Source organism: Rhineura floridana, chromosome 7 (genome assembly GCF_030035675.1).
Source record: "Rhineura floridana isolate rRhiFlo1 chromosome 7, rRhiFlo1.hap2, whole genome shotgun sequence".
NCBI lineage: Eukaryota > Metazoa > Chordata > Lepidosauria > Squamata > Rhineuridae > Rhineura > Rhineura floridana.
In genome coordinates this window covers 116224907-116285854 of record NC_084486.1, presented here as the reverse complement: position 1 = coordinate 116285854, position 60948 = coordinate 116224907, and the positions used below count along the sequence as shown (strand labels likewise).

General features: G+C 43.6%; 1 long non-coding RNA gene across 1 annotated transcript; it reads right to left on the bottom strand.

The window, feature by feature from the left end:
• Nucleotides 1-8683: 8683 nt before the first annotated feature.
• LOC133388509 (uncharacterized) lies at nucleotides 8684-11463 on the bottom strand. Its single transcript, XR_009763842.1, has 3 exons — nucleotides 11264-11463; nucleotides 10544-10694; nucleotides 8684-9632 (listed from the first exon to the last, which is right to left on the bottom strand). It is a non-coding gene; the product is annotated as an uncharacterized LOC133388509 (long non-coding RNA).
• Between the last annotated feature and the right edge of the window lie 49485 nt (nucleotides 11464-60948).

Genomic DNA, 60948 nt, shown 5'->3' with positions numbered 1-60948 from the left:
AAAAAATTTATGATCAACGTCTACTGACCCCCCGCGAAGTCTAAATATCCGGACACTGCTTTTTGGGACAAATTAGATCAGGTTCTTTCTTCTTTGTATCAGTCTACTTCAAATCTATTAATTCTTCTGGCAGGCGATATGAATGCAAGAGTAGTCTCAAACAATCTTACAATCGGACAAAAATTTGGGCTGGATTCTGAGGATTTATCTTCCTTCCCCACAAGATCTTCAAGAGACTCAGTTATTAATCCTGCGGGACTGTCCTTATTTGCATTGATTTTTAAGTTTCAATAATTTATTTGTAATGGTGTACCTACGGGATTGACAACTGATTTATATACATATATTGGACCCATGGGTAAGAGTGTGATTGATTTTATGATCCTCTCCCAACCTCTTGCCACTTACCTTGTCTCATTTGAGGTTCTGGCAAGAGCGGAGAGTGATCATATGCCCCTCCAAGCTCACTTTGCCATTCCAGAGATTCCTACACCTATTTCACCTATTTATTATGAGAAATTATGCGCTCAAGGTGACAAGAGAATCCGCTGGAATGGGCACCTTCAAGAAACCATGAGTGCACAGTTAAATTCATTGAGCTTATTAACTCTGAGAGATCAACTATTGAAGTCTCCAGATCCACTGGAATTTTATAATAAAATAATAACAGCAGTTAGGCCCTTACTGACCTCTTCTCATCCGACCAGACAGATAAAACATGGCTGGTTTGATAAGCAATGTGCCACTTATAAACACGCCCTTTTAAGAGCCATAAGTAATTTAAGGCAGGCTGACTCCTCAGAAACTTTTGAAACTTATACTCTTTTACGTAGATGATATAAAAAAACTCCTGTGTTCAAAAAAAAGAAAACTTTATTCGTCATCAGTGGAGAGAGCTTGGCCTTGCCTCTCTGGAAAAGAATTCGGCAAGGTTTTAGGAGTTGATTCCAAGGAGGTTAAGGGAGGGTTATACCCCTTTGGATAATCAAATTACCTCAGAACAGTGGTGTGCACATTTTGCAGATCTTTTCTCAGTGATTAATACTGCCTCTTTAATAGATACCTCCCCACTTTTAAAATTGACTCCTCTCGATTGCTGTCGGAAGTGGGACCCTGTCACCTTGGATGAAATAGCAATATTGATTAATTCTCTTCTGACAAAAAAGGCTCCTGGCAAAGATATGTTACCGGCAGAATGGTTTAAATCCAACCCAGATTGGTGGTTGCCAGTTTTAGCTAAAATCTTTACATTTATTAACCACCATGGAAAAATCCCATCGGGTTGGGATGTCAGTATAGTTGTGCCCATCCATAAGAAGGGATCTTAAGCAAACCCGAAAATTTTTAGACCAATTAGTCTTATGAATGTGGCTGCTAAACTATATGCTAAATATCTGCTGGGTAAATTGAAACAATGGGCTGCGGAAAACGCGGTCCTTGCTGAAGAACAAGCAGGGTTCTGCAAAGGAAAATCTACAATAGATCAATGCTTTATCCTTCTGCATTTAATTCAGAAATATGCTTTCAGTAACAGGAAAGAGCTATTTGCCACCTTTGTGGATTTCTCCTCCACCTTTGATTTTATTGACCGTGAGTGACTGTGGCAAAAGCTTTTAATAACTAATATTGATAGGAGATTACTCTATTTAATTCAGATGTTATACTCTAATACTTCGCTCAGGATCAGACTTGGAGCAAATGGTCTACTATCTGAACTTATTCCTATGCTCAGAGGGGTTCGCCAGGGATGTCTTCTAGCTCCTTTTCTTTTTAACTTTTATATAAATAATATTGTTCAATACCTGAGTGGCCCAAACTACTTTCCTCCCGCAATTTTAGATACCAAATTTTCAGTACTATTATATGCAGATGATTTAGTTTCAATCACACAAATTGGGATGAGAAGGATACTTAGAAGTTTAGATAAGTTCTGTGCCAAGGAACACTTACTGATTAATTATGACAAAACGAAGGTGATGGTCTTTGGTAGGAAGAAAACTCACAGTTGGAATTTAAATGCTAAACCGATAGAACAACAACACAGTATCAGATATTTGGGTATGAGATTTAGTGCTAATCTCACATGGAAACCCCATTGCAGCAACCAAATTGAAGGCCTCTCTTTCTACTCACTTGTTGCTTCATTTTTATAACATCAAAGGCAGGAGCCTGGTTGCTCCTGCTCTTGAGGTATTCAAGAGAAAAATAACCCCCCAGCTTCTCTATGGGGCCGAGATTCAGGGATACGCGTACTCCCCCTCCTTAGAGTGCCTTCAAAATTCCTTTTTAAGATCTATCTTGGCAGTTCCCCGAGGCACTCCAATAGCTCTAATGAGGATGGAAACTGGACTGCACTCATTACAATCAGCGGTGCACTCTGCTCTGGCACTGTACTGGCTTAAGTTGGCCGGTATGAGTGAATTGCGACTCCCCAAGAAATGTCTACTTGAGCAATTACAAAATCCATCCTCATCTTCTTGGTTCAAATGGACCAAGTCAATACTCGCATTCTATGGGATAAGTATAGATACGTTGCCATCTAACCCATCTCAACGAGCGAAGTCCCTTCTTAGAGAAAGAATACATCTCTACTCCAAAAGATGGGATCTGTATGCTGTCACTCACTCGGCCTTTTCCCTTTGGTACCCTTTGTTCAAAACAGGCTTTGGCATGGAACATTGTTTTGTTTTTTTAACTTCTAGAACTTTAAGAAAATTTCGACCCAGTGTGCGGCAGCTGTGAAAAAGGCAAATTCCATGCTAGCAATAATTAGGAAAGGTATTGAAAATAAAACAGCCGATATCATAATGCCGTTGTATAAATCTATGGTGCGGCCGCATTTGGAATACTGTGTACAGTTCTGGTCGCCTCATCTCAAAAAGGATATTATAGAGTTGGAAAAAGTTCAGAAGAGGGCAACCAGAAGGGGTTGGAGCGACTCCCTTACGAGGAAAGGTTGCAGCATTTGGGGCTTTTTAGTTTAGAGAAAAGGCGGGTCAGAGGAGACATGATAGAAGTGTATAAAATTATGCATGGCATTGAGAAAGTGGATAGAGAAAAGTTCTTCTCCCTCTCTCATAATACTAGAACTCGTGGACATTCAAAGAAGCTGAATGTTGGAAGATTCAGGACAGACAAAAGGAAGTACTTCTTTACTCAGCGCATAGTTAAACTATGGAATTTGCTCCCACAAGATGCAGTAATGGCCACCAGCTTGGATGGCTTTAAAAGAAGATTAGACAAATTCATGGAGGACAGGGCTATCAATGGCTACTAGCCATGATGGCTGTGCTGTGCCACCCTAGTCAGAGGCAGCATGCTTCTGAAAACCAGTTGCCGGAAGCCTCAGGAGGGGAGAGTGTTCTTGCACTCGGGTCCTGCTTGCGGGCTTCCCCCAGGCACCTGGTTGGCCACTGTGAGAACAGGATGCTGGACTAGATGGGCCACTGGCCTGATCCAGCAGGCTCTTCTTATGTTCTTATGTTTACCGCTCTCCGTTTTCAAACAATGCCCTCGGCCCTTTTGGAAGGAAGATACGTAAACACTCCAATTCATCAAAGATTATGTATTTGTAAGTCAGGGGAAACTGAGGACATTGCCCATTATTTATTAAACTGTTCACAGCATACCACCCCAAGGCTCAAATTTCTTCACCCAATTCTTTTAATTCTTGCAGACAGTTCTATCATGGAGCAAATTTGCACACTTTTAGCTGGCTTGGACCCGTACATAACCCTCCAAGTAGCTAAATTTGCCCTAGCAGCAGGCAAAATTAGAGAGAGAACACAAAAACAATTATCCTAATCTTGATATTGCAAATTTTGTAAATGATTTTAGGCTGAAGGTTTGAATTTTTTTAAGCTTAATTAATATTAATTGTTTTTAAGTGTTTAAATTCATGTTATCTATACATATCATGTTCTTTGTTGTTATATGTTTATTTCGGGTACTTATTTTTATGTATTGTGGCGGCCAATGGCTATGAACAATAAACAATTTTCTATGCTTCTATGCTTCCTTCCCTTCTAAGGAGCAGACTGCCTGTCCCTGCGGGAAGGTCCACTCCTGGTGGCTTGATGATTCAGCCACAGTTGAGCATCTTCTAACTCTCACTAGTTTCAGTGGAAGAGTTGCCACGCCAGATTTCAAGAACACGGAAATCAATGGGACTTCAAAGTGTTGCTGGTAATGAAGCGGGCTGTCTTGACCCTCTCATCTCAGGGTTCCCTCCTTCCCATTTCTGACATGTGCCAATTGCATGGCAAACGTTCCTGTGTTCAATACGCTGCTATTCCACATTCGTAGCAATGCATGGACTTCAGGATCTCAGCACATCGCTTCGTTGTGGTGACTGAACCACAACACGACTGAACCCCCTGTCAATTCGCAACCAGCAAGAACCTCCAGCCAGCTTTTCCCCGCTCCACCTTTCTCTCCACCCCCACCCCTCACGTTCCTTCTAGGAAGACCAAGCGGTTATTTTCTGACATTACCATAGGCTGGGACTAATAGAAAGCGAAGATCTCGCCCACCCCGCTTCCTGCCCCCGCCAATGCAGTTTAAAACACTTTGATGTCTTGCCAAGAAATACGCTTCCTTCAAAGAGGCATGTCAACATTTGTTTTTCCCATTAAATGGCGTTTAGTTGCCACTGGAAGAAGGGGAAAAAATGATGCAAAAAGACCACTTTTTAATTCGATGTGTAACAACCGCGGGGGTCTAAGAGAAAATAACGGCGAAAGCGATAGACACAAATAACTAAATTACCAAAACGTTAGTATATCTGCGAGCTTCATTAATATGTAACAGACTCCCCAGTTAATCTCCAAAAGCCAGTGTTCCCCCTCTAAAATAGCACTCTGGGACGAATTGTACAGGAGATCAATCACTGCTAATGCAGGAAGGTTTACTGCAAGGGGGGAAAAGCTATTTACACCTTCAAATAGAAGCTTTTGAGATTTAAGAGTAAGGGTCATACATCACCAAGAATAAATGATTATGAATTGGTAAACGCGCCCTCCAGCCATTAGCTTTGCCACGCGATTTATCATTTCGGGTTGTTCTCTCGCCCCCCTCCTTTTCTTTTTAAAATCATCGGGCTGTTTGGGAAAGGAAAGCATGACGGATTCCCCCCCCCCTTTTTTTTAAAGGCCTCCGCGGGAAAGTTTGTTTTTGCATATACTATAAGTCATCAAAACACCGGCCATTCAGCCAGAAGAGGGGCCACTTCTGGACTGCTGCGCCCAGGAGACAATGTGGTGCTTTCACAGTGGTCATTTGTTACCGAGCGATTGGCCGGCCCGGCGGAGCTGACACGCTGCAGCGTCCAAAAACACTCGCCACTTAGAAGCGGCGAACTTGGACTCTGCTGACGGAGGAGGTACCACCCCGTCGGAAGTTCGGCGAGGAATGCGTGGGAAACGCTCAAGAGGAGAGAGGGATTTTTCCCTGGGACTTGAGCAAGGGAACGTCCCTTGAACAGGAGCTCTTCCTTTTCTTACAGTCCAGATTTCCTCCCTCTCATCCTTTGCACAGGTTTGCTGCTTGGCTATCACCCGTTTGCCCACCCTCAGTCCAGTTGCTCCAGCGGGCGTGTCAGATGGACCCGGCCCGCCAGGAAACGGCCCTTTCCTTGACCTTATTCGGCCACGTGGTCGAGCAGCGCTGTAAGCGGATTCTGTAAATCCTCCAGGGATGGGGAAGCGGAGAAAAGGACGGCGAGCCGGCGTGATGCTGCACAAATGGGAATAAGAAACCTCCGGGGACATCACGCGCACTCCAACCTCTAGAGCCCCTGACTCCGAAGAGAGATCTTCACATTGAATAGAATACACGAGAGTAGTATACTCCATGGCAGTCTATGCGATTGCATTTAAAGGATTAAAAAAATGTAGGTGTAGGCGTCCTGAAATCTCATTCATAAGTGCAAACTAAGGAAACAAACTAACAACTTGGGGGTGGGGGTGAGGGTGGGTTATAAGTGATATCTCAAGGAGAGACATATTTAAGGATCCCATTTATTCCTTGCTGGCCAAAGGTTCTTGGTGAATAAGGTAACCTATGAGGACCAGACCAGAGAAAGGTCATTGTCTATTCACACGTTAGGCAAAAGAAAACCCGGGTTTGTCGCCCAGTGAAAAAAATTTTTTAAGACAGCTTCAGTCAATCATCTGAGAGCCAGTGTGGCATAGTGGTTAGAGTGTTGGATTACAACCTGGGAGACCAGGGTTCGAATCCCCACACAGCCATGAAGTTCATCTTGAGCCAGTTACTGCCTCTCAGCCTCAGAGGAAGACAATGGTAAATGACCCCTGAATACCGCTTACCATGAAAACCCTATTCACATGGTCACCATAAGTCGGGATCAACTTGAAGGCAGTTATTTTCCATTTCCAGTCAAGCATCGCTCCCTGTGGAGTGAACCTGTGTGATATAGATGCTTGTAAACACATGGATATCATATCCAACCGTTACATGTTTATGCCCACACGTAGAACATCTCAGGTGTCCTTCTACAAATATAGCACCCAAAGCTGCCTTAAGAACAGCCTGGGCATCTTTACTGGGAAGCAGGTCTCAATGCAATCAATGGGATTTGACTTTGGGCAAATAAAAATTTGAGTTCGGGTTTAGGTAAAAACCACAGAAATCTTGGAAGGAGGGAGAACGGAGAGGTCAACTCCAGCTGGATTTGCAGTAATGAAACCAAACTCGTGCTGAACAAAATATTTGAAAGATCCATTTTCAGAAAAAAGGTTTAGGATTTTCCATAATCTTTCTCTGCAAGCTTAAACTTGGCCAGTGTCAGTCATGTTAACATGCACATATGCCTTTTTGGAAGTAAACCTTTATAAACTTGGAGGACTTTCAACTGAATTCTTTTTATATATATATAAGGCCTCTGAGGAAAAGGCACTCGATACCTTCCACTCTGAGGTCAAATCTGAAGTTCAACGCAATCTGTATCACACCCCCCCATAACTCGGATTCCAATTGTGGCATACTTTGGGGGGGGGGAGAGATTTAATATGTGTGGCAAAATGGGGTTCTGGCACTCTGTCTCTCAGATGGCAACAAGATCTGTCTCCAATGTCCATCCCCCTTCTCTAATTCATGCACAATTGAAAGAGCTGAAAAATTCTGTAATAAAACCACTTTTTATAAGCTAGCTAATATTTCACTATATATTCTAAGCAAATTATGGAAATGCAAAGTGGGAGGTGGGAATGGATAATAGGAAGGGTAGCTACAGAACGCTGGTAGCTTTCACCGAACCCTTAGACTTCATCAGTTCACACTTACGGGAGCTGCAAACTCTAGCAACTCCAGTGAAGTTCTACAGGCCTTTACTTGGGAGGAAACTTCACTGAACGCAGTAGGACTTGCTTCCGAATAATCATTGACAGCCTCGGGCTTCACAGAACGAAAGACACCATATCCTAGGGTAACAACCCTTGTTGTAACCACACACATGCAGGTGCACACATGGCAAATACCACAGATACAGGGGAAGAACTTGGACTGGTAAAGATACGGCAGCATTTTCTTGGAGAAAAGTTGCTGTTGAGATCAGCTCGTTGTTTGTTTTGACTCAAGCAGCGCTCTTGTGCTCTTTACCTCTCCTCAATGTTCCTGAGTCATAAGGCCAACATGGGTGTATATATCCCTTCTCTGACCCTTCAGTGCAACACTTTGAACCCATATTGATAAATCACACTTTTCTGTGTAGTGAGAGATAATCCAAGGGGTCAAGTCAGAACTTGGTGGCTTGGTGTTCTCTCTCTCTCTCTCACTCTCTCTCTCTCACTCTCTCTCACTCTCTCTCACTCTCTCTCACTCTCTCTCACTCTCTCTCACTCTCTCTCACTCTCTCTCACTCTCTCTCACTCTCTCTCACTCTCTCTCACTCTCTCTCACTCACTCTCACTCACTCTCACTCACTCTCACTCACTCTCACTCACTCTCACTCACTCTCACTCACTCTCACTCACTCTCTCTCTCTCTCTCTCTCTCTCTCTCTCACACACACACACACACACACACACACACTTCTCCAGTTCTTACATACACTGTCTACATCAGGCCTGGTAATCCAAGACCAGCATACTAGCAGTGGTCAGGGCCAAGGCCAAAAGTATACAAATCACCCCCTTTTCCCTGTCTTGTTCTGTTGCCCCCTTCTCTCTCTTCCTCCCCCTCTTCCACCCTCTTTCTACCCCCCTCGTGTCCCTCTCCCAACCACTTCCGTGAAAATAGGCCACAGGTCACACTCAGCCCTTGGGCGGAGCATTGCCCCCCTCCCTGCCTTGGCCACCAGCTCTGAGCAGAGTTCTCTGGAGCAATCTAGATAGGCTTCTGAACCATCTGGAATGTTATTCTGTGTTCTTCCGCATGGCATTAAATTGCTTTATTATACCCTCTGTGTATTCGTATTTGGCCTCTGTTCTTGTTGAATTGCTCCCCTTCCTTGGCCCCCGCCCCCAATCTAAGTGTTATGATATGAAAAATCTCTGATGATGTATAACATTCTTCTTTATCTGACTTTTTTTCCCCTGGGTTCCTCGGTGTTGTATACATTTCTGTAATTGCTTGGCAATGTTTTCTAGAGATGACATCCCGAAAATGTGTCATAGTAAATTACCTTTGTAATAAAATGTAAAAAATGCAAATAGCTGTTGTCTTTATTACGTTTTAAACCATTGGTTTATCTGCACTATTTCACTTGTCAGTCGCACAATATGTCGCGGGGAAAAGCGAAGGCACAGTTTGAGAGCAGATAGATGGGACCTCGTGTGTAATCTTGCAGGCATCTACCGTTTGGGTCATTTCCTCCTCTCCCGCAGAAAAGACATTACCCCACTCATATTTACATACTTTTCAATATTTGTCAAACAATCATAAATTACAAATTAATGAAATGTTCGACAGTCTTCAGAGATCACCCTAATGAAGGCATTTACCTTTTTTCGGCGATTCAGAGGCTCATCTTGATCAGGTTTAATGACATTCCGACTCGCACGGTTTATTAGGCTTGATTAGATTTGCCCTCCTCTCCTGCTGTCATTTCAGATGTCTCTACATAAACATCACCTGCTTCAGGTACAAGAGCAAATGTTAAGCTGCTTTCTTTAAAAAAAAATCAGGGGGGGAAAGAGATGTGAACCCTATTTTTAGGGGGGGGAACCCAAAACTCCACCATTTTTGCTTTAAGAACTGTAACGTTGTAAAGGTAAATGGAGCAGGCAGCTCTTGATTCATTTCACATGGGTCAATAGGGGGCCGTCGCCCATCCTACTCGCACAGACAAGCGCGTGGTCTGATTGAATCTCCTTGTGATGTGGGTGCTTCAGAACTCCAGCCTCGCAGTGGTGTCGTCTGTGCAGGACTTTGGGGCAAAAGTCCAGGGCCTCACTCAGCAGAATGAGCAGAAGGGCCGCCCAATGCAGCAGGGCCTGCTTAGCACATTTTGAAGTAACCGAAGTCATGCACATTATCATCTGAAGGGGCGCCATTAAGTTCAGCGTCTAAAATTACCTAATGGCATCACTGCAGTCCTGTTACAATGAATCAAAGTTTCTCATTCATCCAGGTCTTTTGAATCAGTTGCTAACAGTGATTTCCTCCAAAATTACCTGAAAGACACAAAGACAATGAATCTAATGAGCCGGCTCAGCAAAAGCGATAGAATGGCCCTTACCTTCCTGGGAGTTCAACCTTCATTCACATAGGAACGCTTAAATGTGATTCTGATCGGAAGGATCCCCAACCAGACCCGTAGCCGACCACGCTTCAAAGGCAAAGGCTGCAAATCTGCCCCCAAGAGCATACATTCTATGAAGTTCTGTGAGATACAGGCACCCTAACTGTATGTTGCATCATAACCCTGGGATCGATATTTGGTAGGAACAGGCTCTCAAGATGGCGCTGATATTACAGCGATGCACAGCTTGTCATGTGGGAACCTAGGAAGCTGCCTTATACAGAGTCAGACCATTGGTTCATTTAACTCAGTATTTGTCTGCACTGACTGGCAGCGGCTCTCCAGGATCTCAGGCTGGGAATGCCTCCAAGCCCTTCCTGGTGATTGAACTTGGGGTCTTCTGCGTGCAAAGCAAGTGCTAAAGCACGGAGCTACGGCCCTTTCCCTCTCGTTACACGACCTGATTCAGGACCTTTGACCTCGCAAGCACATTTCAGCTCAAATTAGGAACGCTAAATGGAGCGGTTCTGAGATGCAACCAGCTGCTCAAAAACAGTCGCGACATGCAAGGCGGCTTCTTCTGCTACCCGCCCTCTACTCCGGGGTGTCGGACTTTCCTCCTCGCAGTGGCCTAATCGAGTTATGTCATTTGGTAATTGAATTGGCAAATTTCATCAGCAAGGTCTGGGACAGCGGACCCCTGCCGCGCTAGGACACCCACAATCCCTTGCGCTTCCGGGCACACTACGGAGATCGGCGCCTATTTTATTTATTGGCCTTGGAAAACGAGGTGACCCGAGACAGTAGATACTCTGGATGAAGGCGGGCTCCTTGTCTTCTTACCCCTGAGTTATTCATTCCTCTTCAAGGTGTGGAAAGGGGGAGGTGAGGCAAAGACAGAAGGAAGAGCCGAATCCAATTTCTTGCCTGGCCTTCGTTTGTGCCAAATCGGAGAGCTGGATCAGCCCAGCTTGCCCGAGTCGATCTAATGGCTCTGCAGGGCAGTGAAGAGGATAGAGGTGGAAGGGTTAGTGGCAGGAGGGAACTCTAAATCCCCAGCCTGGGAGGCGGGCGGCGCGTTAGCCTTTGCACTTTATAAAATATGCATCGGGAATGAAGCTGGAGCCATTAAAGTACTCGCTAAGAAGCTATAAAATTGTTTGCAGAGACTTCCAAATATTTCCAAACAACGGTTTTTAAAAACACAATGGAGAGTTATTAAAGCGCTTGTTGGTAAAGTGAGCATGTGTTCTGCAATCATCAAAAATTGATATGTACCGCCAGTAAAGTAATTATGCACCATCCTGAGGATAGGAGAACAGTACATTGTTAATCCACTTGCACACCCGTTGGCTTGCAGCATCAGGCTGCAAATAGCTTAATTAAGTCTACACATGGAATATAACCATATTGTTACATTGCATTATGCACACTATATCTCAATTTATTGGGACAATTAATGCTAGTGATAGACCTCGGGCAAGAAATGTGAACTGCAGAGCACTAAAGTTGCAAGCTACTGACACTGAGAGAAAAAGAAAAGCAGAACAACCCCAAACCTACAAGGCAGAACTCTCAACGTCCTGAATGTATTTCCTGTGTATTTATCCAGCCACCATAAGACTTCAGCAGCAGGCCTCTGGCTACCACTTCCGCTTCCTGTCCCAGAGACTTCACACGGTAATGCTAATTGAGTGAAAGGATCCGGCTGCGAACTACACAAGGAAATGGTGATCGTCAGTCACCTTTTTGACTTGAAAAGCCGGTTGGGGCTGCGGTCCACAGTACAATGGACCTCGGTACTTGGGCCTTAAATCCGCTGGATACACTGGCAAACCCAACCATCTTCCAGTTAACGTCGCTATGTCTTGATTTTACCTTGAGTTTCAGTATCTGGTCCATATTCTGGTTCCCATTTCCACGGACATTTACTTTTCTTAAATGCGTTTAGGGTGATAGCCTTTTTTCTCCAAAATCCAGGACTGACGGCTAAAGTGTTAGGGGGCTGGAGCTGCTACAGGTGTAGGGTATATTAAAAAGAAGAAACACTTTAGTCTGTAAGTTCCTTGGGGACTGGGACCTGCGTTTTCAGGCTGCCTTGTAGTTCACCACGTGCACTGATGACTCTGTATAAATGCCAGATATGAGTAGTATAGGAACTACTATGGGGGGGAATTAATAATCATAATAAGCAGGGATTAGCCGAAGAAAAAACGGGGGGGGGAGAGAAAGGTAGCAATTGAAAGCCTTCGTTTTCTTATGGTTAACCCTTTTCTACAGCTCTAAAGCGTGGACACTTTCACACCAAGAGAGGCTGAGCCCAATAAAAGCTATCGCTTTACCAACTTTGCATTTTGCATTCCCTGCACAGTACATTGCAAGAAATCTGAGATCGACTGTTGACATCACCGTAACCCACCCATTGGCTCGCAGCGACTTCTCCAATGATCCAGGCTGAACTGTTGATCTCTCAGTCCTTAAAAAGGTGACACTTGCTCTTATGAAGGCCGAAGTGCACAGTCGAAGCCCAGGAGTAAGCTCGCTATAAAACCCTCCGTAAACATTCCTCACTTGGGAGCAAATCTGGTCGAACTTTCTTACAAGAGAGAGTGCTTAGGTCAGGATAGGGGGACTTCTTTCTGGTAAAAATAAAATAAAATCCTTTGGCCTTTAAGGAATTGCGGACTGGGAAAGTATGTGCACTGCAGTTTAAGTTTTCCTTCTTATCTCCGTTTTCCTGCAAATTAATGTAACATCTTTGGTGTTTTGCAAAATACTTCTCGGTTAGAATGAGGATTTCCGAGCCGGGGATGTATATGGTTATTCTGTTTATTTAAAGGATTTATAACCCACTCCAGTTCTTCTCAAAGCGGCTACTTATTTATTAAGCCAAAGTGAAAGAACAAGCTTAGGTAGTTCGGTTCACAGCGAGTTAAGCTAGAGGTGTCTAAACAGACAGGAGCCTACACTTTAAATGCATAGGTTCCTCTGAAATAAACAAAACGAACTTTAGGGTCTTCATGTACAAGATCAGACCGCCAGTCCAATCATCTCATATTAACAAACAAATCTGAGAGGAAGATCCACTAGTTTAACTTGTATCTATTTAACGAACTCCCCCCCCCCATCCTCCAGACTCTGACTTAGCACCTGAAAGGCTTATTTATGCGTGCTTAGGATTTCTGCCTCAAATAGTCGAAGTGCATCGATTCAAGGGCATTGTGGATCTGGCATGACCTCTTTTTTCCACGTTTTATCGTGTACCGCACTGTGTTCTGTAAGCGGAAGGGCGGATTACTATTGTTCAAGAGGAAGAAGAACTTAGAACAAATTCGCCCTCAAAGACATATTTGTATTCTAGATGTCTTTATTTGTGGATGTCTGCTCCTTCAACAAGAAAAGTTTGGCGGAAGTACTTCGACCCACCATCCTTCCTGCATATTTACCCGGAAGTAAACCCCTCTGAATTCAATGGGATTTACTCTCAGCTAATTGTGCAAACGAGTGCACCTTTACAGACCAATTCTATGCAATTCTAAAACAAATCCTACCGTGTTCGATGGGAGGGGGTCACTCCCTAGTAAATATGGGTAGGATTATAGCCACATTAGTCCTACTGATTTCAGTGAAATGGAATCGATTTAAAGCCAAACATTTTAATTTAGCAGAATTCCCGTTCGGTTTTAAAATTCCATGGGCTTCAGTCCATGAAAGTTGATTTGATAATGTAAACGCAGTTCAAAAACTACACATATATTCGTCACAGAAAACAGTATTTCAATATTATTTATGGATGCATCTTAATGGCTGGCTTTCTTGCTCAGCAGCATTAAGATATCCGGGCTAAAATTTACTGCTTACTATGGACTTCAGATCGTTTATTTAGGTGATTTAAGTCAATAAGGCGTTAATGAATTTTCTCCTTCTTGGGTCTTTCGGATTCTTTCCACAAATTGCTGAACAAAGATGCCCAACAGGTTGTAAAATAAGTTAGCACTCACTTTATTAACTACCCATCATTTTCCTCCTTTTTTAAAAAAAGGAAAATGCCCGGAAAGGTTATAGATTAGCTATGCTGGAAGGTGGGAAATGCATTTAGCGTCTAATATGCCACAAACAACACACAGAACCAACTCAGATTTGATGCTGAGTGACCAGTTTAATATTTCACCTACGCCTTATCCGGTATTACTATACGCAGAATTCACATAAGAGGATCCTCAGGTTTATATCCCATTACTTATTTTTAATTGAGACACTGTTAGTCTTAGATTAAATTTTACTTCTGCTTTTGATATCAACATGCCGCCCCAAATAATCACCAGTTTTCATCCTGACCTGCTGTACTGTGATGGTACCCGTCAATTCCAGGACAGGTATAGAATTAAACGACTCATAACGTGAAATTAAATGACACATAACGCTTTCGGGACAACTTGGAAAGTCGGATAAGTGCAATTCTAGTGCTTCTGGATTAGTTGTCCTTAAAATAAGACCCTTTGCATTTCTGATCATTTACGTCACTAGCTGAAAAACATATACTTGTTCCTTATTTTCTTTTTTGTTTTTCGTTTCGTTCTTTCGAACATTAAAACGAAACACATGGAAATATCTAATTCTATCGCGCAGAAACAGTAAACTGTACACAATAGCTTCTCTTTTTTTGGCTCCGGGCGGCGGGATGGCACAAAACAATCTCTCATTTATCCAGATTGCAAAAGATTGTGAAATTCTTTTAGATTACCAGCAGCCCAACTCGCATTCTTATTTCCAATGAAGTCATTTGATCCCGTTGTGACTTAACCGGGACCGAGGTCGACTTCGACTCAAATGCTTGGCAATCAGGCTAATGGCCACACCTGATCGCTCAAGAGAACACGAACAAACGAAATCGAAAACTGATGTAAAATCAAAATGCAGGGTACTCATGGATGGACAAACGGATAAATAATGAAGAGGTACACATATCCATCATGCCTGGTACAGTATATCATACCTGAAAGCATGTATACTTTATATACCTTAACAGTACAGAATCATATATATGTTTACTCAGATGTAAGTATTTCTGAGGCTTACTCCCAGCTAGGTAGATGTCGGACTGCAGCTTAAATATATTGGGTACTACGATCCAGCCAAAGCGCAACATTTAAAAACCTGATTGCCTTCAATGGAGGAGATCCATAGGGCAATCCTATAGGTTTCTACTTAGAAGTAAGCTGCACTGAGTTCACTGGAGCTTATTCCCAGGTAAGCCAGTAAAGGATCACAGCCTTAATCTTAATTGTTTAATTCTTCCACTGAAATATGTGGGACTTGAACGTTTTTAAGGTATGAAAAATGAAATGAACTGCCTTCAAGTCAATGCTGACTTATGGCGACCGTATGAATAGGGTTTTCATGGTAAGTGGTATTCAGAGGGGGGTTACCATTGCCTCCTTCTGTGGCTGAGAGGCAGCGATTGTCCCAAGGTCACCCAATGAGCTTCATGGCTGTGTGGGATTCGAACCCTGGTTTCCCAAGTCATAGTGCAGCACCTTAACCACTACATCACACTGGCTTCTTAAATACATGCATTAGTAGATGGTGAACTAAATTACAGTTACAGTGCACAGGGTGATATATATATATATATATTCATTCATTCATACATACATACATACATACATACAGTTACACCCCATCTTTTCCCAAGGAACTTAAGGGGGTGTGCAGAGTTTTTCCCTCTCCTCATTTTATCCTCACAACAACCCTGTGAGGTGGGGTCATCTGAGAGAGTGTGACTAGCCCAAGGTCATCCCCCGAGTTTTATGGCTGAGTGGTGATTTGAACCCTGGTCTTCCAGACCCTTGTCCAGTACTCTAACCACTACACCACACTGGTTTTCTTTTACATTTGTCTCCTTTCTGAATAAAGGAGAGTACAGCCCAAGGAATAATGTTCAGCACTTCCACTTTCGCATATGCATGACTGGAATAAGAGGATTTCTCCATGTAACTAAGTAGCAGGTGAAGGAACAGATTTTAGTGAACCGGACATTCACATGTGGCATGCAAAGTTTAGCATGAGCTCATGCAAACGTCTTCACCCTTGCTAACCATGACGTCAAACGATGACGTGAATTTTCAAAAACGTCATCAAAGAAAGCTTTTTATATTGAACCTTATCACTCCCATTTTCAGCACAAACCAATAATTCACAGGTTCGGGAGAATTAGCGAGTGGATTGTGTGAATCAGCTCTAATCAATGCCAGATTTGAGTTGGGGATCCGCCCCTTTTCTAAATTCTAGTAGCCCGCCTGATACAGGCTAAGAAATAGCGAAGATGCGAGGGAAGGGCAACGTGAATTTGAGCATGTTCGGAATTCTTTCCTTTATTACCAAGCATCTATGCCCACCCTAAACACTTGGGGGAGGGTCTCCAGGAGAGAGATTTAGGACACAGTACATGTCTCCCAGCTAGGCCTGACCCCAGAACTTTTCCTTTGAAAAATGGAAGCCTGAGGTTGACCAGTGTGTTCCAGGTCTTAAAGGGCAATACTGGACTTTGGTCCTATTTCTTGTTAACTCCACCATGGATTGCCACGGGCTGGATTTATGGAGTCAGGAAGAATCCTATCATAGACCTGAAGGGCTTTGCCATCTTATTTCCTAGTCTCAGTTTCCCTCTTTGTCAAATTACACTGAGGGGAAGCATAATCAACATCTCCCTCTCTTAAGGACCGGAAATGGACTCTCCAGTAGATAAAAGTACCTGTAGTAGTGACAAACCTGTGAAATTATTATCCTGGGTGAGGGGGTAGAAATCAACTCTTCTGCAGAGCGCCGCTAAGTAAAGGTGGAAGAAGAAGGCATTATTTAAACAATAGAAGAGCAAGTTTATCTACATTTTATCCTTTAGAAGAGCACTGCAAGCTGTCCAAGGAATTCTCCACAATTTTCATTGATTTAGTTTTTGCTTGATGCTTGTACTGTACAAAGGTCATTTTACCATCTCTCTCTCTTTATAGTGAAATCGAGGTTTAAAAACAGCTCCTTATTAATGTTGCACTTCAGAAATGCAAAGCAGAAGACAATCCTTAACCAGTTTGTGGTTTGAAATACAGTCAGTATTATTCCCATTTCACATATGGAAAGAAGAAGCTAAGAAGTAGAAACCTGTCTTGTTGGTATAGAGATAACCTGTGAACACTGCGGAGCTAAATACGAATTTTGCAATGGGGGATTGATACTACCAGCCTACTGCTGTAAAAGGAGTCACACTTTTTAATGCATCAGTTTGAACGCAATAAAATAATACACACTCAGGTTCCCAATAGGCATGTGTGTAACAAGTCCTATAAACGTGCACTTAGAAGTAAGCATCTAGAGTCAATGGGACTAACTCCCAAGTAAGTGTATATAGAATTGCAGCCTTAAAGTTATATTATATCTATTGTCTTACATCACAACAGTCCTATATGATTGGTTAATATCATTTCCATTTTACTGATAGAAAACTAAGGCAGAGAAGCAAGGGAGTTGTGTGTGCATGTACTTGTAGACCACCTTACACTAAAACCTTTTGGGGAGGGGGAAACATCTATATCCCATCTTACTCCAAAGTCTATTGGGGGGGCATCCCTTTAAAGGTGTGGTATATATGTTTTAAATGAATGAAATTCTTTCCCTCTTTTCCCTTTAGAATCCAAGCGACACGAGAAAGCAAAGGACAGAATCCAGTGTAAACTTCAAGTCCCTTAGAATGGTTGCCACACCTGTCGCTGCGCTTTTTACGAGGCAGAAAAAGGAATAGGCACCAAGATCCACGATCGGCAGCTCTTTCTTATTTATTTATTTAATGTCCCACTTTTCCTCCAAGGAGCTCAAGGTGGCTCTTCACCTCTCCATGTTGTCCTCACAACAACCCGATGAGGTAGGCTAGGCTGAGAGTTTGTGACTGGCCCAAGGCCACCCGGGGAGCTTTATGCCCGAGCGCGGATTTGAACTCTGGCCTCCCTCATCCTAGTCCCATACCCTAACCACGAAACCACTTGGGGCACGCTCGTTTGTGGGGACGGAGGAAGGCGTGTTCATTACTTCTCTTCCGCCACTGAGAGAGAGAGGCGGAGAGGGAGAGATGGAGGCGTTTAGAGATTTCCTCAAAGCAGTGTTTGATTTTCCAGTTCAGCACTTAAAGGGGGGCAAAGGAGCTCCCTTCATTCCCTTGGTCGCTAGTTTGGCAGGTCGTTGAGGTCTCCTCCCCGACAGCAGGTGCGCGACTCGTCTCTCCATAGGTTGGAGGTTAACTGGCCAAGCCGGCCTTCAGCCCTGGACCTGGAGGGGGTGGGGGCTGCCCCGGGCGAAACTCGTCAGAGGGACCCAAACGAGGGACAGCCCTTGAGCCGAGCCCGGCAGATGCAGTGAGGCCTGAGCTCCCTCTCTACCCCTCGCAGGGGACCAGGTTAAAGGTGAAGGGCGTTTGTTTCCGAAGTGACTCAAAGCGGTACCCAGCGACGGCAAGACTCGCCTCTCCACGATGGGCGATTAGTGACTTCGGGAGCGGGAAAGAATGAAATAGCAGGGAGAAGGCGAGACCTCACGTCGCGGGGGTGAGAAGCTGAGGATCTTTATTCCTTTGGATTGCCACTTCTCTTACTGGAGACAAGTCATTCCGGGGGCCAAGGGTCTCTCCTGACCTCCGCTTTAATCGGCATAGAAGGAGACCAGAAGTTAAACAGTCCAAACAAAATCAAAAGGGAGGAAAGGAGTAGAAGTAAACATGGGGGTTAAAAAAAAGGAATAGATGAATTGAAGAGTGACAAAGAATCTTGTGGCAGTTTAAAGACTGACCAATTTATCATGGCATAAGCTTTCGTGGACCACAATTCACTTCGTCAGATGACCCCGCAGTTCTCTAAGTGAAGTTAGATCTCTTAATTTTGACCTTTAGGGCTGGAAGCCCAGGCACAGCTATTAGGGAATAAATAACTTTGACTTCCAAGTAAACATGGAATGGATTGGGCTTGTACTTGTTTAAAGTACATTTAGGTGTATCTTATACCTATTTACTTGGAAATAATCCCCACTTGGAATCAGTGGGACTTCCTAAAAAGCAGGCATCGGATCTTGGCGTGAAATAAAACACCAACCATTCTTGTCTGTCTGTCTGTCTGTCTCTCCCCCCCCAAAAGTCATTCAAGTGGGTGAGGGAGGGGGAACAAAGAACCTAGAGAAAAAATTAATAAACCCATATCAATTTCGACACCCCTTCCTCCCCAACCAGAAGGAAATTGAGATTCAAACAATTATTGGATTCGTCCTCTCTCCAGTACTTTTCCAGTCTTCGCCCTATTTTCTATTTCCTCACCCCTATGAAAATGTAAACCTAGTCTCCCAAGAAAAGTTGCGGAAGTGGATTTAATAACTTAAAAGTCCAGGTTTTTTTTTTAATACAAAGGGAAAATAAATATTTGAAAGCAAGATCCCCTACTCCCTGTTGGAATATGTGGTTCAACTCCAACTTGTGGGTTGAGGCTGCATGGGGTTAAAAAGGGTAGCTAGAGAGGAGACCTCCTGATTGCTAGGCTAATACCTGTCCTTTGATCTCCTGCTGTCTCTCCCTTCCTGCTAGACTGATATGCATAGGATGTTGACCACATCTCCTTCCTTCTTCTTTCTCTTGAGAGGCAGAGCAGACATATTCTCTTTGTCTCTCCCTCTCCTCCAAGCATGAGGGCAAATAGCGTTTGCATCTCCAACTTAGCCAGTTAGCTAGATGTAGAACTCTTTCCTATCAAGTATGTATTTCCAGAATAAAGTAGTTATTTCTTATTTTAAAGCTTAAACTCTCTGTCTGACTAATTTGCAGGGAAGGTGTAATCTTTAGCAAAGATTCAAACACACATAGAGGCTCACTCAGTCTCTCCATTTCCAATTTCGGCACTCTGCGACACTCCCCCCCCCCCCCCCCAGAATCAAGCCATGGTGAGGGTAGTGAAGGTAGATGATGTGGTGGTGGTGAGGAGAGAGCTAAAAAGCTGAAGTCCAGTAATTTTATTTCTTGGCTCTGGAAAGAGGGAGAGTCAGCCTACCTATTTGGCCATCTGGCTGTTCTAAGCTTTGCCCCCATGCTGTATGATTTTCTCTGAAAATCTCTTCCGCTGAAGCCCCGCTTTGATTGAATTCATCAAAAGCAAACTTTCCCCGAGTTTTTTTTTTTTTTTTTAAGAAGGAGGCTAAAATAATAAGTCGACCACTGTGACATTCTCTAGGCTTAGGCCATTTTTCATAACGCAGCTGATACTCTTTTGTGCGGCTGAGGAGACTAAACAGATGAATAACGAGGAAAGTCTCCCGGAAAAAAACCCCCACCACATACAGCCCCCCCTTCCAAAGCTGCTTTCAGCTTTTTCTCATCTTTAAAAAAAGTTAACTGAAATGAGAGGTGCGTGTAAAAAAAAGCCCCACCGCCACCAAACAGCAAGCAAAACACTGACTGAATTCAGAAACAACTTTACACCGACTCGCCTCACTCCCCAAACTTTTTGCAGCTTGTGAAACTACTCAGGTGGCCAGGCGAAGCCGGGGCCTTGGCTAGCGAGCTGCTCAGAAAAACAGCAGCCTGCCTCAAGACGGAAGCTCCTCAGATTATCATCCCCCCCCCCAAAAAAAACTTTCAGCAAGTCACGCACTCCGTCTCTCTACATTTTTATTGATATTTTTGTTCCTCTCTTGTAGTAATCCGTCTTGACTCTAGGGCCAGGAAGCAGGAAGTGTCTGCAAGAGGAAGGAAGAAAGCGGGGTGGGGGTTGGTGGTGTGTATTTTTGATGGACATATGGGGTAAGTTTCATCTTCCATTTTGTTTTACCTTGGTGCATTGTCAAGTTTTGTGGTGGGTTTTTTTAAAAATGTTCTGTGCTAGATGTGTATAGTGATAAGGCTAATTATGTTCTTCCAGCTCATTGCATATAGAGATAGAATTTGTGTCTGTTTGCCTTGATTCTATTTGCTGTTTGGATTTGATTTGCTGTTAATTTTTTCCACTTCGAGGTTATTTTCAAGCTAAATCAAGATGCTTTATACGCCAATATCCTACGTAAGTAGGTTCCTAGGAAGTGGGATTTTAATATGTTTGAATGATACGATAGTCAATATGTCATAGAGGGATCGGATACACACACATGCATGCATGAGTGGCATCTTAGGCCACGATGCTAAACACACTTGGAAGGAAAACTGTAGCTGCAGTCCTACTGACACTTACTTGGAAGTAAGTCCTATTGGATTTAACAGGACTTACTGCCCGTTTAAAACATACATAGATTCGGGCCCCACGTTGAAATCCATTGGACTCATTTCCTAGGATTGGATTGCAGCAATCGCTTGCACGTGTGTGTGTTGTTGTTGAGGCAAACGCAATGTAGACAAGGAATTTGCAAATTGTGTGAATATGTGTGGTGTGTACAGTGACACACAGATAAGCATATATACGACAGTATACCCAAATCTTGAAAGTAAATCCCATTGCCATCCAGAGCGTTTGCTTAAGGTTTATGAGAGTCAGTCCCGTTCAGCTCAGTGGTACTTACGTCTGAGTAAACATGAGTAGGATCGGATTGTTTGGGCTTAAGCATGTTAGGCTACCAGCTCCCTCGTAAAATCTCCGTGTGCTGTGTGCATTGCAATGTACAGTGCAGTATACACTGCCAACATCACACACCTGATTCCACTTAAGTCCACAACTCTGAGAGTCGAATTCAAAGTCCTAAATGCCTGCGAGGTATTTTTCCCCGGAAGCTCAGCCATTGGTTCAAACGATGGGGCTATTTATTCAAAGGGAAAAGCCTCTCGGATGTTCTGGCGAGTTAAATCCCCCCCACCCAAAAAACACCCTGCTTATATGTTACACTGCTTTGCCAGTCATTCCTTTCGCACTGTTACTCATCAGCCCCTGGATGGCAAAGAGATTTTTTTCCCATTTCTGATGACCTCGAAATGAAACCACATTAGACGTCAAAACATGGGCCTGATCCACCTAACTCAGTTAAGGCGACGTGTTTGAATTGAAGTCGATTGTGCCTGTGAAATAAAACCGGCTTCTTACTTTGGTATTTTGTTTTAACTGGCTTGTTGGTCTAGGATGGTCGACTCTGTCTAAATACAAGGACTTCGGATTCACTAATTCTTGTGGGACGGTCCTGAGCCGCTTTATGTGGAAATAAACCCCACGGAACTGAGCGGACTGGATTTACTTTTGAGTAAATGCTCTTAAGATCCTATAGACAGCCAGGCTCTGTCTGTCTGTCTCTTGGACTCATTTTCCTATTATTTCTCTTAATTTTTTAAAAATATTTTCTGTATTAACACTCTGTCCCTCTTACATGCATATTCTATGACATCATGTTTATGTTCCACGTGATTGGTTGTATTTTTATTTTACCCTGATGACTAAACTCTTTTGGATGCTTCCTCGGGCATTCTTCTAAGAACTGATGTTTTAGGGATGACGGCATGGAGTCAATTCTTCTTTTCTTCCTGAGGAAGAAGGAAAGAAACGGAGGGGGGGTGTCTATACTGAACCTACGGACTAGCTCCTTTGCATCAAAGTAGATTATTTGAAATGCCCTGCAGACCGAATTTGGCAAGGACAGAGATTCACATATCCTCCCCCGCACACACACACACACACACGGGGGAAAAAACCCTTGCAGCATGTAAGCGCATTGGGAAAGAAAATGATCTTTGGGATTAATGCCTTTTCCTGCGCTTTGGTCTGCAGGACTAGCAGAAAATGCAACTTTTGCCCCCATTGGCTAGCTAGGTGAATTAAGCACACCCCGCAACTGAACAGTACTTGACCTTTGCCTTTATGTTTGCTCAAATGTTTGCCTAAAACACAATCACCCTTGACAAGGGAGCCTGCTACCGTGTGACACCGCCTATTCAATAGATAGATGTTCCCTGCCACACACACAACAACCCAGTGCAGCATTTTAAATGGCTTAGGTATTTGTAAAAGGCCCGTATAAATTAATGTCGGATGATTGCTAGTTGCTGGTCAAAGAGACGGCCGTTTAACTGGTAGAATACAAGAGAATCTATAGGGGCCAAAGCACACCCGCACGCCTGCACTCACAAGCACAGGAACACAAACAACAGGAAAGGAAACCTGAGGGCCAGGAAACCCACCGCAGCAGCCTACAGGAGCGTGCGCGAAAAGAAAATATTAGCACAGAGCCATACATCACCCAAACACAAATGCTGCTAATTCTTACAGAAAGACAGGAATAAATAAGCAAACTGTTTGATACTCTAGCACAGGACCAGCGTGATCTAGAATGCCGTTAGATTGAAGGACTTAAATGGGATCCGATGGATTGGTTGGAAAAAGCCTTTGGATTTGCCGCCTGGTTGAGTCATGTTCACTCGATAGAAAGTCCCTCTCCCTGAGTTCAGTTACTCCCAAACAAATGGGCATGGGGCCCGCTTTCCCAGGATCGCTGGCCTATATTGCCTGAGCAGACTCTGAGGAAGTACGCTTCATTGAAATGAATGGTATCAGGCTGTAGTTAGTGTCTGTGCATACAAATACACACACGAGCCCAAATAGTCTATCGGTATCTGTGTATCACTATATATGGCATTTTGACTCTTCTGCATTAATGAGGCTTCTTTTCTCAAAGGCATACTAGGATGAGGTTTCCTAGGTGCTTTAGACAGTAATCCAATACACACTTACCTGGGAGTAAGTCGCACTGAACCCAGTGGACCTTACTTCTGAGTAGACGTGTATTGGATTGCCGTCTTAGACCTCTTCTTCCAGGGTAGAAGGTTGGAGGCATCGAGAGAAATGCCCCCCCCACACACACGCACACAGCGAGCCAAAAGGGTCCCTGTTCATATTTTGTCAACTGGACACCTTCATCCTCAACTTAGTGAAGCCAACTGCTTGTGCAGCGCTGTCCTAAAGCACCTTTCCTCCTTAATGAGTTCAGTGGGGCTTACTCCCAAGTAAGGCTGCCTAGGACTGCAGCCTTCATTCGCGGGAGTGTCGGGAGACATTGGGCAGCGTGGTCCTTTACTGGGGCTGCTGCCTTATTGGTAGGAAGGTGACAGGGATATCTCTGCAAGTCCCTGTTCTAGCTCTCGGGAAAGTGAAGCAGTAGCTTTGCTTTCCCTCCCTCAGTCCTCGCCACCCTTTCGATATAATTCTGTGTGTGTGTGTGCACACATATGGCTGCATTGTTGCAAACGGGATGCACGTAGGTGTTAACGCCGATTGGTCATGGATGTCTTCCGTTTGAGGTTGTAGTGACTGCAAAAACTCCTTCATTTTCATTGCCTTCGGGTTAAGGTGACAAGGAATGATCCCTATGATGATGACTTTAAAAGAATACTCTCGTAATTTAATTTTGTTGTTGTTGTTACCAGCCAATAAAACCTTCAACTCTTGGAGAAATCCAGCTGTTTAGTTAGTAGTAACCTGTGATGTGATTCCCATTCAATGAATGTTATTCGTTTTGGTCTTTCAGCAAGTACGAGGGTACTTTGATGCACTGCCATATGGAGGTCAATGACTTGGGAGGGGAGGGAAGCTTGTAGGTTATGATGTGACAAAAAAGGTGCAATGAAAACTTTCCCGTGTTGTGAGGTACCTTTCCTTAGTCTCGCAAAGGCATTCCTTTCGATCGAGGAGGATTTTGGATGCTTTAGAAAGTCACTGCTCTCCATTGTAGACATCTGCATCAGCTCGCTGCGTTGATTGAGAGGTTTTTCATCATAGCTCTTTCGGAATGTAAAGCGCTTTCTCATATCCTCAAAATACACGTCTGTGATAAATAGCCCATTTTACAGATGTGGAAACTGAGGCACTTCCCCAAAGATGAAGACAAGATATGGAAATCCATTTCCCCCTCAGACTCTTCTAATATTCGCTGCACTAGATGCTGCATTCTGGTTTCAGGGGTGTATGAGCTAGTGTGGAATTCGGCAGCGTCCTCTGCCTTGAACTCGCTTGGATGACTGTGACTGAGAGTAGGTTACTAGTTCTCAGTTTCCCCGTCTTGAAAGTGAACACATTAAGGATGGCTTTCACAGGGTTCTTGTGAGGATGAATGAAGTAAAGTATACTCATAGACGTTCTGTAACACCCCCTCCCCTGTAAGGATTAGCCAAATTTCTTCTCTCTACAGCCCCTTCATCCTCAACAGGTTTTATTGGAAGCAATTCAATAGCTGCTTTTTTTTTTGAAGTAAATATATTTAGGATCCTAATTGTCACCGGTTTCAGCCCAACTACAATTATTTTAACTGCATTGTGTTTTTAGATGCTATAACTCTCCTAGGGATCTTTTGATGAAGGGCAGGTAAGAAATATAGTAACAACACCAATACTGATAATTTCTAATAAATAACCAGGCTGGGTTGTGGATCGCGTTGTAAAATATGTTCACATCTATCAGCAAGGTAGTTCTTCCACGCACGCCACTTTGCAATTACCGGAGCGCTCCTACGTATCTCCCATTCATTCTGATGGTACCTGCAAATGAGAGTTTCAGGTGTTTGCTCGCTAAGCACCTCCTGTTAACACATTTAATCGGAAATAAATCCCACTGATTCGAATGAGTGTACTTTAAGGTTCTTTATTTATTTATTTTTTTAAAGTAGAATATCTCCCTTCCAGTGCTCCACGTGTTCCGAAGGGTACAGTCTAGTTCAGCAGTAGTATCCCTTGTCACACCTAAGGCAGAAGAATCCATATGTTTCCTTAAGGCGGAAACGAGTTTCTCTCTCCACTTATTGCCGCGTGGCTGATTTGCTGTGGACACACAGGCACGTAAAATCCAGGGACTTATGGTAGCCTAGAATGATATTGCTCGCCCAAAACATTTCGCTGGGAAACACATTCAATTGCAATTAAGCGCCGTTGATTTTTCTTTATTACTTTTAAGTAAGCTTAGAGGCTCGCAGATCCCGGATTTTTCCCAGCAACTTGAACGAGCAGGGGGGATTTGCAGAGGCTGCTATGAATAAAAGTAAATTCTGTGAAGAGATGTGCTTGGATCAGTGGCAAGTCCTAAGGGACTTGCTCCCAAGTAAATGCGCAGCCAAAGGGTCCTGAGCTCGGTTTAAAGCCTTCAAAGTAAAAACAAAGGTGGCTTTGATACAAATCTAGGCGCGCTTTCTCAGGAGTAAACCGGTGGGATTTACTTCAGAGCAAACATCCATAGGACGGGGTAGTTAATCTGAACAAGAGAGCGTGGTTTACCGTCTGATTCTCCTTTTTAGAAGACGGCTTTTCCGAAAGAAAGGGAAATCGGCATTAGCCAAATTAACGTTGTAGAGGAGGGTGAGTCAGTGATCGCCACCTCAGAAGCACACGAGGGAGCCGATCACAGCACCGATTCAGTAGAGATTCGCGGTGTGTGTGCGCGCGCTCGATGGACTGGGAGAAGGTCAGACACGCGGCTTTTGCAAAGACAGTGACGACAGATATTCCTTTTGGTACCCTGCCATTAAAGCAAGAGAGATTCCAAGTTGAACGTACTCACTCCCACCGGGGCCCCCCTTCACAAATAACCCTCTTTACATATTCTAAAGCAGGAACGCGTGCGGGGGAGATTCCTTGAAAGTACAGAACAGTTATGAAAAAAAGGGCTTTAAATGGGATTAGAAACCAGAAAGTGATCACTCTCCAGCGAAGGCTATGTGCTATTTCTTGTAAGGAGGCAGAGCAGATCATTTTTAAAAATGTATTCATTAGAGAAAGTCTTGCTTAGAAGAAGATGAAGGATCTCTTAAGGGCCCGATCCCAGGAATACTTACTCAGAAGTAAGTCATTCTGAACTCAATAACACTTACTCCCGTGTAGGTCCCCGTAAATAATAATACACTACCAGTACAATCCTATGCACGTCTACTAAGACCTCAGCACCATTGAAAGCAGTGGGGCTTACCTCCAAGTAAATGTGCATAGGTAGGATTGCGGTTTCACTAAGCAATCAGTCTCATAGGGCCTTACTTTCGAGGAAACCTGTTTTGGATCGCCTGCTCTCCGCATACGTTTAAAGTCTCCGTCCCCCCTCCCACGCTTATGGAGTATAGTCATGCTTGCATTTGCTCTGTAATTCAACTTCAGTAGGTGAACTAAGAGTTTAACATTGTTGTCCACAACCCGTTTATTGACTTCAAATCAATTTAAACTGCCACCCGAGGCACATTTGCTTGGAACCCGGTTTCGCTGACGTCCTTTCCCTAGGTCTATTATTACTTGGAAGCCTGCCACTGATTTCCCTGGGACTTCTTTTCAAGCAACGTGCCCAAGAGTCACGTCATAAACGGATCGACTAAGTACATCCCAGTGAAAGTCAACGTGCTTCGGTTCAGAGTATTTGCAAATCCTGGCTGGGAAATCGGGCTCTGACAATAGGTTTGAGTCATATTTTCCCTATGCAACTTTGAAAGTTTCAAAAAGTTGAAGCTTGCTTTTTTGGTTAACGCTCAGGCGATCTGCAAGAAAGAAAGGCTGCAGACCTATTTGTTAGTGTGCCTAGAGAGATACCAATAAGACGTTCCTAAAGGCTGCACGGGAAAGTTTTCTTTAAAACAACAACTGTCACGCACAGCCTTTTACCATATCCGGTATAATTCGCGATTTCCTTCTACTCCGTAGATGTCTGCTACCTAAACAATCCAGCTTGTAATTACTTGCTCACTTCATCGTGGTTACTCTGGAGGGCTTATAACATTTGGGCCCCATTGTCCACTCATTATGCTTCCAGAAGCTTTCTATGATGGCTCGGCTGGACTTTGTTCAGTCTGTAACCAATAAAGGAAATTTACAACCTTGACACATAGGGAACCCGTCTCTCCCCCTCCCCTCCCCCTCCAATGTCAGAGAAGAAAAATTGAGATGTGAAGGTGCTTGGCTCTTTCTCGCCACCTGGTAGTTCTTAATAAAGAATTAGGCTGAAGCGCGGGGCAGGGGGAGGGAGAAAAGGTAATACATAAAGAATTAGAATCCCTTGTTCAAATAACATGATGTTGTCTGTTACTCGTTACTAAAGATGCTCATTACATCGCTTCCCCCCAATGTTCCCCCCAAGAACATTTTCACTCTCTGACCGATTATTTAGAAGAGTGACATCAAAAGCGACGAAAGATATCCCATCATTTTTTTTAATCGCAGGCAGATCATGTAACCTTTGATCTTTTGTAGCTCATACCATCCAGAACAAAATATTTTAAAAACGACCAGATCAGGAATAAAATGAAATTGCTAAACTGTTAGCAATGAGATAGTAAAAAAATGCTAGCCACTTTTAGGACTTTAAAGTGAGTCCAAAGTTATATATATGTGACATATATGGTTACTGTTAGAAAAAGATGATAAACGGGGGCTCTGGAGGGTTTCTGTAATTAAGGAAGAAATATTAAGCACATACAGAGTTTATTCCAATTCTATCAATGTAGCTGATTTCTCCACCCTAAATAGGTTTCTGTGGCATTTACTTCCAAGTAAATGTGCTTAGGACTGCAGTTTTAAGAGATCTATGCAGACTGAGTACTGGGGTGAAATTCAAAGCCGAAAACTTAGACACTTGGGAATAACTCGCCCTCAGCCGTACTTATTTCCCAGGAAACATGCACAGGATGAAGCCAAAAGTCTCCTTCAGTCCTAATAAAGGTGTTTGGAAGTCAGGATGTTCTTTGCACTTTACATAAGAGTCAAATTCATTAAGCACTGCAGCCTTCCTTATGGACCTGCATAAGCAAAAGGTTGTTCTTATTAATACCAGTACAAAAAGTAAAAAATAAAAGCAATACTTTGGCTGCAAATATAATATACAGTTATTTACTGGATACACAGAGCAGTCCCTTCCTTATGAATTGAACTACACTGGAACAAACTGTTCCAGGTTTGTAACGGGAGGTGACACTATTATAGCCTCTAGTTTGTTCTCTAACCACCTGCATAATGGAAGGAAGGAAAGATGGACAGGGTTTTCTTTTTTAAGATCCTTTATATGAAAAAGTAAATATTACAGCTTTTATTAGACTGATTTCTGTTCTGATGAAGGCTTTGGAGCTGCACAGAACTCTTAGACTGCAACCCTGTACACACTTACCTGGGAAAAGCCCCACAAAAATGGGGCTTACTTCTACATAGACTTGTATAGATCTACACAGGGGTGTTGTTGTCTGTGGTCTTGGGGGGGTCTTAGACCCCCCTTACTTTTTAGGGAGCAGAGTCCCAGTAGGGTCCCTATGTCTCCAGCAGCCTGCAAGCAATCAACATGAAATGGGATTGTGTTAGCCACTGAGTAGAGTCTTCTAACGTGCTTCCTTGCTCATTCCTGCTGATTGGAGCAATAAGGCTAAAAGAAGGTGAGTTAGCTACTGAGAAACTCTTCTCAGTAGCTAACACTCTTTCCTTTCATGTTTATTGGTTCCTAGGCATGTCTGTTGTTGTGGGAGAAGGTATTAACAAGGATCTCATTCTCAACCCAGTAGCAAAAATAAGGGGAGTGGGGTATGTGTGGCTGTGACTATCATGAAAGCACCCTATACTTCTGAATTCACCACTATGCTCCTGGATGTACACTGTTAGGCAAGAGAACACTATTAGGCAGACATTTTTCTGAATACTCTTGGATAGCATGGGGAGGAATAATAAATGGAGAAATGTGTAACCAAGAAGGTATTTGGAATACACTTGCTTGGAATGGGGGGTGCTTGGCTGCTAAGATAGCTGATCGCCTCCATTAGGAAGAAGGCTTAGTAAAAACCAATGGAGTTTCTTGTCAAGGCAATCCGGATGTAGAACCTGATAGGATCAGCGTCGGAGAGTGGCGAAACTGGGAATGAAGAGACTAAGTGAGCCTTTATGTGTGTTTGAATCTTTGCTAAAGATTCTACCTTCCCTGCAAATTAGTCAGACAGAGATTTTAAGCTGTAAAATAAGAAACAACTACTTTATTCTGGAAGTACATGCTTGATAGGAAAGAGTTCTATATCTAGCTAATTAACTATGTTGGAGCAGTCTGCACTGGTCCCAGTGCAGCTCTCATGCTGGTTGAGAGGGAGAGACAAAGGAAAGATATCTGCTCCCCTTTCGAGAGAGAAGAAGGAACTGGGAAGGTGGGAAGGAACTGGGATCAACATCCTTTGCATATCAGTCTAGCAGGAGGGGGAGAGACGGCAAGGATGAAAGGACAGGTATAGCCTAGCAACAAAGAGGTCTCCTCCCTAGCTACCCTTTTTAACCCCATGCAGCCTCAACCCACAAGTTGGAGTTGAACCACATATTCCAACATCCCTTCTCAACGAGAACTTGGTTCATTCTACAAAGTGCATCTTGCCTCATCGTTTCTGGCATCGGACTTTGCCCAATGGTTTGGTCAAAGCATCAGCTGTCATCTCTTCTGTTGGACAGTAGGTCATCTCTAGAAGTCCTTTCTCCCTTATGTCCTTTAGGTAGTGGAACTTCACATCAATGTGCTTCATGCAAGAACTTTGCCCTTCTGATTCCTCGAGTCTTATGCAGGCTTGATTGTCCTCAACTATTCTGATAGGCTCTGGTTCAGATACGCCCATGTTTCCTAGAAGCTTGGGTAGCCACAGCATTTCCTTGCATGCTTCATCAGCTGATATGTACTCTGCCTCTGTAGATGAGTGTGCTACAGTCTCTTGCTTTCAACTTGTCCAGCAGATAAGTGACTGCACAAAGTAGAAAAGGTTTCCACTGGTTGACTTGCGATCTTTGGTGTCTCCAGCCCAGTCAGCATCAGCATCTCCTAGAAGTTTAGGATCTTGAGTAGCTGATAGCTTTAGTTTTAGGTTTGCGGTGCCTTTCCTATATTTTGCCACTCTCTTGACTGCTTCCCAGTCTTTCTTGTTTGGCAAGTTTTTCTGCAAAGGTATCCCATAGCTACCACCATGTCTGGTCTGGTTATTGTGCTGATCTATAGGAGTTTTCCTATAGCTTGTCTGTAGCTTTCGTTGTCTTCCCAGGATTGATTGTTCTGGTCTGTTTTCAAGTATCCTACTTCCATTGGTGTAGGTGCTGGATGTGCATCCTTCAGTCCTAGACTCTCAGGTAGGTCTTGAATCTTTTGTTTCTGGTTCAGTAGAAAGGATCCATCTTCCTCTCTTTCAGTTTGTATGCCAAGGTAGTATGTGATGTCACCTAGACATTTCACTTCAACTTCCTTGCTTAGATTATTTACTAACTCTTGCTTGTCTTGTGGACTCTCATAAGCCAGTAGTAAATCATCTACATAAATCAAAATATGTCCATTCGTTGTTCTTGAATCTGCTATACAAGCATTTGTCTGCTTCACATCGTTTAAAGCCTTGTTTCAAGAGCATTTGGTTCAGTTTGTCATTCCATGCTCTTGCAGCCTTTATTTCTACATGCTCTACTAGCATCTTCCTGTTGGGAGAGACACTCAGGAGTGTCCTGATTGCTGTATGCTTGACCACAGTTCCAAACTCTTTCCAGATCTCTGGCTCTGGAAGTTCATCAGCTCTTGCAAGGTAGGACAGTCTCAGTGGAGGTACCCCTTTTTTGGTGCAGTTAGAGCATCTTGGTACAGGATTCTCTGCTGCCCGTTCTGGCTGTGCAGGTTCCCCTTCTTGCTCTGATTCCTCACTGTCCTCCAGTGCTGGCATGTTACTGTAATCTGTAGTGCTGTATGGTATTTCTACTTTATCTTCTTCACTGTTGTGGTCTTCTGTGCCCCTTCTGTTTGGAATGCACCTTGACCTTCATCAAAGTAGACAGCTCTTTGGATTTCAATCCTTTCTGTTTAGGATTCTGTATCCCTTTTGTTTTGTAGAATATTCAACAAAGATTCCATCTTTTGTAGTGTTGTCCAGTTTGGTTCTCTTCTGATGTGGTATGTGACTGTACACTTTTTTTTCCAATTAATTTTTATTCAAATTTTCAAAACCAAAACAATACAAAAAGAAAAAACACAAATCAATAACTAACACAACAAGAAAAGAAAAGAAAATATATAAAAATATTGACTTCCAATTTGTCATAGTTCAGCTATAAATCTATAATATATAAGAAGCCTGTCTCTTAATAGATTATAAAATCACCTTCCTCCAGCGGTTATCTTAATTGGTTTCAAATCTCATTAACATCATATCATTTTATTATTCCACAAAAAGTCAAAGAGAAGTTTCCAATCCTTGAGATATATGTCCATCAATTTTTTTTTCTAGATAAACATGTCAATTAATCCAACTCATCAAGTCTACTAAGTCCAGTAATTTCAAATCACTCTTCTTCCATTATCCATATTGGTTCCATCTTCCATCTTCCATCTTTATGCACCCAATAATCTTGCTGTCATAGTGACTGTACACTTTTGATCCAAACACCTTTATATGAGCCAAACTGGGTATGCGTCCATGCCATAATTCGAATGGAGTTTTGTTGCCATTCGCTTTTGTTGGCCAATGATTCTGTAGATAGGTGGCAGTGTACACTGCCTTTCCCCAATGTTTCTGTGGGATATTGGCATCTTCTAGCATTGATCTCACCATCTCAATAAGGGTTCTGAATTTTCTCTCTGAGACACCATTTTGTTCTGGGTTGTGAGGTACAGTGGTCTGATGCTCAATCCCATGTTCACGCAGAAACTGCTGGGTAGCATGAGACATGCATTCTCCTCCATTGTCAGAACGTAGAATTTGTGGCTTTCTCTGGAATTTAGTGGTCACCATTGAGTTTCTGAAGCATTTGCCCCTTCTCTTTCAGTATATAGATTACAGTGAATCTTGAATAGTCATCAATAAAACTAACAATATATCTATTTCCACCATTTGAAGGAATTGGCCTTTTTACAAATGTCACTGTGAATCAACTCTAGGGGGCGCTTAGTCTTCCTTTCACTCTGCTTAGGAAAACTTGGTCTTGTCCCTTTAGCTTTAACACAGCACGTACATCTTCCCTTTTCTTGGCAGAGTTCAATTTTCATGCCTTTTACTAAATTATTCCTTTGAAGGGTATTAATCTTTGCAATGTCTTTGTGTCCAAGCCTTCTATGCCATAAATGCAAACATGGCTTGTTACAGCAGTCCTTCACTTTGCTGATCAATTTCATACATTCCTTTTCTCTTAGTAGCTGTGCCTAGTAGCTGTACACCATTTTGAGAAATTGCGCAGGAATTTTGTTCAAATAGCACTGTTCATCCTTTATTGGTCGCCTCACTGACTGAGATCAAATTATTAGAAATTCCTGGAGTCCAGAGTGCATTTCTAAGGTAAATCTCTAGTACCACTTGGCATCTGGCAAACCAGCTTTGCATTCCCTTCCCCCTTTATGGGCACTTCTTGTGAGTCAGCAACTTTATCTGAGCCTCCACGTGGGGTTAGAGTTTCAAATAGGGTCTTTGGATTTATCAGATGAGCACTTGCTGCCGAATCTATATAGACTTTATTATCATTACATTTCTCAGCATGAGTTACTTGTAAACTGTTGACATCTTTCTTGTCTGTCTTTTTAAATCCTTTATTTTGTCCTTCAGACTTCCCTGTCTTGTCGCACTGATTTTTTTGGTTAGTCTCTGAACCACATAGAAAGCAGCCTTTGGATCACTCCTTTTGTTTTCCAAATCTGCATATGACTGGCATTCTGCCAGAAGTCTGTTTACTAAGGAAAGAGGAAATGCTTTGCTGAAAGAATTGCTCTCTGACTTCTGATATAATTTCATTTAGAGTCTTTTGCTGTTGTTGCAATATGAGGCAAAAAGTATTCATTGATTTTGGGAGGGAATCTAGAAACAGAGCAATCTGCATGGGCTGATCCAGTTTGGGGCCGGCTTCTTTGATTCCGTGATTTAACACCATAAACTTAGTGAGGTGTTCTTCAAATGAATCATCCCTCATTTGCAAGTTAATAAGACTTCATAACATTGAAATTAAATGCCCTTGGCTTTTGGGCTGGTGGTTAGACTCCAGTGCAATCCACATTTCTCTGGCATTTAATGTTAATGATCAAAGGGATTTGCGAGTTACTCATGCATTTGACAATGAGATCCTGAGCTCTTTCATCTTTCTCAGTCCAAACTCTCCTTGCTTCCTGCAAGCCTTCTGGTCCCAGTTCCGGGTCTTTGATCACTTCCATTAGCTTCTATTGCTTTAAGTGACATCCCATCCAAAATGACCACAGCTTCCAGTTTCCAGGTGAAAGTTTGTTGAGGCTTAGCTGTTGTTCCATTGTAGCCATCCTTAAGAAAAAGGCTTAACTCTTTACTGACTAAACTCCGAAGGTCTTTACTAGCTTCCTTGATTCCCAACACAAAAGCTCCTTTAAATTCTCAGATCTCCTTTTGCATGGCTAGACCCAAAACCTGTCGGAGAGTGGTGAAACTGGGAATGGAGAGACTGAGTGAGTCTTTATGTGTGTTTGAATATTTGCTAAAGATTATACCTTCCCTGCAAATTAGTCAGACAGAGACTTTAAGCTTTAAAATAAGAAATAACTACTTTATTCTGGAAATACATACTTGATAGGAAAGAGTTCTACATCTAGCTAACTAGCTAAGTTGGAGATGCAAACACTAAACCTAGTGTTTGCCCTCATGCTTGGAGGAGAGGGAGAGACAAAGAGAATATGTCTGCTCCCCCTCTCAAGAGAAAGAAGAAGGAAGGAGGGAAGGAGATGTGGTCAACATCCTATGCATATCAGTCTAGCAGGAAGGGAGAGACAGCAGGAGATCAAAAGATAGGTCTAGAAATCAGGAGGTCTCCTCTCTAGCTACCCTTTTTACCCCCATGCAGCCTCAACCCACAAGTTGGAGTTGAACCACATATTCCAACAATCAGTGAGGAGAAATTATAGATGGAGATAACATGGATTTGTAGATAGAGATACATAACCAGGAAAGTGAAGTGATTTGAATACATATGATAGAATGATAGAATCAGAGAATAGCAGAGTTGGAAAGGGTCTATAAGGTCATCACCAACTCTTTGCTTAATGCAGGAATCCAGTTTAAAGCATTCCCAACAGGTGATTGCCCAGCTGCCTCTTGAATGTGTCCAGTGTTGGGCAGCCCATCATCTCCCTAGGTAATTGGTTCCATTGTTGTACCGCTCTAACAGTTAGGAAGTTTTTCCTGATGTTCAGACGAAATCTGGCTTCCTGTAGCTTGAGCCCATTATTCCGTGTCCTGCACTCTGGGATGATAGAGAAGACATCTTGGCCCTCCTCTGTATGGCAACCTTTCAAGGACTTGAAGAGTGCTATCATATCTCTCCTCAGTCTTCTTTTTTCAAGGCTGAACATGCCCAGTTCTTTCAGCCTCTTCTCATAGGGATTTGTCTCCAGTTCCCCAATCACCCTTGTTGCCCTCCTCAGAACCTGTTCCAATTTGTCTGCATCCTTCTTAAAGTGCATTGTCCAGAACTGAACACAGTACTCAAGTTTAGGCCTAACCAGTGGCAAATGGAGGGGATCTGGTACTTCATGCAATTTGGAAACTATACTTCTGTTAATGCAGCCTAAAATAGCATTTCCCTGTTTTGCAACCACATTGCACTGTTGGCTCATATTCAGCTTGTGATCAACAACAATTCCAAGATCCTTCTCACATGTATTGCTGAGCCAAATATCTGTTGGAAGTGTGGCAAGAGCAAGTCCTGTTTTGTTATTTTGTTTATGTTCCAGAAGGGAGATAGAGTTAGGGTCCTCCAAATGGCTAGGCTTGACTACCTTTACCTGTGATGCTCTGACTGACTTCCTTCTGTCTTAGTCTGATATGCTTAGGGAAGCGTATCTGCTCCTCCTCCTTCTGCCCTTTCCCCTTCTTCTCTTCTTTGACTGTCAGAGAGAGAGAGGAGACACCTTTGTCTCTGTGCTCTCTCTTCTGAGCCATGAGGGCAACTTCCAAACCTGGGTGTTGCACCTCCAACTTAGTTAGTTAATTAGAACTAGGTATGCCTTTCCTATCTACTATGTATTTCTATAAAGTAATCTTTCTTATTTTACTAAGTCTTAAGTGTCAGTCATCTCAATGCAGGGTAAAAGCCTGCTACTTAGGTAAACGCACACACTGGCACACAGCATCTCAGACCATTGACAATCTCTGCTAATATCTGTACCAATTTACATAACAGTATCCCCCATAATAATCCTGACCTACCTTACAGTGTTGTTGTAGGAAGCACTTTAAACATTTAAAAAGCTCAGTCTGAATTATTTTTTTAATTTCCAAGTAAGTGACATTGGATCACTTCTCCTATACTTGCCTCCTGTTATGCATTAGCAGAGAATTAAACTAAGATGCAGCAGAGTTAAGCTACATGTGCTGTGTGATTTATCTGAAAGAAGCAGGCTTTTACCTTGCATTAAAATCACTGAGACTTTAGACTTTGTAAAATAAGAAAAGCTACTTTATTTGTTGAAATACATAGTTCATAGGAAAGCCACAACTAGTTCTAACGAAGTAACTAAATTGAAAGCACAATGGCCAGGCTTGGTGATTCACCCCATGATAGAGAGGAATGTGACATCCTTCCCTGGTTCTCCCTGTCAGGTTCCCACCTGCTTGTGGCTACTGCCTTTCACTAGGCACCACCAGGGATACCACCAGTCCGGACCGTCCTTTATATGGTTTCTCACTCTGCTCTAGCACAGATCTCACTAGATCCCCCTGCTAGGCAGCACCACCAGTCACATCCTATAACCAATACTCCCAGAGACTTTGCCTGAGTCTCTCTCTAGCTGGTTACTCTTGTGACTGCATGCTTATGCTGTTCCCAACCCCCTTGTATCTTTATAGATAACGCATACAACTCTGGGTTGCTCTGGATACTTGAATTGTTATTATTCCTCCCTTCACCGCTGCCACCATTAGATACTGTTTCTGTTCAGCCTTGGTAATTACCTTGCCCTCCCTTCTGGTATGTATATCCCCCAGCCAAGGATCAGGCCTTTGGTAAACCAAATAAGTATTTATTAAATATCAGAAATAACAAGATTAGTTTTAGAATGTTTCACAAGCGTATGGTTTCATTTATTCCTGTTTTGTACTTGACTTATTATTAATCAGAACTCCAACTCCCTCTTTCTCCACACTCCTGACCTCCACCCTCAAACACCTTTTTCTCCACACTCCCAACATCCACCCAGATTCAACTGTCATTCTTCCATTTATACTCCCAGCCATTCAAACGCTCAGCCAATCATCCAGCATTCTACTGCTCATGTACTCCCCCCTCCTCTTTCACTCCACTTACCATATGTCTTCTATATAAACAGCACTTACCATATTTACACTATAAGCAGGAACATCACAAGGAACAAAGACAAAAATGTCTCCTCTACCTTGGCTGAATGGAGAAGGAGGAGGAAGGAGAGTTTGGAGGTGAAGTCAGCTCCATGAGAGTATCAGTTTACAAGGAAAGGAAGATAGGAAGAGGAACACAGGTAAGGACAGGCTAGTCAGCTGGAGGACGCTCTCTCTATCTCCCCTCAGGCATGCAAAGAGAACCAAATGGGAGTTGCTCTTGCCACACCTCCAACATTTGCAGGGGCTACATTTTATTTTTCTTGTTGCTATTTTGATTGTTTCACTTTAAAGAAACATATTTTTTTCTCCACTCCCTCTCTCTGAGGATGGCAGCAGGAGGGTAATCCCTCAAGCAGCTTGGTCACAGGCTGCTCATCCCTCCTGGCTGGTGTTTGTTCACCAGCAGGCAGAATCGAGGCTTTTTCAGGATGTCCCCTGCCTCTCACCTGTCCAGCTGTGAGAGGAGGCACAACTTTTTTCACTGCTGGAGCGTTTTGTCATTCAAATCCTGTGCTCCATGAGAGGGGGCTCCCATCGTTTTCCATATCTCAGGGCCATGTACCTGATCATAGGGTGAGGGATGTGGGGTCTCAATGGCCCCACCCCATGACATTCAACCTGTTCTGTATATAATGCCTAGAGTCAACAACATCCTGCAGGGGAATCCCCCTTCAGTAGGAGTGGGGAATCTGTGGTCCTCCAGCTGTTGTTGGACACCAACTCCTATCAACCCCAGCCAGCATGGCCAGTGGTCAGGAATGATGGGAACTGCAGTCCAACAACATCTAAATGATTATATATTCCCCACCCATGCCCTAAAACAGGGGGATAGAGCACCTTTTCCAGCCTGAGGACTGCATTATCTACTGTGAAAGAATGCATCCTTCATCCAGGCAAGCAAGGAGCAGGGCTGAGGAGTGATGTAGCTTGGGGAGGACCCCAAGGGCCAGACAGAGAGGCTTAGTCCCTTCACAGAAAATATTCCACTGGTCCCTTCATAGAAAAAATTCTAATAGTATGCTTAGAAGCTTGAGGGCACAAAAATCAAACGCAGCAAACAGACTGGAACCCTTATCTCTCTGCTTTGCATGTAGAAGGTCCCAGTTTCAATCCCCATTATCTCCAGGAAGGGCTGTCTGAAACCTTAGAGAGTTCCTGCCAGTCATTGCAGACAATACTGAGCTAGATGGACCAGACCATCTGACTGGGTATAAATCAGATTCTTATATTCCTGAAGGTCTTATGGCGTCTTTAAGTATCCAATTTCTTGGGGCAAATACTTTGGAAGACTAGCTTCTGCTTAGGCCACAGTCCTGGGCTCCTGCTAGGAGGAAGGGTGGGATATAAATCCAACAAAGAAACAAACAAAACAAAACAAAACAAACCAAGCTGTCTTTATGGTACCACAAGATTCTTTGTTGCTTTCATTGCAACAGAGCTAGCCCTCTAGAATGCCTCATGGAGAAAAGTGATTCTCTTTTGGCAAAAGGATGAATATAGGGCTCACATCCACACCATACATTTAAAGTACATAACTTTGCCCAGAGAATCATGGGAAGTGTTTGTTAAGGGTGCTAGGAATTGTAGCTCTGTGAGAGGTATAATGTTGCCAGGATTCTTTGGGGAAAGCAACACACTTTAAATGTGTGATGTTGATGTGACCAGGGATTACAAAGGCAACCATTCTCTTTCTCCAAAAACAACAATAATCCCTATACGAGCATTATGACTGATTTCAGATGAAAGACGGAGAAGTTGATTTTACAGTGAGACAGGAGGTAAAAAGGCAACAAAACACCTCTTCTACTCCCACATTCCCAAATTGTTGGTTGGCAAAGCTCCGAGCATCCATCGCCTTTGATGCACACAGTTCCCATGGAAACTGCATAGTTTTCCTCCAAAGCAATCCACCTGAAGGCCTAGGGAGAATTAGGAAATGAAGAGGAGGTCCTTTCTGAACCTCCTTTCCCCTATCTGCGTGTAGGCAATGCCCTGAATTTTTGCTTTCCATGGCCACATTCCACCTCTTTCCTCACAAACACTCATGGCAAAAGTCCTTTTGGTTTCTGAAAGTTGAAACTGCAACGACAGTGATCTGGCTTGTGCTTAATAGTTTAAGTCTCCTGAGAAATCTAGGTTTGCATTTTTGTGAAGGGATTAGGTCACAACAATTACAATTCCCAGTGTTTCTTGTGGGAAACGTCCGGACAGTCAAACCTATCCATGCTTGGTAGTTGGTAGAGGGAGTACACATAGGTTTACCCTGCTGATAGCTATTCCCTTTCTCCAGGGAACTTTGGGAACTGTAGTTTTGTGAGTGAGGGCAGGGGATCATTAACATATGATTGTCTCTGCACTCCCCACCAGACTTCAACGACAGGAATCTTTGGGGATAGCTTTGGCAGTTAAATTGGCTTGTTAAAAATTGATATAGGTTTGCTGCATAGATATGCCCTCAACATGACCAAAGTGAGAGAAGTCTTTGGAAGTCTCTTGTGGATGGAAGTGTTCTTTGACCATAAGTAAAAAGAGAGATGATCTCTATCTACATGCTGCATGATTTTCCATTTGTGGGCCCAACAGAGCAGCAATATCTTGCGCTACTGGAGAGATCAGTGGGAAAAAAACAACTCTGTGTGCAGGTCCAGTGAAAAAAGACATTAGTGATTGGGGGGAAAAAGCTCAGTATCAATAATGCAGGGATGCACACCTCAAATCAGTCTGAAAGATGCTGTTATATTTTATAAATATAAGTACTGTATAACTCTTAATTTTTTTTATAAACTCAATATTGATGGGTTAAATGGAGGAAAGACATTTTTGTTACAATTTTAATGCAGTGCTTTCTTTTTAACCAATTCTCTCTCAGCCCTGCTTTCCCATCTGCACCCTTACAGAATATTTCCTCTTTACTACCTCAGACCTCTCTGAACCTTTTCCTGTTAACCTTCCTTCTGCTCCTCCATAATGCATATTAACTTTTCTTTCTCTGTTTATCATATTTATTTATTTTATTTATTTATTGCACTTGTATACCGCCCCATAGCCGAAGCTCTATCATAGTTCCCTGGCCCATCTTTTTTCTATATCTATGCCAAAGGTCTCTGTGTAGACCCATTTCTCATAGTCTCACATTTTCTCACAATAGTACCCATCACTTTCTGAACCGCTACAGGTCTCTTTGTACACATTCTCTCAGGTGCCCTCTCTTTCTCTACCTCAGATGTCTCTCTGCACCTCATGTTGCCCCCTTTTCTATTCACTCCATATTGCTCCTTCTTTGTATTCCCTTTCTGTATCACAATTTCTGCTTTATCCCTTTGCCCCCACTTCTATAAACCCACAGGTCTTTCTCAATCAGTGGCACTGGCAGGTAATTTTAGACACTGCACTTAATGAGCTCACAGGGGCCCCTGTGATGCATCCTTCCCTGGCTCTCCCTGTCAGGTTCCTACCTGCTCGTGGTTACTGCCTGTCTCTAGGCACCACCAAGGACTCCACCAGTCCAGACCGCACTCTCTTATGGTTTACCTATCTGCTCTAACACAGATCTCAACAGATCCCCCTGCTAGGCAACCACCAGTAACGTCCCAATACTAGTATTCCCAGAGACTCTGAATACTGGTATTGTTATTCTCTTCACCGCTGCCACCATTTGTTACAGTTCCCCTTCAGCCTTGGTCATTACCTTACCCTCCCTTCTGGTCTGTGAAACTCCAGCCAAGGATCAGGCCTTTGGTAAACCAAATTAAGTATTTATTAAAGATAACAAAGCTAACAAGATTAACAAGATTTCTTCTTAAAGCACATAAGCATATGGTTTTACTCAATACTAATCCGAACTCCACCTCCCTCTTTCTTCACGCTCTCCTGGCAAACAACTCTCTCAAACCCCACCAAGCAATCCACTCTTTCTCTTCTCCCCCTCTATTCCACTCTCACTCTTCCTTTTATACATTCAGCCATTTTAAACACTCAGCCAATCATCTCGCATTCTACTGCCCATTCACTCCCCCTCTTTCACTCCACTTACCATGTATCTTCTAAAACAACAACACTTACCATATATACATTAATATAGGAACATCACAGCCCCCTCTTTAGGTGATCATTGTATTAGTTCACTTACTTCAAACAGTGGTAAGGCAGCCACGTTGCATTCCAGGACCCTCCTGTTTTTCTGCTGGGAACGTTCCTGGATCTCTGCCCCAAAATCATGCTCTGATGGTACCAGTCTCTCAATCTTCTCTTAGTTTCTCTGCTCTTTCTTCCTGACCCCATGGGCATTTGGAGGCAGGGGAAAAGGAGGGCAATTGCCCCCCCCCATGTGAACCATAATCTCCAGATTTGAAAAAGATGGGGACAGAACAATCCAAACCCCTTTTGTGTTGGCTGGGTGGGGGATTGGATTGGGCAGAGGTGTTCCTTCGCTTAACCTTACTGGGCTTCCATCTGCTGAACATGCTGGTGTGGAGGTTCCCCTTTGCCTGCCAAACATGCAGGTGGGTAGAATCCCCAGTGGTGGCAGCCAGCAAAAAGTCCCACTCCTGAGCTGGCACTGCTGTCATCACATGATGACACTGGGTCAGATTGGGACTCTAGGATGGTGCAGTGATCTATTTTTCCAACCCAGCTGCATGGATGTAAATGTGGTGGTGATCCCACCATAATGCCCCACCGTGCTGTAGGAGAGGTTAGATGGCTCCTCAGGTTTCTACCATTTGCAGAACCTGATATATGAATCAAAATATGCAAGCACTATTCTCATCTGTTTTGTGAGAACCTAGCCTGCTCCCACCTTAGCCAATGAATTAAGTCATAGCCAATTAAACAATTAAACAAAGAGAAGGCTAGAGTGAAACACCCATTATGGAGAGCTTTGATTTGCTTTTCAGACTTTTCTGCTGTTCTTTCCTGGTGGAGAAGTGATTTATAGGAAACAATTCAATTCTGGTATCCGGAATGTTAGTGTAGCTGTGATTGGGGAGCAGTGTGTCAAGTAAAAAAAATAAAAGATAGCAGCAAAGGCTGGAGCTCTGGCCTTAGTTCACACAAAAAATGTGATTTTCTTCTGCGTTTGTAGCAAAAATATCTGTTAATGCCAATGCAGATAAAGTCCATCATTATTATACCCACACTGTATGGGAAAGTATGGCTGAGAAGGTGTGGGTTATGCCAGCCCTGCAGAGTAACCCCATTTGTTGTACCCAATTTGCGGAGGGAGGTAGTGTTGACAACCTTGACGTAGCAGTCCAGTATTGTTCATCTGGTTTTGTTAGTGAAATGCAGTGAAAAGGGGACTGCAAAGTTGATTGTAGCAGCAGTGCAATTAATTAATGTCTAGGGGCAGTGAAGGAAGACAGGAAAAGAAGACAGGATTTCAGCAGTGAGTGGAAAGATGTCTGAATACCAGGTTCACCCAAAGATGGACATCAGGTCATGCTGGAATAAACAACAGTCTTTAATTAATACCCAGTACTGAAAGAAAAAATCCACTCAAGGGTTAATGTATTTAGGCCCAGGAAGTGGCCTTCCTGAGTTGTGAGTTGTTTTGTCCCTCCCACCCTTATCTCTTGCTTTTGATGTAACCAGTAATGGCTGATGTTTTTAAGTAAAAGATCCAGTTCAAACCCCATGACTGTGTTTGCCTTCCTTGTGGTGAGTTAAAGTTTACCTCTGCAGGTCTACCCGTTGAGAATCATTAGAGGGGTTGACCTGGAAGACGTGTTTCTCAGAGGCCTAGTCAACTCAGGCCTTGCTACTGCTCAGTCACAAGATCTATCAGAAATATTTGCTCTCTGCTGCTACTTACATATATTTGTTTATTCATTTGGAGTGTTTACTCTTTCTGTACCCCCTCCAAATTCCTGTGGATGTCCATGCCTCACACTTTCCATCTCAACAACCCAAATGATGAAGAAATTGAGGCACCTTAATATGTGAAAAGGTTAAAACATTAGGTGCTTTTTTAGATTAGGAAAAAAAGATGACTAATGGGGCAAGATATGATCAAGGTTTATAAATATATGAATGGGGTAGAGAAATTGGACACTCAGTCCCCCCCTTTTCATAATACAAAAACCTAGGGTCACCTAATGAAATTAACTGGCTGTAGATTCAGGTAAAATACTTCTTCATACAACACATTGGTAACTTCTGGATATTTACTGCCACAGGATATGTTGATGGCCACTGGCTCAGATGGCTTTACAGCAGGGATGGGAAACCAGTTCCACCATCCCTAACCATTAGCTTGGTGGCTGGGGCTGATGGGAGTTGGAGTGCAACAACTATTGTCTGTATGTAGAGTAATTCAGCATTCTTAGCTGCGTGTGCCAATACGTGTATTTACCTAAAAAGCAGGCATTTACCCTGTGTTTAAATCACTGAGACTTAAGACTTAGTTAAACAAGAAAAGCTATTTTATTTATAGAAATACATAGTAATTAGGAAAGGCATACCTAGTTCTAACTAAGTTGGAGGTACACTGCCTGGACTTGGGTATTGACCTCATGTTTCAGGAGAGAGAAAAAAGGCGAAGGGTAAGTTGGGCATAGAGTTTAAGTTTTTGCGATTCTGCCTATATTGTATAGTCCAGCAGGTTGGATGAGAAAGCCACCAAGACTGTGAGGACATTAATCAAAGATACCATTGCCTTTCTTAGATAAATAATCTTCCTAACCTGACTCTTCCATGCATGCATGTTGACTGATAACTGGCTAATAATTCTATATAGTATAGAGTTTAGAATTGAATGAGCTTCCACCGTTAGCCACTGTTAACTTCTTAGTTCTATATCAGGCTTTCAGTTCATACAAATGTCATGTTCCAATGTGCAGTTATTTCAGTTTAATAAACTTTGATCTCACACACACACACAGAGAGAGGGAGGGAGGGAGAGGGAGGGAGGGAGGGAGAGAGAGAGAGAGAGAGAGAGAGAGAGAGAGAAATCGCAAAGTGAGAAAATATACCAAGCTAGCAGATAACCCAGAGCAATTTGATTTTTAAAAAAATCTCTCTAATTTAAAAGGCTGGGATAAAAAGGCTGTTGCCTGGAACCTAAAAGAAAGCAATTCCTTTCTGGAGAGGACTTTCCATAAACTAGATGCTATAGCCACAAAGGACCTCTCTCTGGTTTCCTCCCACATCAGAGAGAAGGGTCTTAGCTAATAGTGCAGGCACAATGGTATGGAAGAAGGTGCTGCTTCAGGTACCTTAGTCCCAAGCCATTTAGAGCTTTCAGAGTCAATATACAATATACTATCTTTTTGAATTGGGCTCAGAAGCAGGCAGGCAGCTTGCCTGTACAGCTCTTTTAATACTGGAGTGATATGATCCAAATTGACTGTGCCAGCCGACACTTCCAAACTGTCTTCAGAGGAAGCCCCACATATAACACATTACAGAAATCCAGTTGGGATATTACCAGGGCATGGATAGCTATCACTAATCTAAGGATGTGCAGGTCCAGTCCAGGCAGAGCATGTAAAAACATCTTACATTGATCCTCTCCACTGAGTGGAAAGGCTTCATGTTTGTGCCAGCTGTAACCAAGAATGAATGGTTCTGATGAAGCTCCACTGCATATGATGCACAGAATTACAGCTTATGCATGTAAGACCATGAAGGGAGGTCATACTCAAAGGGAATCTTCCCCTCACATGCCTAGATCATGCTAGGTAATGCTACATGTGCATGTGTAGTTTGACAGAGAAAAACAAGCTACCATGGGCTCTAGGAAGACACAGAACAGTTATCCAGTTTTCACTGGTTCCCCTCATAATTATTTGCCTTGGATTCCCAGAAAGCATTCCCTTCAGGGAATAGAGGGATCCCAAAGGCAGTGTGGTGGCAGCTTACCTAAGAGCTTGTGGCACGACTAGCCTACCCAGTCTGGCAATCATGGAAGGAAGGGAGTGAAAGGCCCCTTGTCATTACAGCTAGTACTGAGGGAGCTTTGGAAATGCATTCACTACTCCGTGGTGATGTTTATTTCAAGTATGTCTTCTGCAGATTCAAGTATGTCCTCTACAGATTCTTAATGACGGAAGATCATTGAAAAGCAAGGACTGTTTGGGGGTAATGTATAATTGTTGTTGGAAATTACCTGGGAATATGTGATTCAGATATACATGTTGAGAAGCAACATTCATACAAAAAAAGGGCACTCATATATTAAATGAAGGTACAAAGCTGCCCTAGCTATGTGGCAAAAATGGAAAAAGGGTAATCTTCAGTTTCAGGAGCAGTCTCCACCTCTAGTATCCCCTCCCTCCGGCATCATCTCTCGTCCCTTTTCAGAGGAAGAAAGAGATGTCAAATACCTCCTCTCTGGAGCAATAGCAAAAACAAAGCCAAACAAAAATCCCACCGGCACAAAAATCCCACCGGCACTCCAACTTTTCCTACTGACACTGTGTCAAATGCTAATAAATTAATAAACAAACAATAGGCCCAGGTTGCATATTTTAAGAGCTCCTATAATCCAGGGGAAAGTGGGGAGGGGGGAGTATGGCTTCAAAGCAAGCCCAGGATTCCTAAAGCTTCTGTTCATGGTTACTCATGCAAAGTTTGCCTAGATCAATCAGTTCAGCCAGGATTAGAAAGAGTGGTACATCTGCACCACACATTAAAAAGAGTCAAGAAAGAATAATAATAAAAGGCTGGATGCATTACTAGAAGTAGCACAATCAATTACATTCTACTGGAGGCAGTATTAATAATGTGAGTGACCATTTTCCATTTTAAATTAGCCGTTTTATGCTTGTTGAATTTATGTCAACTTTATGTGAGCAACCTTGTCTGAGAAAAAGAAATGCTGAGTCAAGGTTATTTAAAAAAACACCTCCTCTTCCAAGAATAGCAATCACATTCCTGTGACATTTAAACACACCTTTTTCATCCTTATTGAATATAAGTAAACAAAATGATTAATAAACAACATAGTTAATAATAAATAAAATTGGGTTTACAAATAAACTTTCAATTAACAGCAGGGACAGAAGCTTCAGAACGCCATGAGTGAATCTATTTTTTCTTCAGCTGAGTTAAGGCATAGTGAACAGGTTGGATGGGGATATCAAAAACGTATTTTATCAGAACATCTATAATGCTGTGTAGAAAACAGAGAGGGATGACATAATCTGCAAAGAGAACGTCATATAACTGTGCTGCTGTTGTGTATGTATATTCCTGATGACTTTCAGCACAGTAGTAGTAGTAATAGTAGTAATAAATAACAACAACAAACAATAATACATTCTGGCCTTTGACCCGGAAGGGCTATTAGAGCGTGTTTCAGTACAGTGCCCTCTTGCGGAGACCAGGGACTTCTTGTGTTTCTCCCTCTTTTCAGAGGTCCAGTGTTGGGGCGGGTGGGGAGTGGAAGGTGAGGTTTACTCTCCTTCCCTTCTGATCGCCTAAGGGCGTGGAAAAGAAAAAGAAAAAAGAAGCACGGTATTCTGTGGGGTGGGAGAAAAAGCTGAGGAGTACCATCAAGTTCCCGCTTAAGCAAAATCTTCCAGGCTGCTTTGTGCATCTGCAAAATAAATAAATAAATTTCCCCTCCTCGCTGACTTTGTCCTTTCTTTCTTTCTGTTTAAATAGATCAAAGGCAAGAAAGGGCTACAGCGTGGGGGGAGGGAGGGAAACCCTTAGCCCGCGAAGCTGCCCATTGTTGCGGTGACAAGGCGAGGTCCCAGAGGCGAGTGGCTGCCTCATCGGAAGTGGCTGCCTGGCTGGGGGAGACCCTCCCTTTTCAGGGCCTTGTCTTCGGGGCCGCCGCAGCCGTCCTACAGTAGGGTCGCCGTAGCAACGCAACCTGCTGCCTCTCGCGCAAAGTTGGAGGCGCTGAAAGGCCTTAAAGAGCCGGCGGCGGAACAATATTTTGATTCATTGGGCGACGGGAGCGAGACTCGCAGCCCCTCAGCTTCAGCCCCATGAATGCTGGCATTGTCCCGGCTTTTCTGAATTTGATTTACCATATCATAACCCCTAGGAAGAAGAAAACATCAATATCCCCGAGGAATGGATATGTTTCTATGGAAAAGCGAGGAATTTTAGGCCATAACAGATCTGATGTTTTTTTATCAAATAAAAAAAAATCAAAAGAGATCAAAGGCGGCGCTCCCAGGAATAGAGATACGTTACTGAATTAAAGATGGACGATGCAGACTACAAAGAGTTTGCCGCCTCTTCCCCCTCCCCCTCTGTATCCAGACCCAGCGAAGCTTCCTTTTTGGAAGGAGGCGCTGTCCCAACATCACATCCAAGCTACGCGGTCAACAGGAACAGTACTTCCAAAGAGGGAGAAAGGCCATGACATGCACGCAAGCCTTCTTAAGGCCATTGGGCTTCCCTGAAACCCGAGTTCAGGAATTTCGCAAAGGTCAGCAACCATTAATTCTGTTAGGCTACATTTTAATAACAAAAAAGCAAGCAAAGAGTGACCTACAACTGATTTTGAGAAATAAAATAAACAAAAAAATTATGATGATGCTGAACAAAAGAATTTAAGAAGATTCCTGCTGGATCAGACCAAAGGCCCATCTGTTCTCATAGTAGCCAGTCAGATGCCTATGGGAAGCCCACAAGCAGGACAAGAGTGCAGAAATACTTTATTCTCTTGGGCTCATCAGCAACTCATATTCAGAGGCATACCATCTGATACTGGAGGTAGTACATAGCTATCATGGTTAGTAGGCAGACAAAGCTAACGAATTTGTCTAGATCTCCTTTAAAGCCATCCAAGTTGGTGGCCATTACCACATGTGGTAGTGAATTCTATAGTTTCAACTATGGATGTATAAAGAAGTACCTCCTTTTGTCTGTCTGAGTTTTCCAACATTCAGCTTCATTTGATGACTCTGGGTTCTAATTATGAAAAGAGAAAAAACTTTATACCCCCTTTATCATGTTCGCCCTTACCTGCCTTTTTTTTCTAAAAAAAAAAAAAAAGCCCCAAATGTTGTAGTTGTTCCAGTCCCATTATTATTTGGTTGCTCTTTTCTGAGCCCTTTCCCACTTTGCAATATTCTTTTTGAGGTGTGGTGATCAGAACAGAACACGTTATTCTAAGCATGGTCCTACCATAGAGTTGTGTAACTTCATTATGTTATTGATAGTTTTATTTTCAATCCCTTTCGTAATGAATCTTAACATGGCATTCACCTTTTTCCACAGGCACCCCACAGTGGGCTGACATTTTCAGGAATCTATCCAACTTAACTCCAAGGTCTCTTTCCTAGTCCATCACTACCAGTTCAGACCCCATAATCGTACTTCTGAGGTTAGGATTTTTGTCCCAAAGAGTATACTTGCTTACATTGAATCACATTTGCCATTTCAGTGTCTATTTACCCAGTTTAGAAAGATCCTTTTGAAGTTCCTTGCAATCCTCTTTTGTTCTTACCACCCTGAACATTTCATTAGCAAATTTGGCCACCATGAAAATTAATAACAACACCTGATGGGAAGAGGATTCTAGTGCTTTGAATCTGGCATTGCTTTCCAAGCATGAAGACAACAAATCTAAACATAGTGATGGGAATGTGTTGGAATGTATGAGGTTCAACTCCAACTTGTGGGTTGAGGCTGCATGGGGTTAAAAAGGGTAGCTAGAGAGGAGACATCTTGGTTGCTAGGCTATACCTATCTCTTTGATCTCCTGCTGTCTCATCCCTTCCTGCTAGACTGATATGCAGAAGAATGTTGATCCCAGTTCCCGTCTTCCCAGTTTTAGTCTTCTTCTTTCTCGAGAGGGGAGCAGACATCTATTCCTTTGTATCTCCTCTCATCCAGCATGGGGCAGACCCTGGGATCAGAGTCTGCTGCTCCAACATAGCTAGTTAGCTAGATATATAACTCTTTCCTATCAAGTATGTACTTCCAGAATAAAGTAGTTCTTTCTTATTTTAAAGCTTAAAGTCTCTGTCTGACTAATTTGCAGGGAAGGTAGAATCTTAGCAAAGATTCAAACACACACACATAAGCTCACTCAATACTCTCCGTTCTGCTACGCAACTCTGCAGGGTCCTACAGGACATTGGGCCCGTCCTATAGTAAGTTCCTCTAAATTCAGTGGGACTTGCATCCAAGTAAACATATGTGAAGTGCAATCATGTGCATGTTTACTCTGAAATAAATTCCACAGAGGTCAGCACAGGCTTCGTCTAGGTAAGTGCCCATATTTAACCTTGGAATCTCAGGGCAGACCTTTCCTGCAAACCCTGCCCTGCTGAGCATGTATGCAAATCTTTAGCAGTTTTGTGGGAATGGTTTTGATCTGACCATCAGGGCATCACCTCTATTAGAGCTGAGCCTCTGTCTACTCTAGACAATCAACTATCAATGTAGCTCTTTCCCTTCCTTTCAAGTGCCTGCCTCTATTGCAAGCAGTCTGTAAATGTTCCATTTACTTGTCTCATACCCAAAGTAACAATGCCTTGCTAAACTTCTGTTCCTAGCCATAGAAGAGTGAATTTGCAGCTATTCCAAATGGGGGAAGGAGAGCTATCCTGTACTGGGGCACATGTCTTGCACTTGTATTACATATAATAGGGTGGTGATGCCTCCTTTCCCATCCAAGCCACTATTTTGCTGAGCTTCTATTCCCAACATTAGCATGGCAATGTATCCCAGCAGGATGATCTTGTCTTGAACCTATTCCAAGCAGCAGGGGATGAGCACCTTGCTTTCTCTTCCTATCTACAATGAAATAGTGCTACATTGTTGGTTTTCATTTGACAATGAAGCCTAGGCATTCTGTGCTCTCCCATAACTTACCCAACAGAACAGAAGGCAAAGCTAGCCATCACTTTCTCTCTGTTATATTGTTAAATCTAAGGAAGTGTAACAGAAGGCACAAAAACCTTTAACAGTAGCCCCTTGCCACCCTCCTCCAGGAATTTTGGCAGTCCAACTAACAGCACTCTTTAGTTGAAGATGACAGACAGAAGAAACCTTCACCCTGATGCTTGCATCTTCCATCCCCCCCTTTTTGTGGTCTAAAGGGACCTTCATCTAGTCTCCTGGGAAGCAGTATTACAGCTCTTTCAGAAAAGGTCTCCTGAATGACACTTTGTCCTATACTAGCCAGTCTTGCCTCTCAGCTGATGAGGCCAGAGGGCTGGATTTACCTTTTCCCAGTGGGGCTTTTCAAAAGAGTGAGAAGTTCTGTAGAGAAGATTACAAGCTCAGTAGGACAGAAGTGTCTGGTACCATGCAAGACAGGAAAGTAACATACAGCAATATATTAGTAGTCCTGAAGTTACTGGTCCATGGCCACAGTGAAAATATATGTGGGCAGGTGCACACGTTACCAGATTGTACAATCCACTAATCTAGATACAGAAAATCTATAGCTCTGGCTAAAGTTGGACAATACCCTCTTTAAGGCCAACCAAAATGTCACAAGATAGCCAGCTTTTGAGTTCTTCTTCACTGTTTTGAGACATTTTGGTTGTCCTAATCAAGGTATTGCCTGGCTGTGGCTTTTGAAAGTTTTCTATTGGGTCAACATGGCTTCCCGTGCTTTTTGGATAGCTATTTCTGTAACCAGAGCCCTATTTTGTATAGGACAATACTCTATACTAAGTGTTAAAATGACAAGCCACCTGGGCTTCTTCAGGAGCAAGTGGGGATAGAAATTTTGTAGGTATATTTATGTTATACCTACAGTGTGTATGTTTATGTGTATGTGGTGTACCCTATAGATATCTTGATACTTCACATTTATATAACACTTGACAAAGTAGATACAAAGTGCTTCATATACATATTGCTTTACAATGTAATGTTTACAACAGTCACCCATTACCTTCTTATTGCAGATGGGGAGGTGTTGAGGCTAAGAGAGTGCGGCTTGCCTAAGGCAACCTCTTTCAGAACAGAGATGAGCCTTGAACTGGGGTACAGTCTCTTAGCCACCCCATTATACTAGATTACATATTACATACCTATACATTTACATAGTCTTGTGCACCACAAGCAATACATGTGTGTATGAATCCATGACATATACATCCTCTAAGACTGAGTCCTGTATCCACTTACCTGGGGAGTAAGGGACTCCATGGAACTTAATTCTCAGTAGGCATGTAAAGGATTTTCCAGTTATTCAACTTAAATTAACTTGGATTTACTTTTGATTTAAAAAAAATATTTACTGTTAAGTTCCACCATGGGATAGGGAAACTTCAGAAGAAAGGACAGGATATGTTATCTCTAGCCACACATACAATCTCTGTCTAACTGAATGACTTTCAGATGGGGGGGAGGGATTTTGATTTTCCTGGACTGTGAATTCAAATGCTTCGTGGATTTACCATTTATTCATCCATATGACATCCATGATATTGTTCATAATCATTATCCCCTAAATTTGCATAGGCACATAGATAGCTTTGATGATTCCTGTGCCTTACCCCATAAATGTTATGTAGGAGTTCAAGGAAAACTTATCAGATAAGTTATCTTCAGCTTATTTAATAGAATAGACTTGGGGAGGGGGATGATGGGGGTGGGGACAGGAAGAGAGACCTTTCCATATCTCCACATTATCGATTTCTGCAGATATTTTTCCCATTCTGCTCACTTAGAAGTACTTTTCTTTCTCTGATATGGCCCCATTACAACTAAAAAAAAGTTATTTCAGTGAGGCAGAGACCTGAATTTTTAAATACACCTGGACACACTCTCTTTTCTTTCTTTAGGTGATCTGGGGAACCATATGGCTTTAAAAAGCATTTCAGTCTCTGATCTCTCCCCCTTTAAAAATAAGCCAAGGGAGAAAGCAGATTAATATTAGGAAGAGTCAATTAAATTGTTTGGAAACACTGGCAGGGGGAGGGCGAAAGGGGGGCAGCGAAAGAGTGCTGGGCCTTCACGTAAGGAAGAAAGCCAATTAAACGGGCTTGATAAGCATCTGTATTAGCAACAAGTGCAGCCCAGAGGTCACAAGCAACACTAAGTAAACAGAGCGGGCCGAAGAGGGGCGCTTTTGTGGCGGCTGTGCAGCTGTCCAGCCTCCTATTGTCCGCGGGAAGATTGGGTGCAAGCGCCCCGCTGCCCCCTCGCCAGCCCGATGCACAAAAACAGCTTGGGACGTTCTGCATGCGTAAGCAACCTCGCAGACCCCCGCGCTCCCTTTCAAGGCGGTGGGCTTCTTGGAGAAGCGGGGCTCTCCGGGATTTCGGATCTCTCTCCCTTCCCGCCCGGAGAGTAACAAAGCCAGCCTGCAAAACAGTTCAGAATAGGGGGAGCCGGGGAAGAGAAAAGATGGGGAAAGAACAAGCGCCGTGTCAGGCCACAAAAGAAGAGGAAGTCTAAAGGAGAAATAAAACTCCGAGCAAGAATTATCTTGTTAGACGGAGGTGCTCCCTCCCCTTTGTCTTTCTTTCTCTCCCGCCCTTGTCCCCAGCTGTCTTTGTGAACACTTTTTTTAAAAAAGAGAGAGGTGGCACAAGTTGGAGCCCTCCCCACCCACAGAATGTTCCGCCGAAGATTTGATGACTTATTTGCGATGTCGGGAAGCAGGATGCGAGCAAGATCCAGAATCCCAATCCGCTTTCGATCCGTTTCGTTGTTGTCCCAAGCCAAACCCGGGAAGAGCACGTCAAATTAGGACATGCATTTCCTGTGCCCTCCGTGGTTTATTCAATCTCCCTTGATTCAACGGGACTTAGACCCAAGCCACTGCGCATGCATAAACCGCAGCTTTAGAATCAGCGGGGAGGAAAGTCACTCTAGGGCAGACAAATGAAATACTGAAAAATAATAAAGTCTTGAGCGCTTCAAATGTTCATAATTCAAATCCAAACTTTTGCATAAGGGTAGGCCACATTTTTTCCAAACAACTGAAATCAGAAAAGAAGATGGTATATAAGAGGAGCTCGCTCCCCCCCCTTTAAAAAAAGCCTCTGTTCCAAACTGAGGATGTCTTTCTTTTGGTGCTTGTGGCTTGATAGTCTTTCTGAAAAGTAAGTGGCTGCAATTCATTCAGACCGGAAATACTCAATTAAGTAAACGCAAGCGCTTTTTATGTAAACTTTTTAGCATTCAACAGGGTTTGCAAGGCAGTTCTAGAAAAAGAGGGCAATTTGCTTGTGCTGAGTCACAGAAGACGATTTCGCAAAACGATCTGGGTAAAGCATTCTTTTCTTTTCTTTACAAGTGATCAGAAAGTACTGCATTGAACATCCCTCACCCAATCCAAAACGCTTTCCTTTCTCCCCTTTGATGGTGGAAACTGCCCACTTGCCAGAGGATAAATGGCACCGAATTTAATGCGGAAAAAATTCTCTTAGGATAGTTCACGAGTCATTCGATTTTTCCTTTCACCCTCAAATCTTCCATTACCGTGGATGGAAGGAAGGGACTCGGTATTAAAATAGGTTCCAAACGGTTCCAAATTCTTCTTGCCTTTAAGAATGGAGAAAGAGAATCCAACACTTGTTGGCAGAGTATGTGAACGAGTATTTTGAACAAGAACAATTGTATTTCTGTTACCGGCATTATTGCGTATCTGGAAGGTGGGATTAGATGTAATTAGGCGGTCTTTCATTTTTAACCGTCACATATCAGCCTTGTTCCTCTGCTTTCATTCCACTTCTTTTTCTTTTTCATTTTATTGTGCTGTCTATAAATTGAAAAATCCAAGGTAGGTTTTTTCTCTCGTGAAACCAAGAAGATATTGTTAATGGGAGAACACTTGCTTTAGTTCTTCGCTCTTGTTTTCCCTCCTTCCAAACCTTTCGCAAAGCACCTTTCAGGAAGTGGAGAAGATGGAAAATGATCCCAATGACAAAGTTAGAGGAAGAAGGTAGGAAATAGTACACCTAAAAAAATCAGCGACAGTGCAATCCTCCCAGGTAAAGGAGCACAGGATTGCAGCCCCAAAGGATGAGAATGGACAGTTTAGACTGCAAACCTATATCCATTTACCTGGGAGTAAGTCCCATTGAACTCGATGCGACTTCTCAGTAGACATTTTAGGATTGCACTAAGTCCCTTTGATATCGATAGGGAAGGGGAAAGAGTTAAGCATTTGCCTAACTCTCCCCCTGAAATCAGTAGGATTTTAACTGCACGATACTTGGAAGTGAATCCTATAGACCTGAAAGGAGCTTCTCCCAAGTGGCTGTGCAAAAGACTGCAGTCTTCAGAGTTTTTAGAGACGTGTTACTGAAAGAATCAGCAACCTTTTAACACCTGGCTCTTAAAAACCCTTTGGGACTAAAACAGAAAAGGAAGGGGGGTGAAGAAAAAGAAAAAAGACCACCACCAACGGGACATACTTTGAAGTCTTGTATCCAAGGTCTGCGAGCCAAAACCTGAATCCTTTGGGGGGAATTTCTTGCCAAAGTGCACGACACCTGCACTAAGATCGTTGAAACTGGCAAGGATATTGTCAGAACTAGTTTTAAATAAATAGGCTAATTTTTCCTCCGAAGTGTTTAATTTGATTGGTACTCTCTCTCTCTCTCTCTCTCTCTCTCTCTCTCTCTCTCTCTCTCTCTCTCTCTCTCTCTCTCTCTCTCTCTCTCTCTCTCTCTCTCTCTCACACACACACACACACACACACACACACACACACACACACACACACACACACACACACACACACACACACACACACACACACACACACACACACACACACACACACACCTTAAATCTGAAGCTTTTGAAGACTTAGAAAAAATACTAAGGACTGTTGTTGCCTCTTGGTTTCGATAGTGACAGATACAGACACCAGAACAAGCAAGTTTCGACCCCCGCCAAGTCCCCTCCCTTCGCCCCCTCCTGCAGCTAGCCAGAGAAAACTCTTTGGTAGTCTGCGTCGGGGCACTTTTTTGCCTTTGAAGTCCTCTCCAAAGTTCAACTTTTTAATCGGGCAACTTTAGTGAAGATGATGGATGGCTTCGTTTCAAACCCGTCTCAGTCTTTTCAAAGCCCACATACTAGAGGCTGGCTTGCTTGGCGCACAGCGACACCCCTGCCCCCCCCCCCGTCCTGGCGGAAATTCGATTTAGGGGAGCACCATTCATCAGTTCTTCCAACTCTCCGTTTATTAACTTATTGTGTTTAGAGGTTACTAGCTGATCGCACACCCCTTTGTTTTAGACAGAAACCCCTTTATTTTAAAGCCAACCAGCGCAATTCTATGCACGGTTACTCGGAAATAAACCTCCTCGATTTCAATATGGCTTACTCAGCAGGGAGTGTACATTAAGACTGCCAAGCCAGAGCCACTTTGTGAAGGCTCAAGTACATACTTGGCAGCATGTCCCACATACTTCCAGTTTTTGGGTTACTTCTGAGTCAATATACGTAGGATCCGTCTCAGTTGTCCTTGGATTAAAGGCGGTTACTTGCCGTCAGACTGTGATCCACACCCTTAATCAACCACAGGATCCAACCAGTTTTAAACGCCGTGGATTTCAAACAGAGATGGATCGCATGTTCTGACATCACTCCCACTGACATAAATGGGACTTGAAGTGCAATCCTATCCACGTTTAATCAGAAACGTGTTCCGCATGGCTAAGTCCCAGATAAGAGCGTTTAATCGTTACAGGCTTATTATGATCGTTCAATTTTGGTTGGATTGTGCCTTAAAATTCCTACGTGGTCAACAGAATTTCGGAAGGTAGGAAGCTGCCTGATACCGAGTCAGGCCGTCTAGCTCAATATTGTCTACGCTGACTGGCAGAAGCTCTCCTGCGTTTCAGACAGGGCCCTCCCTATATGGAGATACCAGGGGTTGGACCTGGGACCACTTCAAGCAAAGTAGATCCTCTGCCCCTGAACTAGGGCCCTTCCCCTTCCAGGTGATAAAAGGGTTAGGTTAGGAGTGGCCTACATTTTGGTATCTTAGTTGAATTGCGTTAGGAATCTTTCACTGTTGGATAAAAGGCACAGAAACGTCACTTGTCATTCTGGTTTATGATACAATGTTGCGTGCATAAGTGTGGGTATGTGTATTTCAACTGTTGAAACAGAGTGGAGCTAATGTATAAGTTTCTCGTTGTCGTGTTTGGTCACATCGTGCAACCAACAGGCGCTGAGTTATTTCCAGTGTCTGTTGCCAGGAATACAAAAGAGCCAAATAAATTGCGTTGCCAGCTTTTTAAATAGCAGGGCACCTGTGCCAATACAGAAATCAGTTTGGGGAGTCTTCCCCCCCCCCCATCTTGCAAGGCGAAACACGTTCACCTGCAGAAGTTTGGCTTGCACCGCATGTCCAAAAAACACAAGAGCCCGGGAAGCCAAAAAAGGTGGCAACATTACCACGTGGTCCCTGTTCGCCACTGACTTTAGCTGAACTTTGAGCAAGTCGATTAGAAGGCCTCCGCGATTCCTTTAAATCATTGACAGCGGGATCTCACTTTGCCAACGGATCTAGGAAACCGGAGATGAACTCTGGCTTTCACAAAGCGTTAAATTGTTGAGAGCTAAAAAGCCGTCCCCATAAACCAGGCGCAGCTCGCCAACAGGTGGGTAACCTACTTTGAACGGTATCAGATGCTGCTTTGGGGAATTGCTGGTTGTACAACCATGACAGACCTAGCCTTTTAAAAACAGCGACAGACAAAACTTAATTAAGTCAAATGCTGTTAACTTTTGTTCTCCTGAATGGATGGCGGGCTACAGCAATTAGAATCATTTCATCAAACGCTTTCTCAGAGGAGGGGAGGAGCCCTCCCTCGCCCGAAGAACGGGGATTTTTGGAAGAGCAAATTGTAGCTCACTCTATCCTTAGTGGACGTAACTCCCATCGAAATCAGGGCGGCTAACTTCCCAGTAAACGTGCATAGGATCGACCTGCAGGAAAAGACCACGCACACAATGATAAACTTGAGACGAAGATGGGGACAAGGAGTTCTTTATTTATACCTGACAGCCGGATCTATTACGTAGTTAAGGCTGAAATCCTAAGGCACGCTTACGTGGAAGAAAACTGCGTTTGACTCGAGGTCTTTCTTCTGGCCTCGTTTATGTATTAAAATGATTCACAGCACCATCCTATGCATGTCTTCTTAAAAGTCTATTGGCCTGTTGAGTACTCCCAGGTAAGTGTGCAAAAAGGATTGCAACTTTAGTCTTAGGACCGCCTGACTTTTTGGAAGTCAGTCCATATGCTTGAAGTGGGATTTTTATGTAAACCACTTAGAGGTTTTTGTCAATTAAGCGGTATATAAATCTTGTCAAATTAAAAAAGAAAAAGCAACATAACTTTCAAGTTAGTTTGTTTAGGATTGGAAGCTCTGTACTTACATAGTATTAACCAGGGCCCCCCTATCCAGTCAGCATAAAGTATTTCTGCATCCCTAAACCTCTGTATGTTTACTCAGAAGTAAGTCTCATCGAATTCCATTGGCGTCACTCCCTAGTGAAAAGTCCTAGGATCACATCTATAAATGTCCTTGACTTTGGCTGGATCCTGCCTCAGGAGTGGGCTGTGGATTGCACACTCCAAAGTGGTGACATTTATGACAGAAGAATAATGCTGCTCTGAGCTTGACACTCTCCTTCTCTTCAAATTGCTTCAAACGCTGCTTTATAATTTTATACCAAACCTCTCTCTCTCTGTTTAATAAGAGTCTGATGAATAAGCCGTCCAAGGATAGATGTCTTACTTTCTAAACAATTCTGTCCCTTTTGCAAAAATAAAAGAAGGGTGAGGGGAACTTCTTTAGAACCTTTATAATCTATGGTTATACGATAAACCATAAATCTATAAACTTTATGTATTCTGTGGGCACGATCCCGCCAACCTTAAGCACTGTGCACCTCATGCCTAATCCTGTTTACCCCGAAGTAAGTCTTACTTCTCAGGAACGTGCACTTAGCAGCTGGGAGCAAGTTAAGCACGTGCTTAATTCTCCCACTGAAATCTGTGGGAAGTGACAGGGCTAACCTTGCCTCGACCGTGCCTCCATGTGGTTCACTGAGAACATCTATGTTTACCAGGAAAGAAATCCTACTGGCGTCAATGGCACTTACTCCCAAGTAAGTCTGAGCAGGATTGCAGGCTTTGCTAGGAAAGGTCCCGGATGTGAATAAGACCCGACGTCCAGATACATGAATTTCGGTTCTAAATTAAACACCCCAAAAGTACAGCACTCCGACAGACCCTCATCTCTGTCCTCCAAAAGTAGAGACTTTCCCGGCAGGAATACTTTTGAGCGCTTGGCTTAATCACTCCCCGCACAGGGCTACAGCCCCCCCCCCCCCGGACTTGAGCTTCTTTGTGGCTGGATTTCCTTTGCCGGCCGGCGATGGGAATTCCATCTGTTTGCCCACGAGATCTTGCGGCAAGATTTGGTCGCAGCTACCGCCACCGCAGCTCTCAACGGCCTGCGTCGAAGAGCCCCAGAGTTGTTGTTGTTTGTTGTGAACACAAGAGACAGAAAAAGAACAAATCCGGGGGGGGTGGGAATTTTGCAGAAAAAAGCCTCTGGGGGGAAAAAAACTCCGGTCGGATGCAATGCCCTGCCGCTTGCCTAGGGAGGGTTTCTCTTATTGCTATGATTGTTGCTGATGATCATCATCATCAAATAGGAACAGCATCTCTCTCGCTCTCTCATTTATTTTTTTGGGTCCAAACACTTTTTTGCTCCCCTTAAAGGAAAAGGAGGAAAGTTGCTGCCTAGGACGTTTTCAGATGAGCTCAGCGGGGAAGGCGCGCCGGCAACTTTGCCTTTTGTCACGTCTCCCGCTTCATCTGGCTCTGATGCTCTCCCCTCCCCCCATCCCGCATCCTGGGCCTTGCGGGTCCTCTAGTCTATTAAGAGGCGGCTTAAAAGCGGCAGAAGACGCGCCGCGAAAAAGTTGAGCGCCTCTCTGTTGTCTAGCGAAGGAGAAACTTTTTTTCGCCGTCTGTTCTCCTTCAAGCCTGGTTTCGGGTTCAAAGAAGGCTGCTGGTTTGTAGGGATCGGCTTTCAGCGTGCCGGGTGATGAGGGAGGTTATTTGCCCTGGCGGCCTCAGGAGCCCGGGTTGGCTGACCCACAGATCAGCTGATCTGGCGGGAGCCCCACAGATTTCAATCAGTTTGGTTTAAAAAGCTCGAGTCAAGCAGTTTTAAAGGAACACCTTCCGCTTAATGGATGCGGGATCACTCTGAAAACGCGTTAGTTTGGAAGGAAGCCTTAACCGATTACCATAAAACTGACATCTAGGGGTGTAGTTGTCCCGGGTCTCAAGGGGTAGACCCTTTACTTTTTTGGGAGCAGGGTCCTAGCCGGGTCCCTATGTAGGAGCCAGTCAGCATAAAAGGGGAGCATGTTAACCACCAGTGTTATTGTCCTTTTGTGTTGCTTGGAGCCAACCAGAGTGAAAGGAGGTGAGTAAGCCACTGAGAAGACTCTTCTCAGTAGCTAACCCACAGTCTCCCTTTTCATGCTGATTGGCTCCTAGGGACAACTGTTACAGAGGAGTGTGGACCTTTACAGAGAGTAAGGGAGATGAGGGAAACTTGAAAAGGGGTGGTTGTGAGGGGGCGTGGTGTAACTCTCATAGAGGGAGCCTGCACTTCTGAATTTGCCACTATTCTACTGCCGTCATCCCAACAAAGAGGCCTAGGATTGGGCAGCAGAGTGAGGCTTAAATTCAAATTCAAATTCAAAAAAAGCGTCAAGGCGAGTTAAGCAGCAGAGCGAGTTCGGCAGCAGGGCGAGGAGGCCAGGGCCCCCCACTCTGCCCGTCTGTTCCCTGACCTCAACTATACCGCAGTCTCCAACCCATTGACGTAATAAACCTTAAACAAAACTATGCAGGTAAGAAGCCAGCAGGGGTGTGGGGGCTTTCCAGTGTTTTGCACCGCCTGCAGCATGTACGACTATCTGCCTGTTGGACAGAAGTCGTGGGTATGCTCTCGGTGCAATGAGCTCCTGGCTCTCCGGGAGCGACTTCATTTCCTTGAGGCCAAGGTGGCGGACCTGGAAAAGCTGAGAGAGGCAGAGAGGTGTGTGGAGGAGGCCTTCAGGGACGTTATAGCTGTGTCCCACTCCAACGATGATAGCTCTCCTGCTATCATGGAGAACGATGGTCTCGGGAAAGGAGAGCATCCAGCTGAGGAAGAGGGAAACGATCCCTTAGAAGGGACCAATTCCTTGGGGGATGAGCAGCTATCCTCTCGTGCCGAGGATATATCTCCAGGGGGTGGAGGGATCCTTGTAGTGGGTGATTCGATCATTAGGAACATAGACAGTGGGGTGTGTGATGGGCGTGTAGACTGCAAGGTGTTTTGCCTGCCTGGTGCGAAGGTTGCGGATATCGCTCGTCGTTTAGATAGTTTGGTAGACAGTGCTGGGAAGGAGTCAGTGGTCGTGGTGCACGCTGGCACCAACAACATGGGGAAATGCAGCCGTGAGGTCCTGGAAGCAAAATTTAGGTTGCTAGGTAGGATGCTGAAAGCCAGGACCTCCAAGGTGGCTTTCTCTGAAATGCTACCAGTTCCACGCGCAGGACCAGCCAGACAGGCCCAGCTTCGCAGTCTCAATGCGTGGATGAGACGATGGTGTCGGGTGGAAGGGTTCGGATTTGTTAGGCACTGGGGAACATTCTGGGACAAGCCAGGCCTGTACAAAAGGGACGGGCTCCACTTGAACCAGAATGGAACCAGACTGCTGGCACTTAAAATTAAAAAGGTAGCAGAGCAGCTTTTAAACTGACTGAGGGGGGAAACCCGACAGGAGCTGAGAAAGGTCCGGTTCGGAATAAACCTCCCCCCTGGGATAAAAACCAAAGAAATGACGAAATTTTAAAAGGGGTAGGCCTAGAAGTAGGCATTGTGAGAGCAGGGGCACAGGATATAAATTCAGAAGAGCAAAATTACCACAGGCCTAACCACAAGTGCCAAAGACACTTGAAGAGAGACACTGCTTACAAGTGCCTGTACGCTAATGCTAGGAGCCTCCGAACCAAGATGGGAGAACTGGAGTGCTTGGTCTTA